At 38.3% G+C, this 56794-nt stretch overlaps 5 protein-coding genes and 1 long non-coding RNA gene across 9 annotated transcripts; 3 read left to right on the top strand and 3 right to left on the bottom strand.

The window, feature by feature from the left end:
- Positions 1–1167: 1167 nt before the first annotated feature.
- Positions 1168–5075, bottom strand: LOC139125522 (carbohydrate sulfotransferase 1-like). Its single transcript, XM_070691588.1, has 3 exons — positions 4910–5075; positions 3914–4038; positions 1168–3424 (listed from the first exon to the last, which is right to left on the bottom strand). Exons 2-3 carry the CDS (start codon positions 3990–3992, stop codon positions 2361–2363), a joined length of 1143 nt encoding a protein of 380 aa, XP_070547689.1. The 5' UTR covers positions 3993–4038; positions 4910–5075; the 3' UTR covers positions 1168–2360.
- A 1692-nt stretch (positions 5076–6767) lies between these two features.
- Positions 6768–9291, top strand: LOC139125352 (uncharacterized). Its single transcript, XR_011550205.1, has 2 exons — positions 6768–6904; positions 7999–9291. It is a non-coding gene; the product is annotated as an uncharacterized lncRNA (long non-coding RNA).
- Positions 9292–11957: 2666 nt separating this feature from the next.
- Positions 11958–21079, bottom strand: LOC139125351 (omega-amidase NIT2-like). The gene is made up of 9 exons (XM_070691444.1): positions 20986–21079; positions 17410–17528; positions 17078–17198; positions 16262–16350; positions 15699–15792; positions 15060–15134; positions 14063–14141; positions 13360–13458; positions 11958–12623 (listed from the first exon to the last, which is right to left on the bottom strand). The coding sequence occupies exons 1-9, from the start codon at positions 20993–20995 to the stop codon at positions 12473–12475; spliced, it is 837 nt and encodes a 278-aa protein (XP_070547545.1). The 5' UTR covers positions 20996–21079; the 3' UTR covers positions 11958–12472.
- Positions 21055–36388, top strand: LOC139125349 (serine/threonine-protein kinase Chk1-like). Of its 2 annotated transcripts, none has more exons than XM_070691442.1 (12): positions 21055–21479; positions 22714–22813; positions 23747–23870; positions 24759–24893; positions 29870–30058; positions 30583–30687; positions 31317–31418; positions 31698–31803; positions 32436–32622; positions 33746–33877; positions 34666–34767; positions 35421–36388. In XM_070691442.1, the coding sequence occupies exons 1-12, from the start codon at positions 21409–21411 to the stop codon at positions 35511–35513; spliced, it is 1446 nt and encodes a 481-aa protein (XP_070547543.1). In that variant the 5' UTR covers positions 21055–21408; the 3' UTR covers positions 35514–36388. The 2 variants fall into 2 exon arrangements, with proteins under 2 accessions (XP_070547543.1, XP_070547544.1); XM_070691443.1 differs by lacking the exon at positions 21055–21479 and adding an exon at positions 22430–22521.
- A 2291-nt stretch (positions 36389–38679) lies between these two features.
- Positions 38680–39583, bottom strand: LOC139125606 (histone H2A-like). Its single transcript, XM_070691703.1, has one exon. It carries the CDS (start codon positions 39495–39497, stop codon positions 39087–39089), a length of 411 nt encoding a protein of 136 aa, XP_070547804.1. The 5' UTR covers positions 39498–39583; the 3' UTR covers positions 38680–39086.
- A 1883-nt stretch (positions 39584–41466) lies between these two features.
- LOC139125654 (histone H4 transcription factor-like) lies at positions 41467–56550 on the top strand. Of its 3 annotated transcripts, none has more exons than XM_070691752.1 (10): positions 41467–41599; positions 47565–47741; positions 48592–48815; positions 49724–49835; positions 50890–51042; positions 52889–52966; positions 53558–53678; positions 54323–54461; positions 55165–55289; positions 55893–56550. In XM_070691752.1, exons 2-10 carry the CDS (start codon positions 47585–47587, stop codon positions 56548–56550), a joined length of 1767 nt encoding a protein of 588 aa, XP_070547853.1. In that variant the 5' UTR covers positions 41467–41599; positions 47565–47584. The 3 variants fall into 3 exon arrangements, with proteins under 3 accessions (XP_070547853.1, XP_070547854.1, XP_070547855.1); XM_070691753.1 differs by having other exon boundaries at positions 41487–41537; XM_070691754.1 differs by lacking the exons at positions 41467–41599; positions 47565–47741; positions 48592–48815; positions 49724–49835 and adding an exon at positions 49892–50093.
- Positions 56551–56794: the final 244 nt, after the last annotated feature.

The raw sequence follows: 56794 nt of genomic DNA, 5'->3' as shown, positions 1-56794 counted from the left end.
GACGTCATCGATTGTTTTGTTGACTTCAAGTAAAGTAGGTCAGTAGGTTTTCTCCATTTTTCTCAAAATCTAGAAATTTTAGACATCAAGTGTGGGCTAAAAATTTCTTGTTTACAACTCGATGGACATGTTTATGGTGGTTGAAAACCAAGTTTTAAAATTTTGGGTGAAAAATTTCTGACATTTTCATAAATGCATTGATTGCAATGAGCAGTTTGAATTGGTGACGTCACTGGAATGCCAAGTAAAGTTGGTCATGATAAGAATTTCTCAATTTTTGGAAGAATTACAAAATTTAGACATCAAGTGTGGGCTAAAATTTTATTGTGTATGAGTCGCTGGACTTGTCTATAGTGACCAGAATCCATGATGAGAATTTTTTGTAAACAAAATATGAGTAACTTTTGATAAATCATAAATGAATGAAAACAATTAATTGATTCTTGAAAATGCAATGTTTAAAATTCAACAGTTTTAATTCCCATACTGGTTTTCGGACTAAAAACTAATTTTTTATACTTTGTTAGGATTCACTAGTTTTATTAAAAACACAAACTGGCGATTTAATGATTTTTCAAACTCACAACAATGGAATATTTTGATGAGATTGTGTATTGGACTGTCCTGACAAACCATCAGATCTCAATTACACCAGAGACAAACGACCGGTACGGTTCATTTGTCAGTGAAATGTACTTGTAAAACATTACCTGTATATCCTGTGATAACTCCTGCATAATATACATTAGATATTCCCATCGAATGATCATGGTATACTCCAATAAGAACGTTTACGGAAAGTAAACGAAGGCCGATACGTCCTGGCCAACGGCCATTACTGAATAACAACATACATGATTCAGTGCAGCGTATTTCCTAGTCAGATCGCCCTCGTGAGGCGTAAGTCGTGTAGAGTTTACTTTCGTTTAAAAGAGGGCGCTATCACAAGATTCTCAATTTGCGGTTTTTATTTGACGGTCACAATAACTAGCCGCAGAATGTTCTCGGCAAAGAAACTTTTTCGAGTCTTTGTATATTTTACGATCAGACTCGATGCATTTCGACAAAATTAAAGACTTTCTTAATGAACTATCGTTGAGGACAGTCGTCTATTTTAACAAGAATCAATATTTTGTACGTTTTCTGTATCACATTTTAGACAAAATGTCCTGGGCCAGTTTAAAGGAAAATGTTTATTTGTTGTTCTTCCTATGAAATATTTTCATATTTTTGACAATTAAATGATAACATATCGTTTTTTTCTTTTGTGCTGCCATTCATAGAGACTTTCGAATTTGTAGCTATAACGGTTTTCTTCGCATATAATGTACTTTTCTCCCTTACAGAGTTGTATACCTTGTTTCCTACCTTGCATATATCAGTCAACAGTGTTTGTATCAAAGATTCCCACAGAAACTACGACTCCTTTTGTCCAGGCATTGATAAGCTTGTCTTTTATATCGGACGTTCTACCATTGAAAATGTTAACAATGATGTTCGATTTTGATATTTTAATATAAAAACTAGCAAATCTTTCATTCATCAGGCATAAACTACACATTGTCTTTGTATATTGGAAATAGCGTGAAGCATACTATTCTTGCCGAAATTTTTTAAAGATTCTATGTGCATTCATTTTAAATGTCTTTTTTTGTAATTTTATAGTTTGTGTTTTTTTGTTCGTGAATGTTTTTTACCTGTTTCCTTTGTAAACAGGTAAATGAGCTTGTACCATGGAATAAGTGACTGACGCAAATTTGAATATTATATTTGTGATATTAAATCATCAATAACTGTACTCTGCTTAGACTGTCTAAGACTTTTTCAAATATTGAGATTCTCTGTTCATTGTTCTTGCTTTTGACAGCTTTGGAATTTACAATTAAGAAGACGATCAATACAATAGACCACGTGCATCACGCAAACTATCTTAGCCGACATTCTCTCAAGAAATAAATGGGGTTCAAATATTAATACTTATGTAAAAACAACAGAAAAGTTCATGAAAGAACTTGTATTTCTCTCTCAAGATGTCGATGAAGTTGTTTTACTGACGAACGACAACATATTAAAATAACAATCGAGTAACTTCACAACTAAATGTGCTTTTTACTGAATCACTATTGTAAGATTTACAAAATGCAAGAAATAGTTTTTGTAGTCCTATTTTGATTTCTAACATAATATGTTAATGTTATGTAGTACGAGCAACTTTGAGAGAGAGAGAGAGAGAGAGAGAGAGAGAGAGAGAGAGAGAGAGAGAGAGAGAGAGAGAGAGAGAGAGAGAGAGAGAGAGAGAGAGAGAGAGAGAGAGAGAGAGAGGCGGGTGTTTACATACATTGACAATGAAGTGATACAATCTACAAATGAATTTCATCGAAATTGACGGTTAGTTCTAAATCAAGGTCACGTAGTTGATCATAATCTGTCACGTTTAGATATCCTAGTAATTGCATGGCGTGTGAACACTTTCTCTGGACTGTAAATGCATCATCAATTGTTATTTGTTTCCTCCAATCATCAACTACATATTTCGAATTCTTCCTTGTGGAAAATTTTGGTGATTTTCCCAGAGACACGTCACCTGATAAACCACTGACAATGTCATCATCCTCGTTCAAGTCTAAAAATTTATACACCTTTTGCATTTCTTGAATAGTGTATTTTGCAACATCCTCGTACCGGAGTATTGTGTACCTATAACGAAATACATCCGGGGAATTTTGTACAACCAGCACATTTTTCTCCAAGTCTCTGCAGTACTGCAAAATTTCGTCTTCACTTCCTCTTCGGATGAAATCCTTGTTAATCATGTTTAACGTGTTCCTGGAATTGAACACCGCCCTTGGGTCGCGAACGAGGTGAACAATCTTTACGTTTAATTTGGAATCAACCAACAGAGACCTCAACAAATTAATATCATATATTCGAATGATCTTAACAGCAATGTGTCGACGACTTTTACAGACTTCTGTCAGAGTTTTTCTAATTTGGCGCTTTCTTTTAGTGAATTTGTTGGTTGTCCGTCTGTCTTTGCACACCTCTGTTACAGAAAACGCTTTACCGAAATTACAGTTGGTTTGTACATTGAGTTGCCATTCCTCGGGAAGTTCGTGAAAGTCACAGGTAAAGATAGAATGAAGGGTGTCGATGGACTTGCTGTCGAAGAGATAGTTGGACAATCTCCCCTCCATGACGGCGTGTGTGTAAACTTCTATCGGTTCAAACATGTAGAAGAATTCTTTATTCTGATTGAAGAGTTCCCCGACAAAAGATGAACCGGTCCGTTTACTGGCAAAGATGATGACATGGACCGAATTGTTTTTGCTTGCCATGGTTCCAATCTTCAACGATCGGATGTCGATGTCAGAACACATCTCCATTGGTGCTTGGTGCGTGTTAGCTACAGGGTTTATTAAAAGCTCTGCAAGAAATATTTACATTTTGTGTTAAAATGAATGGAGGTCATGCCACTTATGAACAACTGCTATTTTGACATTTGGTCCGTTCATGTTATATGACTCCAAAGAAAACAGATTTTTGCGAAACCTTGAATGTAAGATCTCGCAAATTCCGAGGATCATAATTTTACTGTCATGCCATCGTTACTACTCGTATACATTTAGTTTAGAATATACTTGCTCTAAGTCCTTAGTTTAGATTATAGTTGCTCTAAGTCCGTTGCCATATAAACATCAAAACGAAGTAAGTTAAATGAATAAACTTCAGAAGGCTGCCGCGTTAGTGGTAGGCTGTTGTTTAGATCGTAGACTGAACGCGATGCCTTCGGATTTGTGAACCTTGCTGGAGCCAATCAGTAGCTGCTGCCGAGAAAAGTCACGTGACTTGGAGTTGGTGTAGGTTTAGAAGCCATGCACTCATGCTACAACATCATTGAATCACTGAAACTCACCTCGTATCTTACATGTAAACATTGTGACACCCAAAAGCAGTGATAAAATTATGACACGAAGTGACGTCATCCGAACCATGACGTCAACCTTTACTCAAAGACCAGCCGACATTTTAATTTTGTGTCTGATAATAGAGAAAAAAAGAGAGAGAAGAAGATGGTTAATCTTACAATTATGAATCCAAACACATAGTGCCTGCTTGCTGCCACCAAAATACCACGTCTGCCTTATACCGCTTATGTTAAAAAATTATTTTTCACGAAGAAATTTATCAGTTCCTCCTTTATATGATTACCAATATCATGTGACTACACGAACAGGTGAGTAAACAGTCCAAATAACAAAAGAAAAGTATCTAACAGTTTAAGATTTGTCCGTATATGGTTGGCAACGCAGGATATTAAACATATTCTAAAAGGTACGCGGTATGCATTCAGGGCATGCACTCATACGTACGTACGTACGTACATAAATACATACATACGTACGTACGTACGTACGTACACACACACACACACACACACACACACACATACATACATACATACATACATACATACATACATACATACATACATACATACATACATACATACATACATACATACATACATACATACATACTCATATCATATAGGTAGCTAGCCCTGCGTACAGGTCTGCGTGTTCCCGGCGTTATACGCCGGGAACACACAGACCTGTACGCAGGGCTAATAGGTAGCATTCTATGAGCTGCAACTACTGGTAGGTATAAAGATATGAAGCACGATATACATGATGTCACAACTGTAAGCTCATACAGCTTTTCACGAAAATGACCTTCGCCTAAATGGCTGAGAGCTGCACGTTTGCTTGGCTCTCTTTTGTTCCCTTGTGACAAAACATGTATAAATAGCCACGGAGCTTTCCAGCTCCATAAAACAGTTGACTACGTCTTTCCTTGATGGTAAAAGAGAAAGCGATCTACCTTCATAGCCTCACTAAAATTCTCTTACCTGTGTCATTAAGTGTACTCAACACTGTACTGGCCAAGACATTTAATGCTTTATGCTCGCCTCTGTTCACCACATTCCATAGAAATGGTGCTCGATTCTCCACTCTACACAGTTGCTTGCTTACAAAGGACGACATGCAGAAGGAAAACAATGGAATGGAAAGGTATGAAAGGGAAAAGAAAGGGAATGATTACGTAACCTGAAGAGGACTATTCCATTTTGATATGGGGTTCGGAGGCTGATATGTGGTATATCTCACAAAAGCGCTGGTCTTCACACCGTAATTGCTAAAGTGAAAATTTGAACAGAAAAGAATAATTTTTGTGTAAAATATTCATGTAAATTAACACTATCTACGTAAACTAATTAAATCCTGCGCAGTTGCAGTTCTTGGAAGTCGAAAACGAATATTCGGCGGAAATTCCAAGAGCTGCAAATGTTTGCCAAAACGTTAAACCATGGAGGTACATGGTTAAACCGAAGCGAAGGCGAGATTGCGCCAAAGTAAGTATATATCCCTCGGTCATCAAAACCTTAAAAAATATCCACAAAACAAAAAAGCTCCAATATTCCAGGGCATACGTATTGTAGTTGCAAGAAGAAAAACAAACAAACAAATAAACAAAAACATTATTGCTATCCGTTATCAATGTTTCTTAATTGACGCAAGATCATTTCAAGTTTTAGACAAACGTATTTCTGAGCGATGCGTTGTATGACCTATAGCCTGCAGACTAGCTTAATCACAGTTTATGCTGGGGATAGCATCCATATGATGTTACGGTATACTGCCATCAGGGTGGTAAAACTCCATTTAACTAAATATACAGTGCAACTATCGATGGATGGCAGCATCATTATCATACAAACCAAAGTTTATTTGCGGCCGATGTTCAGGTCACCGCGACTCAAAGATTGCGAATGAGAAAGACATGCGGAAAAAGCGCCACCATTTCCCACGGTAAAGCGTGGTTATCTTGAAAAAAACATTAATCCGATTGGTTGATTTCATGGAACACGTGATACTATCAGTATTCATGACCGTTGACTTTGTGTTTAAGCTCACTTTTTGTGGCATATTAATTATCTTTAATTACAGAAACCCGACACACCAGAATAATTCCAGTAGGCCTACCCTGTGAGTACAAGGATGCTTTAAAATAATACATGTGGTATACCATAGACTGTAGAATTGTCTACTGTCTACGGGTATACCTTGTGGAAAATCTATAATATAATATCATAATATATATTTCTCATTGATGTCGAAGAAAATATATTTTTGCGGACTCCTGTGAGGCGACAGTAGCGAGAAGCGAAATTATTTTAGTTTTCTCTCTCTTCACTTATACAGCAGCAATTAGTAATTTTTATCAAAAGTCAGACTTTTAACATTGATCGTGTAATAACACTAAATCTTACTTCAAATACATTAAAGCAAGGTCACCAACACGTGTGATTGCCATGTAAACCTATTCGAGACTGATTTTGTGGTATTAATGTTTTGTCGAATTCGATAAAGCATAGCAACGAATGTAGATTTTAAATCGTTGTTTTTGTGTCAATCAGAATGTGTAAATATTTCGGCAAATTAATGTGAACTCCATCCGAGAGATAACATTTTGGTTGGAATGAATATTTGCTTGCATATTTAAATGCTAAGTACTCTACAACATCGATCATAAAAACGCAATGTTTCGTAGCATTCCTTTGTCATGTCATGGTTCACATTTCAAACATTGATGCTTGGAGATAAGAAGTGAGCGCACGAATAGATAAACATTACGATAAGAATTATTGACAATCCATCTTGAATAAAGTCGTCATCTGTTAACGGCAATTTACGATATCTAGTTCTCCCACACACTTCGTACAGACACGTGGAGGGAGTCAGTGACGAGCAAAGGACAGTTTTTTTGTAAAGACACATCCGACACGTGGAGTCAGTCATAGGCAAGCACCGTTCTAGGATCCAGGACCGGTTTGTTGCGGACGGTAAGTGTTTATGACTTGATAGAGACGCATGATGGCTGTATTCACAGTTATTGAATCGTTATGCTAAATCTGTGGGCAAAGGGGTCAATATTTGCGGGAGCGAACTTTTTTATTCTTATGAAAAAGAAAATGTTCAAGCCTCACACACGCTGATTCCAAAAATGCACCGTCAACGATCGGACAGTGGCCAAACATTTTCACGTGTTCCACGCGAACAAAACATACACGACTTTTGAGTAAAAGGTATTGAAAAAATTACAGGAGCCGAAAAATTTCTTTTTGTTTGCAAAATAACATTCTTTGTTTCCAAGCTAAAACATGATCATCAAATTCCGATTTGCTCATACCATATGGCAGACGTTTCTCTTACTTCTACCATCAACCAGACTAAAGATCAAGAATCTTGTCAAAATTGCAATCTTGCACACCCTCTTTAAAGTGATTTTCGTAAAATCTATGTTAGAATACAGAATATCCGTTCAAGAATCCGACAGAAAGCGTTTCTATTGGCGTATATAACCAATAATTTAGTTGTGTTGTGAGTTCAGAGACCTTTGGCATGAAGATATTATCATTAGTCAAATGACCTAACTGAGGTGACTGGCCGTGAAACGCTATGATGTATAGTGTTTGATACCGTTTGAGTGCTGCAATTTTTCCCATCAAAATTTTAGTGCAACATTTTGCCAAAATTTATGTATTTTCAGTATTTTTTTTGATAATTTTGGATCAAATGGACATCACATTTTATTTGCTAAAGTTGTTTATCAAAATTTGGGCAAAATTCTGTAAAAAATTGACTGAGGTATAAATAAGGTATAAATGCAACAAAAATAGGCCAAACCCGGAATTCGAATCGGCCACGGTACAAACAAAGCCATGTGCGCAAACGCGCACAGACGTACGTGTATTTCCTACGCGTTCAGTACACATGTGGGTTTGTTTGTACCGGCATCACGTGATTATTTGGGCGTACTGATGTATGTAGAATGGCGTACGCATCGCGTCCTTTTTATTCCGGAGTAGAACCATTGACTTTTCCGCTCAAAGGGTTAAATAGTCTCCCTTCTCACGTCAATTTTCATTTACTTCAGACTGGTTGCTATGGCGATTAAGAAGACTTCATCAATGGCCACCCTTCTGTGTTTTCTAGTGACTCTGCACATCGGCGTGGCAGACACCGACGCTGGTACAGGTACCTGTGACGTCACGTGCAACAGGTATGCGAAACCAGAAACTGTGCAATCGGCCTTCTACGTATCGCTAGATCAACACATCTTACAAACTGACAAACAGACGCGTCTGATATTTGACGAAGTTTCTATAAATATCGGAGAACACTGGGACACGAAGAGAAGCCTCTTTAAGTGTGAAATTCCAGGTGTTTATATTTTTAATTTGAACATCATGAAGATGGGTGACTGTCCGAGCAGCACTAACGTCATCACGATAAGCGACCAATCACTGAAAGACATGAAGTATGACGTCAGCGCCTACACGCACAGCGAAAAATATTCCACCGGCAGCGGAACAAGAATAATAAAGTTGAAAAAGAACGACGTTGTCATGGTTACCATGACCGGCGGGTCGTGTCTGTTCGGTTCAAATGTCAAGTACACAAACTTCAGCGGTTACCTTTTGTACCCAGAGTGATAATTAAAGCGAAACACGGTGTTGAAAGAGAGTTCGATTTCAGTCTAGATTGGATCATGGATGTCATTTTCTTACATCCATGATTGGATCATCAGTTTGCTATCCTGTAAAACATACACACCGCTAAGTATTGAAGCTATGTTTTCATGTTTTAAAGCTCCATAAGCTGTATTTGGCTATTTTTTCAAAACTTTCGTTTTGTGGTTTCCCTACACTTTCTCCACTGAATCCCTAAACTGTAATTTAATGCCTGTATTCAAGTCCGGACTAGAATTCATTTGTAAACAATAAACAATGATCACTACACACATAAGCTTACAAGCTGTGTTGAAAAATAAGAATACTCCAAATTTCAGCATGACAAACGGATTAGGATCAGACACGGTAGTTGATATACAGAAGCAGAATACTGAAAAACTTGCCACAAGTTACAGCTTATGTCCCTGGACACTTGTGAAACATACAAAGGGAACAAACTATTTCTCCTGAAACAAAGTTACTTAGCATTGAGATTTCTATTGAAGACAATATTTTGGTGGATGGAAAAGTATTAGGTTAATGCAAGGAGGTACGAAGGGCTTATCTCCATGGTAACAAAAATTTGACACGGGATGATGGATATGTACAGATACACCATTAGTTTATTAAAACATTAGTTTCCAATTGAAATAAAAAAAATAACTTTCTCTATTTAATAAAATCCCCTGCTGAAAAAGGGCATCAGAAAACCACAACTTGCTCTTCTTGTTTTATTCCAATGGGTATCTTTGCATTTTGCGAAAAAAAATTAGACAATTTTCATGAAATAGATTTCATGCTACAACTTTCAAGGAATATGGCCTCCTTTCCTGCATAATTTGTACCTGTCAGTGTCTCAGAAAATCCTGGCAAAGAATCAATTACAGACAGTTGAAGAAAGTTCAAGACAGTCTACAAGCTGTCTGATCACGCCTCTGTTTTCATGACCACTTGATAAAGAGGCTGATGTGAATGCTCCACGTTGATGTACTAATAATATGTGAAACAATCAAGTAACTTCAGACCTATGTCCTGATCGTTTTGGATAGCGCTTTAAAGGGCAAGTCAATGTAACATTGCAGGATTATATCACAATTTTTGTTGTATATGTCCATCGCAAATTCTTGTTGAAAGACAATTGTTTGACATCGCAACACAGTGTCTATATGTATACAATGCAATGTTATATTATTTGTATCTCGATTCCCACACATGCAGTAAGTCACTTGTCAACAACAACGCAGTCTACAGTCTGAGACGACAAGACGAATACTGTGAATCTCAACATGCTTCAGGCAGCAGACAAAAAAACCTCTGACAATTAAAACAAAAAAGGTGACAAAACCATCAAAGGCTAGAGAAGCTTAATGAAACTAACTGCCATCTTTCAGTAAATTGCCTTCATAACACCACGGTTACTTTGGGGCAGAGTGACTGTGATAAAATCAAACATGAAATTAAAATAACGTTGATACATGACTTGGTGAATGTCAAGTACAATCCTACTGTAACCATTCTATTACATCATCATATTTCTGATGGAAACTGTAACTTACATCAACTCCAGCGCTTTTCCTCATAACAATGTCTCTTTAAAGTCTTTGTATTTGGTTTGTTGACAATTGAACACTGAACAGTTTAATAGAATCATCATATTTTACATGAACAAGAACAGCAAGAGCAACTTTCACCTTTTAATCATTGTTGGCAGACTCTTGTAATTTCAAGCCATATTGCAGTTTGACATTATCCTAGGGATATGTCTATGACAGACACCCGAAACCACCCGAAACGTCGGTTTCGAGTTACCATAAGACCATGCGGTAATTCAAGGATTTTGAGCTTTCGCCACTAGGGGCGCTCTTCCTTTGACCGGAAGTGAGGGCTACTTTCTGCAGGACTCTGGTCTGCGTACATTGCGATAACACAGACTCCGTATTCCTAACCTAAGTTTAGTCTATTTTCATCTGCTCTGTTGTCACCGTGAGAGTTTGACTATGCCAAACTTTTACTGCAAAGCCGGCAAACTCGACAAATACCATGGATGAATAGCATGACCTTCCACCGTTTCCCTGATGTTAAGAAAGAGAAACGCCTGAGGTCGAAATGGATAAGGATGATACGACGTGAACTTAATAGTTGGGTACCTAACAGTTTCCACATGTTTGTAATCTATTCCGCTCTCAGACTATGCGCCCCATAGACGTGTGTACATATGCCTGAGAAAAGTATGTCAGGAAACCAAATGACTATATTTCCTATATAAAGGGATTATGCCACCATGTCTTCTTCGACGTTCGATTTTACCGTGAAAAGTAGCAAGTTCATCTATCATGTAACCGTCGATCGTTCCCTATCATTCTCAAAAATTCATACCTGGTACTCAATTTGCTTCAAAATCGCTCGTTTCGTGTGATTTCTGCCGAATTCGACGGACACGTCGCCAAAACATAAGCGTGAGCGACATTATTCGACATTATTCGAGGGCGATGATTCTTGTAATACTAAACGAAACGGCAACAGTCTCGATGTCGGCGTCTTGCCAACGCATGTAAAACGGGAACTTGCCTCGCTACTCGAAGAGCAAGATCATTAAAATGCATTAAAATAAATTTTCACAAACACAAACAGGAAAGAATCTACACTGCGACTGATGAGAAACCACACTCGGGTTTCGAAACGCAAGCATCAAAGGGGCAGAAACTTTGTCACACCATAGGCCTGGCTGCGTCTCGCCATAAGCTTTCCCCACACGAACATTACCGTACACACAAATCCAAACTTCCCACAAATATCCGAAATGAAACAAACATTTTTATTAACAGAAACAATCGGATAAGGATGTAGGAACACATATTCAAAACGAATCAAACACAAACTCGACACAAAAAAAAACATTTTGGATAGTAGGTGGGGAGCCTCTTTCACATGTTTTATAGTTTCTAATCCAAGGTCAATCGATTTCTCAGCAGCTCTACCAACTCAGCTTTTTAGCTTTGGAAAGGGGAATCTTGCTTGCTTTTAAAAATTCTCGTAGCTAGCTCTTTATGTTCATTTTGCGGACGTCTTACGCGTGATGTTGCGACTCCCTCCATGACTAAAATTTAGCCCTCACTTTTGCAAAATCTCGAGCGCCCCCATGCGACCGATGTTAAAAATTCATGCGTTTCTGACAACTCGAAACCGACGTAATATAAAGCAGATTTATTCAATATGGAAGACTATCTTTGGTGAATTTCAGGTCAGTTAATGTCAAAAAACTGTGAAAAGCAAAATGCTGCAAAAGATAATTTCTTTCTCTCAATACAGACTCAGAGAACTGTTTGACAGTCCCAATAATCTGCATTACATTACCAGTACAGATAATATTTAGATTAAACCATTTAGACTCCATATACATTTTAATGGTGGAAAAAGCTTATTTCAAAATTACATGAAAGAATACACATTTTTATTCAGTATAATGTGCTGTCACATTTTGCTGTTAGAAGGAAAATTTAAAATTTTCACTTGACTGACATACACAGGGTAAGGCTAGTACCAATATGACATTTATACAGATTGTATTGCAGTGATCAACATTCATCTTGTAAGGCTTACTTGAACATTGGCACTGTCACACACAGTTCATTCATGTCAGTGAAATAAATGACTCCCTATGTCAGTGTTTAAAAGTGAATCAGACAGCTTAGTTCCATAAAGATAAGTTCAGACTTAATATTTCTGAAGGTTTTTTGAAATAAAATCCTATATCATTACAAAATAGTTATTTATCAGTTCATCACTGTGAGCATAGTACTTGTGAGTTGGCAGCACATTTACAAATCATAAAATAAATTAGTTGGAGTAATTTCATTTTTAATATCACTACATAGCTTTAATATATGTACTTGTTGTCTATTTGTCACTGAGATCCTGAACACAGTAGATATCGTGTCGTTTCTGCTGCTGTACAGGAATCTGTTGTCTGACTTCACTCTGATAATTCAGGTCAATCTCTGCGTAGACAATTTTCTCTTCATGGTCCGTTGTCGCAATCACTTCACCCCTGTAAGCACAGAGTTTGTATATGAGAGATGGATGAGTAAAAAGAGACAATGTGTATATGTCCATATGTGTAAATGAGAGAGAGAGAGAGAGAGAGAGAGAGAGAGAGAGAGAGCAAGATATGCCTGAACAAAATATGGTTTTGTGCACCACAGAGTGAAACACCGGGCAAGTCTGCAGCAATGCCAGGACAGTGATGACTTGTGAAGATGGAATTATATTTTCTCTGTTTGGGGAAGTGAAATGCCATGCTTACTTTGAATGAAACCTACAGCATAGAGATTGAGGCAGCAAAATGGTGGACAGCAATATACATTATGAACTTGGAGAACTCGTATAACTATTTCACATCAAAGTGATGAATCAGAAAGTAGGGCTAGTGGCTTAAACCAATCCCTACAATCTCTTGTTGTATAAACACGACATGTATGACTTCACAAAGACAACTATGTCGACTGGCGGTGTGCATATCAATTTCCAACTCTGTCTGCATCATTGAAATTTGCTGATCACATGATTGAACTTGACTGTAACTGACTCTGCCTGTGTGAATACATTTATGATTGATTTTCATCCAGTTTGGCATGCTCAAATTGTCACAATCTTGTTGAAATGAATGCTTCCTTCTTACAGTAATGCATTAATATTTAGGAAAAAAATAAAATATGAATGTACTTCTAAATAAATGGTGGTTGATAAAATGACTGTAACAGAAATTGGACAAGGTTAAAGGTTACCATGGATTGACGACAGTACTGTGACCCCAGGCTACGTAGGAGGCCTTGTCATCCCTGGCTGGTGACACTGTTGCTACGTAAACTTGGTTGTCAAGTGCTCTGCCATAGTAACAAAGAAATACACAGAATTAATGCACTGATTGGTAGGGATGAAGTTTTCAATGCAAATTATGCCATAATGTCTTGCATGACACACATAATTTGGAAAGATAAGTAAAGTGAATGTATCTGTACATAACTGCAAGAAAATTTGCCACAAAGACAGAAAAAGTTTCACGACATTTTAAGATTTACATGTCTGGTATGAACTCTGAATTGCCATATCAACCACTGACTGTTCTGTATTATCTTTTTTACAACTGCTGTTAGTCTGTTATTGTTGTATCCACTGTATCAAGAAAACGGCATGATAACGGTAGCTTTTTGTGAGACTATACATGTAAAACATTTGAGCCTGTGCATTTTTACAAGGCAGCTGCTCTAGGTTGATATACAACAACAACCCTGGCAACTCCAGTTATTACAGTGTGAGCTCTGAAGACCATTGATGATTCTGGATTATTTTTTTAGTAATGTCTTCTATAATCACTGTATCTATAAAACCAAGAAGACTGCACGGCTTACAGAAGCATTCTGTGAGATTCTCACATCTTACACGGCAGGTACTCTAGGTTGACAGACAACAAGCTGCCAGAGTTCTTACCTGGCTCTCTGTAAGAGTTCCCAGTGTGCTGGACCTGTCGTCATGTTGAATGCTCCAGGGTAGACCAGCAGACCACAACCTAAACATTCCAGATAAACACACTGTAATTTTACTGCTGTAAACTGAAGGAGGCACTAATTTTAATATGGCTGATTCTAACGTATGATATATTTCTATCAATAAAATGCCAGTAGCTGTTATTTTTGATGATTTTTTCGCTGTTTCTGTTTTGTATGTCAATTGCAAGTTCTTGTCCTACTCTCTAAAGCATAATGGAACACCTTCTATTGAGTTCATCAATACCAAGTCTATACTGGTACATGTAAGATGCACTGTTATTGTTTACACTTGAATTCTCATCCGGACCAGAGTTCACTTGTCAAGATTAAAAATGTAATCTGTCTTTGTACTGGCTGAGTTGAGTAGCGGAATACTATATTTCTCATTATGCTTTGGGGAGAGGATCAATAAGTGGAACTTGATATTAGAAACAAAAGCGGTGAAAAAAATCATCAAAAGTTACAGCTATTGAAAGTTTGCGCTTGTATGTATATATGTGTGAGGTGTTTTTACTAAACTCTTTGAACTTGTACCATATTTCATCACCATATGACTAAAGAGATGGAACTGTACTGGTTTGATAAATACTATGTGAAAGACATGTACCTGGCTCTATCCACAAAACTACAATTATAGATGAAGGAGAAAAAATATTTTCTGTTTGCAATGGTCCACAAAGATGGGCAGACTCCTTGATATCATTTCAGTTTGGTGAAAGTCAAAAAAACAACCCTGGCAAAGTGCTAAATTTTGTAACTGAATGTATGATGGCTACTGACACTATCGACGGTATTGAAGCAAACATGTATTCACATTTTGGACAACCGCAATTAGAGTAGAATTACTGTCTTTGTGTATCTATAGTTATTGTGCTACATGTTTAAAGTGCTTTGTTACACAAATTTATTGAATTCTATCACCACTTTGCTTTACTTACCTTTCTTGCAGTAAATCTGAGAAAGTTCAGCAAATCTCATGTCGTAACAGATTGCAACACCAAACTTACAGAATCCTGGTGAAAGAAAAGGAACAATGAACAAAGTACAAGTTTTGAAAAATGTTATAGCATTCAATTTTCTAATTCTAGCTGTATCAATGAGGAACTACCAGTTGGGAGAAGATGGAAGGTGACTTAGTAATTATTCAAACAAACTATATGAATTGTTTCTGTATTAAAATTTTATGCTAATTATTCACTATCAATGAGGAATATCAATATCTTTCAAATAATACACTGTATAGGAATTGCAGTGAGGGTTGAACACATAGGTAGCATATTATGATAACAAAATAATAATTTGTATTACAATTTAATTGGATTACTTCAACCATTTGAATGTGTTCTACTTTCAACACACACTGTACTTCACATAAAATGTACAATGCCACATTCTCTTGCAGTGTGTCGTGTTATGGAAATTCTGTCTATCGATCACTGAAGACACAATCACGTACATTTACATTCATGATCACCTATTACCCGTAGTATTTATTGCAATACCAGTGCCAGTGACTGCAAGTGACATTATGACACTGATTTGAAAATTCCAAAGGTGTATAATGAAGATTTGACTACCTGTGTCAATGACAGCCAGGGAGTTGCCGGCTGACAGGGCATCTGATTCCTTGAATGTGATTTTACCCGGCACATCAATGTCAAATAAATGAATCTGTAAAGTAGAAAGATTAAAAGAGCTTTAATCTGAATAGAAAGTGAGTAATACCTCTCGTCATGAAACTTAGAAACTCAACAAATGAAGGCAAATGGCAAACTATCAGCTATGCATGAAGGAAGAACTTTGTTTTAATGAGATGATTGCACAAGAAGACAGTAAAGGAAAACCATTATAAACACAGCCTCAAACAAGCAATGCAATGCCAAATCTTTATCTTTGTGAAAAATAGTGATATAAAAATGCAAATATAGACAACAACAGTTGTTGCACATCTGATTGAAAGGTCATTGATTATGAGAAATATAATTGTGAGATATTGCTCATCCAAACCTCACAGATTGTATGCATTATGGAAACCTGAGATTGTAACAGATTTTTCCTTCAAAGTTTTTTTTCTTCCATTACCACTAAGATCTTTCTTGCATTTTCAGACTACACTGAGGTACCGTAGATGGGTTATTACCTTTCTGAACTTTGCAATCATGGTCCCCTTTGGATCATACACTGTACATGTGTTGTACAGCTTTCCGTTGTCTTCCTCTGGAATAGACCCTAAAAATGGAATACATTAGACTGTGTTGTTATACCTAATACCTTTACAATGTTGTATCCTCCACAATCAATAAATATCAGTTATAATTCAATCATATAGACCATTTTCCAGCGCAAACTGGAAGTTCTGATTTAGAGCTCTCTGAAGAACATTTCCCAGCACTGCATGGGGGTATAATATAGGGGTTGGTACATGAACACAGATATGGCGATGACCCATAATGCCATTGTCCTAAAAGAAGACAATGTTCCTGGAGCAAAACTTATGTATAATAATCCCTCTGAAGCTACAGTAGTCAAACTTTATATTATAGGCATTCACTCTCATGTAGAAGAGTAGCCCTACGTATGATGCTGTGTGTTCCCTGCATTATATGGTCTCCCACCACAGCCCTGCTGACTGCCATAGACTAAACCGGTGACATGCGGTCCCAATTTGGACTGCTCTCGAAAGACTACTTTTCTTACTACTTTTGGCTGAAATCAACTCGATTCCGATCTATGCCTACTTGAGTAACTCAACCTCTCACAGACTGCAAAAAAAATTTGCTCTCGTGACGTCCCAAGCCATTAGTTTGCTAGCGATGCACAGTCAAGGGTCCAGTGTGGCCGGCCATATCTTGCATGAATATGTCTAATGTTCTAATGTGCTTCAAGTTTAACCTGTTTGGAACTCTATGAGGATGATGACAACACACCATACAAGGATTTGTTTGGTAATACATACCTCCAATTAGGAAGATTTCATTTTCTTTTGCTGCATTAGACAAAACTTCTGTTGATTGGCCGGGAATTTTCTCGGCATACTCTGGAAAATATTTTGTTCCATAGGGACTGTTGAAACACTCCTGTGGAAGAAAAATAAATTTATAATTTTTTTGTGATAAATTGTAATTTCAGAGTGTAAAAAAAATAATAATTTGATCATTTAATCAAAATGAAAACTCCAGAAATATTAGAGTCAGTACAGTTGGAAAGACTGTGGTTGAAAAGAAAGAATTGGAGAAAATACTGTGCAGTTGGTTAAATTTCTTAGGTCAATGTTCAAATGATCCTTACTGGCAGGGAGACAATTTTGGCACCACCTTTGGCAGCATCACTGATCAGCTTTGAAGCCCTGGTTAAATTCTCAACTTTGTTTGCAGTGACAGCGAGTTGTATCAGTGCAATCCTGAAGGCTGTGGAAGAAATTAAAATGACAGTGATTCTTTGCATAAAATAATTATCATGAGCTAAAATTTGGGTTAAATTTTTGACTGTGTATGATTTTGGAATAATTGCAATCCACACCTGCTCTCCTTTTAAAAAAGCCACAGATGTAAGAAAAGACGATCAAATTTTAATGTTGGAATGTGGCTGTGACATGTGTCATTATCAAAAACAGCAACAATGGTTTGGGATTATGTTGTTGTTTATCATGCTCTTTAAAAGGATACAGTTGTCAGAATTGCGCTCAAAGGTCGTATGGAACCCACATGACCAATGTAAACACTGTATCCAAGGTACGATGTGATTGATGAAAGTTAAAACATGTCTGTCATAATCTACATCGTATAATTTAAATGTTGCAGCTATGATGATGAGGTGCATGTATAGATATTGTGCACGAAATACATTATTTGTAAACAAGAAACTTGCAAAGGTGCATTTCCAACAACGGTTTCCCTGTAATGAAGAGTTATAACAAACGAAACAGGCAAAACACAGACACAATATGAAAACCTTGACTACAACCTCTTTTTATGATTCTGATTAAAACTATATGCTGAAATGCTTTGAACATAGAGGTGATACACTAGACTACCAATCTGGTCAAAACCAGACGAAGAAATGGAGATGCCTTTCCTGTTTTGCTGTTCTCACTTTCTGACAGCCACGAGACATCTATCAGCCAATGAGAACAGACAAGAACATGGAAAGGTGCAGGTCTACACATCACTATACTACCGGTACATCAGATTTTACTCGGATTAATGCTGCTTCCATGCTTTGAGCATCAGTAGGGAGGTAGTAGATGTACGTCCATGCTTTGAGCAAGGAGGGAAACATGCAGGAGTATATTTTACGCTACTTCCAAGCTTTGAGATGTATCGATACTGCATCTGGGTTGAGCATCCTTTCTGCTCTGCTACACTTAGAAAATCACGGAACATGTGTTAAGGTAGAACGCGCCTCGGGGACAGATAATGGACTTTCAAATTTCTACAGTTTTTTCCTTATCTACCACTTGTGGTGCTCATTTTAAAGCTCTATGAGAAAGAAAAACTTTGATTGGCTTAGTTTTTTTGAAAATCCAATTTTTTCCCCCATAGAGTTAACACAGGAATGGTGTCCATTTTGAATTTCAAATATCACAAAATGTTGGGTAATTTGTTTTGCTACTTCCAAACTTTGCACAGTGACCCCAATTTTTATTGTTGCTTTGGTATGAGAATGGTTGAAAGTTTCATTGAGGAAAAATTTTGGCCAAAGTTTAAGTCTTTCACTTTTGAGGTGCATACTACCTTAATTATATTGACTATCACAGTCTACAGCATGTCCAATACAGTATAAGCTGTACTGGTGGTTTTCTTACGGATTTTCTGTCTCAGACTGTGCTGTGTTTGGTGCTAAAAGTCATTGAAGTCACAATCGGCATAAGGCAGAAACCCTGTCAGAAAACCACCAACACATGATCTGGACCAACAGCTATAGTCGCTATTGCAGCAGTACAATAACTTGAGGTTTTACCATGGGTTGTGTCCCCCCCTCCACCCAACAAACCCTGGCAAAACCTCAAGCTACTATACTGCAGCATAAGTTGAATGCATATACTCTACAGATCACAGCACACCAAGTAACGTATCAGCATTGAGCTTCCATACATCACGGTTACTCTACAGTAACCGTGCATACATGAGCAAAGATTTTTGGCAGGTACCTATAGTTTGCATGGCAGGGCTGTACCGAGGCTAGGGAGGCACCTTGCAAATTGCATGAGTACATTTTATTTTCGCTTAACAGCACAACATTTATCTTATGTGGAACCATAGACCGTTTTTCTCGAGGGCCTATGGTGGAACTTATTTCTAGATACTATATTTTGACTTGTCACATCTTATGCTCACACCAATTACCTGAATGAAGAGGGGCTCAAAGGAGGAATATCCTGTAACAAACCAGTTGCGTAGGCATTGACTGCACTGACATGCCTCAGTGGGTGGGGGTGGGGGACCTGAGTGACCCCGCAGACAATAGCGGGATTATGACTCGGGTCTACCCCTCTACTGTCTATGTTGCTGCAGTTCCGTAGATCACAACTTTAACATCGCAGGGGGTGTTGACTACGGAACTGCAGCAACTGTAGCTGCAAAATTGTAGCGCTACGGTGAGGCGGTCGGTGATTTTTGGTTTTTGCAACTTCGCTCACCAGTAGCGCTACAATGCCGTTGGCCCTGGGGAGTATAAAATAAGCCCATCCCACTGGACTAGGCGTGATGATGTGAAATGCTACATATTTACTGCATTTGGTCGTACTGATTTATCACTACTGAAGACTCAACACTATACTACACTATGTCGTTTATGCGGTTTGGAATTTGTTCAAACACGTTGATCGCTTTCCGAAAACATTTCTGGGAGCATCAGATCCATTAACAACTTTCGGTAATGGCGGCTCCCAGAAATACGGATGCCCCACGCTCAATATTAATGGAACGCGATCGACGTGTTTGAACGAATTCCAAACCACATAAACGACAAAGTTAAGTCATGGAGGTACCGCCATGGTTAAGTGTAGTATAGTGCTTTATAGTCTTCAGTAGTGATAAATCGGTACGACCAAATGCAGTAAATATGTAGCATTTCACATCAACACGCCTAGTCCAGTGGGGTGCGCTTATTTTATATTCCCAAGGGCCATCGGCCTTGTAGCGCTACTGGTGAGCGAAGTCGCAAAAACCAAAAATTCACCGACCGCCTCACCGTAGCGCTACAATTTTGCAGCTACAGCAATTAGGTGTGAGTGTGTGGCAGGCGGGGGGGGGGGGGGGGGAAGCTAGTATACTTTCTGTGGTCACATTGACAGTACATGGGCTTCTTGCTGCAGTGTAGTGTAGCTCGGTGTTTTGTAGTCTAACCCACAACCCAGGCAAAACCACAGGTTATCGTAACCTAGCCTAGATTCTATTTGTCGCTTGCCTCCGTACCTCCGACGCACTCCCGGAGGTACGGAGGCAAGCGGACAAATAGAATCTAGGCTATCGTAACCTTGCTTGGATAGTCCTACTACCTCCATGGATAGTCGTTAGAGGCGGGCGGCCGCAGGTCGCCGTCTTTTTTCTCCAAGTAAAACGGCGACCTGCGGCCGCCCGCCTCGAACGACTATCCAAGCAATGTTACGATAACCTGTGGGCTGTTGCTGCAAACAAGCTTCGTGAAGCAACGAGTCAAGCGCTCGTACGGTGCTCTTCTCAACCTCATCGAAATCTCGCCTGGGACGAGAAATTAACTCTTATTTTGCACAACTGGCCCTACGAGTACTCTGTAGCACAGGACTGTGTCTGTAGGTATTGCATCCTATTTAAAATTTGAGATAATCAAATATGCAATGAGAAACTAAAAACAAACAGAACCATTTCCGGAACAGCAACTCACCAGACGCCATTTTTGTAGTCAGCTGATCGAATACTGGTCACATGACCAAGGGATTCCCTCCAAAATGACGTCACACAACACGATGCGCGAAAATTGAATTAGTGTGAATGACCAGCCAGTTAGTGATTGCAAGTTTGAAAGGTTGTAGGTGTTCTCGGAAATTTTAAATTGGCGAGACGGACGATTACTGATCTTAAGTCACTAACGCAGATGTCGCAACCGTCCGTCGACGAAGCAAAGCGCCGTTTCGGATGGATTCGTAGCATTTAGCAGCGATTACGGACTGGTCGAAGAACACCGGAAGTGCCTTGTTCAACTCGTTTCCAGTCGGCTTTTCAAGTTCATTGTGCAATCGAGTCGATTGTTTCGAGTTGTTGAACGGTATACTGCATTTCTATAGTTTCTAACCGGTAGTAATTTATTATGAGTGAAGTGACGGCGTTTGTTGAGGGCTGGGATTTTGTCCAGACTCTCGGTGAAGGAGCGTATGGCGAGTAAGTATGGAACGAAATGCTTTGTATCTTTTGACTCACAAATTAATTAATTTAATTTTGACTCACAAAAGTAATTTGGTGAATTCACCAAATAACAATGGATTTGTCGCTTTAGGTCAATCTTGACGGGTGCAGCTAGCTGGCAGGGTACGCTTACCCATTTCCGGACACCTGGTACCACCACTATTTCGTGGTTCAAGATGACCCCATTGCCTTTGTCATTTTCGATATATTCCTTGAACCTGGTAAATTTCATAGTTACCTTGAATGATAATGATTATTGGACCTGATTTGATGTCTATTATCAGTCACGTTGTGATCTTGGTTTCATTTTTGTTATCGGATGGCTCAAGAATGATTTTACATCATCTGCCGAAGCTCTTAAACATCAATAACAGAGTTCTAAAAGGGTAGAGGATAATTTTTGTTGTGAAAGAAACAGTGACATGATAACCTACTGAACTCGTACATTGCACAGGAGGTTCATCAATGCTTGTTGTACGCGCAGCAAAGTCAATTTGCTTTGCCTGTTTGCTCCAACCTGGAAGACCAAAACTCTGTTTATTGTTTAGTATTAACAGGGACATGGTCCGTTACTAATACTAATACTACCTGCATATATGAGCATTACAATTTTTGGTAATAATTCTAGTCGAACACTCTTTGAATGGTTTGTTTTTGCCAATGTGCCTTATTAGAATGGAGTAACCAAATTTGCTTCGGTAGGATTCCAGAAGCCCCATAAGTAAACAAAGTCGTTCACACCTCAGTCTCGGAGCCCGCATGACATCATTTCAAACAAAGCTATTATCATTGACAGTGGAGGGGATTATCAACGTTGTAGGTCACAGCATAGATCTTCGAGAAAATGTTTTCTTGAGGGTCTATGGTCGCATGCACGTGCACTAGTCATTAGTGACCAGGTTGTGATCATCAGTTGTAAGACAACGTCAGCAGTGCAAGCACAATGGTACAACCATGGAGCTACCAAAAGAGTAGCTCCACGGTACAACTAATACCATAGTAGTTGTATTCTTGTGAAGTAATTAATGTATTTCATTTATATTCTGTCCAGACATGGATGTGAAAAAATATGTCCATGGTCGAGGGACTGGACTGTCATTTCATTAATGATTTGCTTTGAAAGGAGGTGATAATAGATTTAATTCACATTAGGACTATTGGTATTGAAAACCTTTCCCTCATTGACTTGTCGTCATGTCAACTTTTTCAGAGTTAAACTAGCTGTCAATCAAACAACTCAGGAGGCTGTTGCTGTGAAGATACTAGATTTACAAAAAGTGGGTCAGAACTACGACAATATCAGAAAAGAGGTAGGTATTGAGGTATTTATCAGAGTTGGTCAGAACTATACACCCACCACACACAATTGGTTTCTCCCAAACCTATTGATACTGATGGTGATTGTGGACAAGTGTTTACAGGGAATGTGAATGGACAAGTTTAACTCACGGTGTTGTATAGTATGTCATGGGAAAAACAGAACAACAAATATGTTGTGAGCACAACTCTCTAAAATTCTTTTGTTGAGTCATAATGCTAAAATTGAAGAATAATGATAGAAATGAGGGTTTTGTTGACTTTGATGATTTCAAGTCAACAGTGCATCATCAGTGTTGGCATTGAGTTAGCCGTGCAATCATTCAATTTCATTTGTCAAACAAACAAAACATATTAAGTTGCTGAAGTCATGGATGTAAGTCTATTTTTTACATCCATGCTGAAGTAAAGTGTGATATCTATTTTATGAATTTTCCCCCTCAAGTTTAGAAGTATTCAAGTTGTCTACAAGTCACGTGCCAGTGTGTCCTTTAGCAAAAAATACATTGTCTGCCCTGTATGGAAATTTACCTCATATCACTTTTACCATGGCTCACATGACATGTACAAATTCAAAACATTAGCAAACTGTTAAATTTGACCTACCAGTAGTTTGTCATCCATCCGTTTCATGAATAGCTGGACCTCTTGATGCAGAGATGGATATCATAATGAAAACATTTATATTTGCCATAAGTAAATGAGGAAAAAGTATCTTTTCAACTTATGATTTCGTTATATTCATTTGTCATTTGTCGGTGTCTGCAGTACAGTGCTGTTGATATTCACATTAATAAACAAACAAAAGTATCAATGAATTCAGCATAGCGTTATTTCAGGATTGCAATGGAAGTTGCAAATGTAATGGCAAACATTTAAATTACGGTAAACACAGTTTTTTCAATACTGTCTCTGTTGTTTTCTAGATCTGCATACACCGTATGCTGACAGACAAGGCTATCATTCAGTTCTATGGATCCCGGAAAGAAAACAACCGGCAGTACATCTTTCTGGAATATGCCAGTGGTGGTGAACTGTTTGACAGGATAGGTACGTGAAATGTTTTCTTGTCTGGTGTGAGATACAATTAAGGCATGAATGTAATTGGTATGATCACAATCCCTCCACACAAGGACCGTGGTATGATATGTAGATTTGCAATACTTATTCTGTGTATGTCAATAGTGTAAATAGCTTATAAAACTTTGCCCAGACATCCAAAATAATAGAGAACCAGTACACCAATGCATAGTAGTTGGTGTGACGGTACCTGTGAAATTTAACAGAAAATATCATGTGGCAATTTTGATTGTTATTCCTTAATAATTTTTGATATTTTTGTAGAATGCTAACAGTGAAATACCAGTGCAATAAGTAGCAATGGCTTACTAACTATCAACATTATTCTTTGAGTCAGTCTGTGAATTTCAGGAACTTTCTTTCAGTTAGCTGTCAAACAGTACATGTGATACACAAACTTTTCTTGCATCAAAGTCCTTTCTCAAGGCAGTTGTGTGTAGTCTATAGGGAGGCATCTACATCATGGTCCTCCACAAGGGGATTTTTGAGGGATTGGGCTACGTCACCTCTGAATTTTTTGAGCAATCTATTCATATGTAAATAACCAAGCTAGAGAAAATTTGTCACAACATAGGAATATGCAGATTGTGCATTGTTATGTAAATTGGCCACTTCTCAGATTTTGAGAGCTGTGAAGAACATCCTATGTGTATAAAGTGTGAAAATGGCAACTACTGTATATATATCCTTTAAACTTAAAGCAAACATTTGTTTTTGATTTTACTAGAGATAGTATAAACCTACAATCAACATGATGAAAAATCTTGGCAGACCGTCGTCTCATGAGCCACTCTCATGAGCAGTGTATTATTTTTTTCCTTTGAACTCTCAAAGTGTTTTTACATATTCTATCCACAGAGCCTGATGTTGGAATGCCAGAGACGATGGCCCATAAATTCTTTACTCAACTTATTGATGGTGTAGATTATTTACATTGCAAAGGTGTGACACACAGGGATCTCAAACCAGAAAACTTACTGCTGGATGAGTTAGGTAAGGCCAAGACTTGATTCAAGTTGGTGAATTTCTAAAAATTAAAATAATTTGTACTAGTTTCTCTTGTATCTCTCCTATTTCATACAAACCTATTTGGAATTTGGCAGCCCATGTCAGGTCATGTTTTCCCAGTGATTGAACAAGTTACCTTTGAGTCTCATACACATCAGTGAGTCAGTTTTTTCCAGATTCAGAGAGAAACTCCATTGTATAGCGTTCACTCCACTCATTGCTTTCATTCCACTCATATGTTTCATATGAAAAAGAACACAAATCATCGCTTGTACCCCGCTCAAACCACAGGGCCGCATAAGTCAATATTACAGCGTTTTTCTTTCTTTTTCAATGTTACAAATAATCCAACTGAAAAGCACAACACTTGTGTAGCTGTCTTTTGTGTAGCGTGTATTGGCATGTATAGTTAGTCCTCGTAAATGCGACCTTTAGTTCCGTGACCTCTAGGCCCGGCTCTGGCCATGCCTAATTCCTGCCCTGCCCTCACTATGCTTACTGTACTTATTTCCCAAGGGAAGCAGCTCTTCGCCAAGCCAAGACCATCAGCGCCGCTAAGTACCTGGTTACTTAAAATGCATCATAAATATTCATATATTTATGTGGGCGAGTCTGCATTAATGAGCGTCAAAAAGCACCAGGGCTACCGGCGACCTCAAGCATGGAGCAACATGTTACAGCTCTGGCGACTGTTGTTTTTCGCAAAAACGCAGAGTAAAGAAAGTAAAGTATTCACTGCGTTGTACGCGCGATCGAGCAAACATCGTAGAAGCCGTCGACGGCTCACGGGAAAATGGTCGAAAATACGTGTTCTTATCTTCAAGAAAGTTAGCAGGCGTACAGAATGAGTCTCAATCGATCAATTCGACCAGAAAAAAATAATTACGATTTCAAAATCGTCGATTTATTAGGAAATTAAAACTGCCGAAATAATTTAGTGGTCGAATCAATTGGAACGACGAGGATGAAATTTACGCGAGACATGTTTGCCATGTTGAGACTGCTTCAAAGCATGGACTGTGAAATTTTGTGAGGTCGACAAATTAGGTAACAAAAAACCTCAAACGCACCTGGGTGTCACATCAAAATCAAAGTGGCCGCGATTACAGACGGAGCGATCTGTGACACTGCCACCGGCCGCTCGACGGACGACGCGTAAGTTGACATCGTGTGCCAGCCCTTGGAAATATATTGTAACTCCCTGACAGGCAGATGAGATAGTCTAATGGCGTTTGATGCATTGAAAGTTTGTAAAAATAATAAAAAATGACATCACCGATCATAAGAAACGTGGTGTTGAAGATAATATTTTTTAAGAGAAGACTATGGCGACCATATTTCTGTAAGTATTGTCTAACTTTGGAAAACCAATATCTGAAGATTTACTTCAACCACCACTTTTATATTTATTCTACTCTTATTATAAGATTAGTCAAATTTCTGGAAAGTAGGTGTACATTTTCGATGTCTGTGTATCGTCTATACCGAAGTCATATCCGAAACAGTATATTCAGATCGCGACAGCGTAGACCTCTCTCTCCCTCTCTCTCTCCGGCATTGCGATATTTTATACTGTCGACATTTATATATAAGTCTGAAGTTTCAGGTCACTGCTCAATGCAAGTAGTTGGTGTCAATTTTCCGTATCCGGCATGGTCTCTATCGTCACTCAAATCGTTAGTTTTTTCCTGTTATATTCGATATCAGACTCAAAACACAACGTGAACAATGCTGATAATATATTGCATATTTCGTATCGAAAACCGGTAAAGTTCGTAACTGGTGATATGTCGCGGCCTGGAGAAAGTTCATCACCATCGATCGAATGTCCGTGACGCTTTTTCTGCCAAATAGACATATTGACATAAGACATATTGCACAGGGAACTTCGCGGTATGGCAATTATATGAATTTTACCGTGAAGAAAATCTGTGAATTTAAACTGGCCGTAAAACCAACAGTAAACATGGCGGAGCAATAATACCGACTTCAGAGACTTCGATTTTATTTTCATTGCGATCGCTGGTGAGAGCGAGTCGTCCGGTCGAATTTTTTCCCGCTGGCTATTTGGCTTTGAATTTCAATTGCCCTCATGTGCTAAAAACAAGATGGGCGTTCTCTGTGAATCAATAAGTCTTTTGAATATGAAAAAATCGGACATCTGAACCTCAACTCGCAGCTTGAAAGTTGTTCTCCGAATCGGGACAGGGACATCGGTGAGGCCGGATTTCACGTAATAGCTATGGAAACCGACGGCTCGTTCGGTGTAAGAAAGCATGCGATGTACGTCTACGTTATTTTTACTGGTTTTGAGAACTTCTAAAATAACTTGTAATCTGTATATCTTCGCACATCGAACCGATATTGTATACCTATCACCGTCGAAGTTTATGTCTATCACTGTAGAGTTCTTTTTATCCAAAACACATATCCAGAAGAGTCCCACAGAGCAGTCAAATGAAATTGCTTCAAACGAATGAAATTGCACGAAAGAATGAAAATCAACAGCACACCATGGACGTGATTTAAAACAATAGCGCTTGTGAATAGGACTATTCTATTTGAGTAACGGGGATGGAAAGTACAGAACTGTAAAAGTATTGGAAAAACGTGCTGTTTTTCACGCAATTTTAGCAACTGTAACGACCCTTTATTCTTTACTAATACCTTTCCATAATTGAATTAAACTAGGTTTAGGGCTTATACACACAGTGTACACTGATGTACAGAACTTTAAAAAAATACTCTGCTGGGAACGAGCAGGGGTTTGCACCAGAATGGGCGCAGTAAAACAATGGGCACGTCCATAGGTTCAAGGACTTTCACGGGGAGACACGGTGCGGTGGCAAAGAGTGTAGTGTCGTAAAATTGCTTAGACTAGTTTTAAGCACATACAATATCTGGTCATAGGTGTACTGCTACCTGTGAATCGAAACGACAAGTGTAGGCCTATAGCTTCGAAATTTTATGGGAGAGACACCACAACTGAGACCGACAGTAGCACAACAAACTATTCCGAATTATGCGTCCGTGTTTAATACAGACATCTCTGTAGGTAATTCTGGTTTCTCAATCGAAATGAATCAAAAGTCCGACATTGACAACATTGACATGAAATATGTCCGAAAACTTTTGTTTTATTCAACCAACTGATTCATCTACTTTGATATCCCTAAGTTACATGTAAACAGTCCGGAAAGACTGACATCGATGTCTCCCGGGCCCCCATGCATACAGTATGGCCGTACGAGTTCAAATAGTTCAGTGTTATACATTTTCTTGTCCTTCTCTTTCTTTCTGAGCCAGTGTCATTATTGTGAACACGGCTAATAAATAAATAATATTTCTTCACCGTTTTGCAAAATATCTCGTCAACCGGGCGCATGGGCAACGTCTTTGTACGTTGGTCAAAACTAATGACACTGTAGGTCAGGATATAACATCGGTCAAAGTAAGATTGAATATAAAGGAAGACGAAAATGCTTTCATCGATTGACAAAAATGAGAAGGAACGTCAGTCAGTAAATATCAATCCATAAAGGGGAGATCGAGACTGCCATCCCCCATGATTAATCAACTGGGAACAAAATATATATTTCGATTGACAGACTTACACAACCAGAGACAGCATTTTATTCAGCTTTAAAATAAGTCACTGCCTTTCCTATAATAACACCCCGTTTGCGTTTCGATCTACTCTGCTCTGTCCCCAATCGGTATGGTGTTAGGTGATAACGCAATCTCGACTGGCTTTTTAACCTCCCAGCGATAAAATGGGAACAAAATAGGCATAACAAACTTTAATACCTGTTGCTGTACCACTTAGGTGATCTGCCGGCTGTGTCGCGTACGGGCCATGTGCAACACATCGTGTTTGTAAATATGTTAATTTCCTGTTTATTTCTTGCATAAGGCACGCCTCACCACTCTTGAACGAGCCGTCACTCACCAGATTACGTCCTCATTATAAAGTATAATCAAGTTGCCCACACATGTACTTTACGGCGCACATGGGTCGCTTCGGACATGGTGCTGACAGCGTCCAATTTTCTTCACATTCTACATTCACGAAGGTTCATTTTTAGACTTTAATGACAATGTCAGATCGGTGTGCCAAAACAACGGCCGTGTCCGAAAAAAAATTACCAAGATTTCATGTTTTCGGAGATTCACCATAACACTGATACTGCGGATATGGCCGGATCTGCCTCCCTTGGGAAATATAGTACAGTAAACACGGCGACGTCTGTACACGTGTCCAGAAGGCATGGCCAGAGGAATTGGCTAGAGGTCACGGAACTAAAGGTCGTATTTACATATGATCACATTCCCCATTGAGGGCGCACTATACATGCCAATACAAGCTACACAAAAGACAGCTACACAAATGTTGTGCTCTTCAGCTTTATTTGTAACATTGAAAAAGAAAGAAAAACGCTGTAATATTGACTTAAATAGCCACTTGTGAGCCCCTGTGCCCCACTCAAACATTTACAAATCACAGACTTGAATCAAGTCTAGGTAAGGCCTCATACTGAAACTTATATTTTATCTTATTTAGGCAGAATGTTAGTAGATAAGTTAAGGATATGACTTGAAACTGTGAAATTTATGTTTTAGGTTCATTAGGCAAGATTTCAGATCAGAATACTAAATAAGCTCAAATTGTTTTTCAATTAGTGAGACTATATTGAAAATTAGAAAACCTTACCTGTATGTAAATTACTAGTACCTTTGGTGATGATCACATGTTTCATCGCCATGGTTTTTTACCAAAACCAACCAGTATTGATGTAGATAGGACCTGTTTGAAGCGCATTGGGGACACAAAGCTTGAAGGCCATTTCTGATCTAAAGTTTGGAACTGAAAATATATAGTTTAATGTGTGAGGTATGATCTGTAAACATTTCAAAATACATTTACAATTCTGAAAATTATCATTTCATATTTTCTTCTGCAGACAACTTGAAGATCACAGACTTTGGTCTTGCTACGGTATTCCGTCACCAGGGCAAAGAGAGACTGCTATCGAGATGCTGTGGGACAAAGCCATATGTAGCACCAGAAGTGTTGACAAGGAAAGACTACCACGCTGAACCGTCAGATATCTGGTCATGTGGTATAATACTGGTTGCTATGCTATCTGGAGGTGAGAGGTCATGACATTTGAACCTTGCTCCGTTCTATACACTGATAGCGCTCCTGTGGTTGGTAGTGGTCTCTATTAAACTGCAAATATAATGGCTGGTGACAGTGGTCTTTAGAATATAGAAACTACTTTTGAAGGGATGTTGACATACAACATTTCAATTAATATGTAGAAATTTTCTGTAACTTTTACTTAACACTTTTTGTCTTTGATTTAGGCGTTAGAACTACCTTATTTGTATTCCATTGTTTCTCAATTTATCCTTATTAAGGTAGAGGTGTATGCATACATGCAATCTGTCTTTGAATTTTCAAACGCATCCAAAGATATGCTGGCGGGAATCTGGTGTCAACATCAAATATCGTTTCATCGCCAGTGTTTTCAGTTTGGCTGATAAGTCTGTATACAGGAAAATGGGGTTGAATGCGGGTAACTATGAAACAGAAAGGTCACACAACCCACATTTTGACCTTTCCCTGACACTGGTTGTTCTGAGTATATTGATTTGCTTTTATTGTTGACAGAGTTGCCATGGGACCAGCCAACCTATGACTGTCAGGAGTTCTGTGATTGGCTGGATAAGAAGATCAACCTTACACCCTGGAGTAAAATTGATACATTCCAGTTAGGTAGGGGAAAAAATGCCCCTCTCCCCCCCCCCCCCCTCTGAAAAAAAAAAGAAAAAAAGAGAAAGATGCATAACAAATTTATAAAGTGTATTAAATAAAAATTGTGGTATAAATGTTATGATATATTTACTGAAATACATGTACGATGACATAACCTTTCATGAATTACCTTATATCTACATTATTTGAGTAATCATACAGTATATTATGTTGCCTCTGCTGAAAACTGCATTTTTATGACTTGTGCACAAATAGGCATTCTAGCATTACCATATCACCACCTTATCAACAAGCTGTCACCTGTTGAGTTGACAGTAATTTATTATTTCCCACTGTAACTCATTTTAGCACATGGCCAGTTCACAATGACTGTTTCACCTACATATACATGCCATAAAAATTGATGATTTAGCCAGCTCTCATTTCAAACCCAAACTCTGTTTGAAACAGGCTAGATCACAGGAACATTTCACAAAATCATGACAATATAACATTTCTCACAAAAAATAAAAATTGCATTTCAGTGAATTTCAGTTTATTCTCCTTTCTAATTGCACTATTGTGAGTTGTAACCACAGGGCACAACATCTTGCGACTAAATGACTGTTTTATCCTACTATAATTTCTAGCTTTACTGCAGAAGATCCTACACCAGACTGCTTCCAAGAGACACACCATTGTAAACATCAGGAGAGATAAGTGGTATAACAAGACATTCCACAAATCCAAAGGTAACCCTTCAAAGTTTTCACAAAACACTATCAGAGTTTCTACACATTTCTACTCCATTCCGAATCAATAATTGAGATATCTCTGACAGACTTGCTTGTGATGGAAAAGTATCCAATTCAAATACTTGTAGAGATGTGAATAATGCTAGTACTGGAAGTTTTGATATAAATCACAGACTTTCATGATTAAAACCACATTTTGATGATCCCTTATCAGACTGATAATCTAACTCTCCATTCTCAGATTAAAAACATACAATGTTATTCCATTTGTTTCAGGCTTAACAAGGAATCTTTCCGGGTCATGCCATGATTCTCCCGATGGGAAACCTGTGAAACGGATCTGCTCAGGGAATGACTTGTCACCGACGTCGTCTTTCAGTCGGTAAGATTTTGAAGAGCTAAAAATTGCCTCGTTGAATGTAGACAAAGTTATCAAACCTTTAACAAAATAAAAATAGATTAAGCGCATTGGACTAGTGGTACAAAGTTACACAGCACAACTTGCAAGCATCCTTTGTTAAAGAAACACTCTCATGGAAATACTGACCAACAGTAGCATCTTATACAGACAAGAGTATGTGTGAACAAAGAAATGATATTGAGGACTGACATCACCATGTTTTACCTTTGGCCAGTCAAGAGGGTGTTGCTCTTGTCTCTGAAATAATAAATTGTAGAGTAGTGCTCTGTGAGGATCAAGAATTATGACTTCCATCAGTACAGGTCTGAAGACCACCAATTACTGAGTGGATTTGCTCATCTAATTATTACTAAATCTATCTTTTGTGAAAACAACATGATATTATGATATTGCAGCAACACTTTAAATACTTTGCCAGAACTAAACTGTATAATACCGTTAGAACAATTCAACATTATCTATGTAGATACGTTTGTACATATTCACAATGGAAGACACCCTCAGACTATAGCTTCTAGTTTCTACTATTAAAAGATTATTATGGACTCAGTAAACTTCAGGTGTGCCAATATTCTTTTTCTTTCCTATTGCAGTGATGAAGGCAGCCTTGGTAGGATATCTAGCTCACAGCCAGCATTGACTACACACTGTAGCAACCAATCTGCAGAGAATGCATCATCCATTGATGACCTGGTGCACGGTGTTAGCTTCTCTCAGCCAGTACATATGGATGACATGCTTGTCAGCAGCCAGTTACAGTGCACCCCGGGTAGTTCTCAGGTAAGTCATGTGACAATCACATGGTGTTGGCGAATCTGCATGTCTGCCATCAATTACATTGCACTCTTGGGAGTTCTCAGGTAAGTCATGTGACAATCACATGGTGTAGGCAAATCTGTACATATGGATAACATGCTTGTCAGCAGCCAATTGCAATGCCCTTTGCATTCTCGGGTACCATATGTCATGTGACAATCACGTGATGTCAGTAAGCTTGTTAAAATTTATCACTGAAAACCAAGTGATTGCTTCCAACAGACTATACTCCCACACTACATCGGTGATGGCTGCTAGTGTAGAGTATTATGTGCAAAGTTTCTTTTTACACATGGCTAATTACTAGTATACCAGGTTTGACGCTTGTCTGAAAAAAGAGACTTTTCTTTGATTACTGTGAATAGGAAAGTTCAGCATTTCATGCACTTTATTGAGGATGGTAAATGTTTTGCTCTGTTATATCTATTTCTTAACTGATGCAGTAATTTCTTGCCAATTCCTGATCAATAAAAATATAACAGTAACCATGTAAAGCAAATTAGAAAAGTAAATAATGTAATTCTTTTTGAAAAGGTAGATATTTTGAAGGCCACTGACTTTGACCAGTAATTGCTCCCTAAGTTACAGAATGTGCTCTCATCATAATACACAGTACAGTCCAGCCATATTTCCTTGTCATTCGATCACTGATATTTCTGTTTGTGTGCATGCAGTTGATGAAGAGCAACACAGCTTACAAAGAGCATTTACAGGAAATTACTTAGCAGTACCATAGAGTCTTATATTCTGATACTGGATCATGTTGCTCGATGTTTCCCAAAAATGCTTTCTTAATAAATGCTTCACAAGGGATTCAAAGCAGAAAAAGTGATACATACAAAACATGGTGAAGGGGTCAGATTTTGATTTTTGTTTAAGTTACATCAAATATCAGTTCTATGAGTTTTAACCTCATAATTCAGTTTATGCTTTAGCCTTTAACAGCATTCATAAAAGGTTAGAAAAGTATATTCTAAACCAGGAACAGGCAATGAGATTTAGACTCAATTCAATACTGGAGCAAATCAAGTAGGCTTACCAAGTCCATGGAAAGAGGTTCCAACTCATTTCTTTATTTCAATTTCAGACACCGATGCAGCGACTGGTGAAACGTATGACCCGTTTCTTCACCAACCTGTCAGCAGATCAGTCATTTAAAGCTGTTACTAAAGTGTTAGACTCCATGAAGTACAGCTGGAAGAAAAACCCACCCAGACAGGTATGTAGCAAGAACATCACATGGAACAGTGACAAACATCATTGTTAAGTTGCATGCAATGTATGAGAAATAGCTGTACCATTGGCTAAAAAGGATTTTCTTTGATCCATGGAGAGTGGAAATTTAGTAGACAAAGGAAAGTCCTAACTGAACTTCTTGAAAATTCAGAAATAATGCAAGTTAAAAGATTCATTGCTATTGATAAAGATGAGCAGCTTTACACTGCATGGATGAACTCTTATTGAGAAGTCAATGGTGAAGTGATCAATCTCTTTGGATTGAGCAAAGGGTTAATTTGCAAGTATTCCATTTATTATCGATGCGTCCTTTCATAATTCATATTCATACAAAGGCAAACTGAAGAACTTTCAGTTAAAGCTCCATAAGCTGTATCTTTTGGCTATTTTTTTCAGAACTTTTGTTTTGTTGTTTCCCTACACTTTCTGCATTGAATCCCTAAACTGTAATTTAATGCCAAGTATTTAGCATATCAACACAACCTATATGAGTATAATCTATATTGTTATTGTTGAAAATTGTATTCAAGTCCGGACTAGAATTCATTTGTAAACAATAAACAATGATCACTACACACATACAAGCTGTGTTGACAAAAAGAATACTAGAAATTTCAGCATGACAAACGGATTAGGGTCAGACACGGTAGTTGATATACAGAAGCAGAATACTGAAAAACTTACCACAAATTACAGCTTATGTCCCTTTAATAGTCTGTATTAACAGTACATGTATGCTTCCTTTGACAATATTTTTTGTTTTTGTTGAAGATCACAATAACAACCACGGATCGGCGTAAGAATCAGCTGATTTTCAAGGTCAACTTGATTGAAATGGATGACAAAGTCATGGTGGATTTTCGTCTATCGAAGGTGAGTGATTGACTCAGTGCATTTGTGAAAATAGTGGGGACTTATTTTTGGTTTTTCATAACCTTTTGCCGATTATTCACTTGCTTGAATCCTGCGATCCCAGCACTATCGAGATGAAACATTGGATACAAGACCCAAGATACTTTCCACTACCAAATCAGTTTTGGTTATTGATTGATACCCTTGTGAAATGTACAGGGATCCTCTTTGATTTGTCCATGCAATCTTAGCATACTGAAGAAATGATGCAGTGGTTCTCAAACCATGTACCTATACTTTAGCAAAAATACTGACTCAGTACAGGAAAGCTTTTGTTCTTTAGGACACAATGACCAATATAAACTGTGGTTCTGTCACTATCCAGTACCGACTCGGTGTCAATACCGTGTACAAATATTGATCTTTAAACACGTGGATATTCTGCCAATGTGTCAATGCAAAAACATGATACAGTTTTAAGTATTGCTGAAGTTGTCATAGTAATGTCTGTAAATTGGCTGGTAAATATCACAGCAATGCACCCCTGCAGGACTTTTGCATTGGTATCACATTTCAACCATTGCCCCCCTCACCCCGAACAAAGACATTCTCCTGCTCTGATATTTATCTTCTCGTTACTGATTCTTAGAATTTCGATGTTTTTTTCACTGCAGGGCGATGGTTTGGAATTCAAGCGACATTTTCTGAAGATCAAGGCAAAGTGTTCCGATTTTATCAGCAAAACGCCAGTTACCTGGCCTACATAGAGACAGAATTGTCAGGGTTTAAGTGGCTTGAATCAGAATTGATTGAGACTACAGGGTCTAAATCTGCATTGGTTGATATTTAAGACTACCAACCTATTGTTTAGAGCGGTGCTGTTTGATGGATATAGATGAAAAAACATGGAAAATTGGGGGACTATGGATTGAGACAGGGCTAATGTTACCAGCTTGTGCACTTTTTTGTCATGGGGTATTTGAGTACCTTTTGTGAATCAGGTGTTTCTATGACTGGAAATACTCAGGACTAAGTGTGTAGGTGGGTTTACAGTGACACTGTCATATCAGTTGATTGAACAAGTCATTTTATCAATCTTGACACAGTGTTGGTATCCTTGTACTTTTGTGATCATGTCCATTGACAAAGAAAGTTTGAACAAAAATATGATTGTGATTCATGAAGTAAACAGTTTATGATGATTACATAAATTTGGAGATGTGAAAACAGTTTTCATGAAATGTATACAGATATAGGTATTGGTGTCTGCCCTCAGTTATGAACTGTCGTAATCATGCATACAGCAAGTTAACTTTGACCCCATAGGTCAATTTCTACTCTGTACAAACTGACCATGATATCCAATTGTGGGTGTTCACTCAGCCTATACTGTGTTATCTTTGAAAAGGTAAACCTTGCCCTTTGAACTCTTCATGAAAATCTACTTCATACTTTTTGTTTAGTCACTTGTCCTCATTCAATCATGATGAATATTTAAGAAATTCTTTCAAATTCAGAAATTTACTGATCAGATAGCAGTATTTTTTCCCTTTGTTTTCCTGTTATTTTTTTGCAGCAGTGTCTGTAAACAATATATTTTTGTATAATCAGCAGTCAATAAAACCATGATCTGCCAAAAGTCTGCATCGGATGTTTCATAATTTTTGAGAAAATTACTGTGTTGACAGTGACAATGGGTGTTGACAGTGACACTGGGTGTTGACAGTGACATGGGTGTTGACAGTGACAATGGGTGTTGACAGTGACAATGGGTGTTGACAGTGACAATGGTACTCATTGATTCACCATACAGCATAGAACACTTTGTAACTGTCCCATACTGACTGTAGTACAACCTGCATAACATTTGTTTGATTTGTGAAATAGATGTGCATCAGTTACAGCTATGCACGGCAATTTAAAGAGGGTGGTTGTCGGAACTGTGCGTGATATCTATATAGCTACAACATACAAATTTTAAAATATCAGATACAGTATTTACATCAGTCGTATGGGGTCCCTGGCAACTATTGAGCAGAGTTCCGACGACCACGAAGTGTTTGGATTGTGAGGAGATGAAAATTTTGTTGTGTATACAAACACTGCTCTTACAATAATTGGACAAACTGTAATACTGCTACTTTCATTTTTGACACACTGGTCCCTCAAACACCTCAAGCACATCCTGGCGTAGAGGTAGGAAGAGACCTACCTCCATGATCTTGGTAGTGCTGCTGAGGGCTGACAAGGGCAGCTTCCCTAGTTTAGGTGTTCTATTTGTTTTCAACCCTTACACCCCAATTCCTTGTTAAACAGCGTCACTCACCATTGATAACAATGGGATTGGGCCAAACCACGGAACTGGGTGAAAGGGTTAAAGGGGCCAGGAGGTGTAACTGTTGATTTTCTTTTCACTATTCTTGATTTTGGTGTCAACAATAGTTTCTTGTTCCACTCCTCAAAGCAGGTGGAGATACACAGTGTCCAGCTTTTCAACTCTGCCAGTGAATGAGTTAACTCCATTGTTTTTGTTGATAAGTGAATTCTGGTCTTCACTCAAACTCATGTACATGTACATGTAATAAACAATGCACTGTACAGGTATAGATAGGTGCAGTGTTGATAAGCTATACAGATGAAGTATTTAATATGCTGTGGGTAGCAGAACAAGAAACTGCAATTGACATGACAAAATTTGTCAACAAAACATGAAAATTCATGTCTGCCCTTCAGAAAAAGGTATTTTGACCGAAAACCTGCAAAATGTGTAAAAGCTGTTGATCCGGTCATAGCATGCATCAAGGAACATTTAGGTGAATGGGATCTTCCCATCAAGGGCACTCTGAAGATATGGGAAATAGCTAATATTTTTACATAGTAACTTTGCTCATCTGCTATCAGATAATCAGAGCACCATGACACGGTAATATTTATCATCATAATCATGGACGTACAAAAACAGACGTTCATTGTACTATTAACACAACTGGTCTAGGGGTAGTAGCTCACTGAGTTCAATATTAGAAAAAAATCTGATTGCCAAGTAAAATTTGTAAAAAGGCAGACATACAGAAATGAGATTCTAAGGAAATTTGACAACCTTCTTACAACAAATGCTGAACACCTGTAAACCCCTATATATATGGGTAAGCCAGAAAGTTGGACCTGAAAGGGTTAATCACTCTAATCAGTTCAAGAAAAAATATTTTTTGCAAAATATCTTGACAATCTCCATCACTATTCAACCTTGGCTTGTAAACGTTCAGATCCATGTGACAATTTTGACCAGCAGATTTACCATTTTAATAAACTTACTACCTTCTAGGCTTCATCAACTCTATTCAACACAAAAGGTGTCAACTGCTTAGATTTTGGGAAAAAGGGCTTTGAAATGGTAGGCTATCATTAAGAAATGTTAACAAGCAGTCTTTGAATATCAAAGTTGGAAGGGAAGCATTACCATTGAATATGGGGCTGGTGACAGTGAGGAGAGATTGGACAGTAGCAAGGACATAACGCAATTCTGCTTGGAATACCAATATTATTTCAGCAATCTCATGTTTGTGAAAATCTTTCCACGAGCGATTAATAATATTGAAAGTGTGTATATCAGTTTTTTTCAACAATTCTTACCAGCATTCCACTCAGTGGCACAAGGAACATCACACATCACAGAGCAAAACTCAAATACATTTCTGCCATTCAAATAACTCAATCTCCCCCCCCCCCCCCCCCCCGCGCATAGAGGACAGGCTGGTCTCTGCCCCCTCATATTGGCGAGTGTTCCCTCCCCTAGGCTTAGAACTGATATCATGAGCAACAGCGTCCAGTATGAATTATCAGGGCAAAACATTGAAAGAAACATTCAGAACTTATTGGGGTTGATTTGGGGTCACATTCTCCCGTACAGATTATGACACTCAAAGACTGATGGTCTTTTAAAGTCCCATTTTTAATTAAAAAAACACTAATCACGGTAACAATCGTTGATAACACAGTAGAGTGACGGAATCTGAAATAGGACTATCCCTACTTAATCATACAGAATTGAGATCATATTAATCATACGACTCGGCAGTAAAAAAAAAACCCCATGACTTTGACAGGAAAAACACAGGGAACGATACAACCATAGAAAACGGCTATGATACAACTAATTAAAAAGAATATATGAAAGTTCACATTTTCAAGACTTCTAAAACGGCGATAAAACTGCAGATTTCCGGGTGGCGACGGTAGGATAGGTCTCCATGCTGCGAATGTAGGGTGTACAGTATTGCCTTTGGTTGCAAAATGTCAAAGAGAAGAGTTTTCCAGACGCTTTAATATTCCCAGACGCTTTAATATTCTTGACTTTGTGAAGATTTCTTTCCCGCCTTCGCGACAGCTGTACCCTTTTTCGGCAGAAGCACGGCCTGGATATTTGGAAGGACACCACCCTGTGCAATGGTCACTCCGGACATCAGCTTGTTCAATTCTTCGTCGTTTCTGACGGCCAACTGCAAGTGACGAGGAATGATCCTGCTTTTTTTATTATCCCTGGCGGCGTTACCGGCTAACTCCAAGATTTCGGCGGCAAGATATTCCAACACAGCCGCTAAGTAGACAGGTGCTCCCGCTCCGATACGCTCGGCATAATTACCTTTACGGAGAAAACGGTGGACTCTCCCCACGGGAAACTGCAGTCCAGCTCGGTTGGAACGGCTCTTCGCTTTGCCTTTCACTTTACCGCCTTTGCCTCTGCCAGACATGTTGGATTTTCTGTGACCTTTTCAGGCTAAGAGAGGTTCACCTTCTAAGTTCCAGAATGCTCTGCTGATGTGTGACGTTAACAGCTGCGCGCCAACCAATTTATAATGATCAAAGGACCACTACGATTAGAGCTTAGCCAATCAAACCTTGTCGTACGTTGAGCTTAGCCAATCATACTACAATATGCAAATTGTTCGAATGGCGGGAACACAATTATACAACTTTTGCTTCCTATGAAAAGGAATTATTTGATCAAACAAGGGGATAATGTTGTAATTGTTTATGGACGAAAATTATTCTGTGTTTTTTTTCAACTTTCGGATAGTGCAAAACAATTTTTAATGCCCAACATAGCTGCTCATTCGCCGTTGTCAAAAGTAAGGGACGGACAAATGCATCTTTAAGGGTTAATCCCGGCCGAATCAGTACGGGCATTTTTTAAGTTCAAAGCATTGAATGTTTTCGGAATATAACATAATGTGCATTTTTCGCAAAAATCCCTCTGTTTTACTAAAATCAGACATGTCAAATCAGTTTCGTTTTGCAAATTGGCATTACATTCCATCACTTTTAGAGAAAAACAAAACAAAAGATGGTCTTTCATTGTTTAGACGCCAGCCCAAGGATAAAACATTTGAGTCTGAATAAATTCATTTTATAAAAACGTGAAAATCAACGGGAAATGTGCCTACCTGGGTGGAGAAAACAAAAAATGAGGAAACTTTTGCACATTAATACAAAATCTGTTTTCGTGCATGTGGGGCCTAAAGTTTAATGTTTGCAGATTATCACACAGTTCAAGCTCATATTGTGTAGCGATTGCTTGATCACGAAAAGACAATGTGCTTTTTCAGTAAAATTAATTTTATCAACACAACTTGACATTTCAACAAGAATTAGGTGTCGGCTAGTTTTCTTCCTAAGTGTCTTTTGTAAGGCTTATTATATAATTAATTAACTTTTTTGTGTGTGTGTATTTTATCACAGAGAGGCTGATTAAGTATGACTGAAACACTTTTTAATTGGATCATAACTAGGTTTAGATCTTGGACGGAGTATTCATGCTGCATGCGATTTCATTCAAAAATACGGAAATTTTGTCGGCGATGTTTCAAATTTTTTACAGCGTGAATACTGATCCCCCTCTGTTTTCTTTTATCTTTATACCTTCACATCAACGCTTCAGGCCTGACTTTCTGCTAACTTACCAGAGCAACATCTACATATAGGGGTTTAGGCCAGAGGGTCAATACTCTCTCTCTCTCTCTCTCTCTCTCTCTCTCTCTCTCTCTCTCTCTCTCTCTCTCTCTCTCTCTCTCTCTCTCTCTCTCTCTCTCTCTCTCGTATATATATATATATATATATAATATATATATATATATATATACATATATATATATATATATATATATATATATATATATATATATATATATATATATATATATATATATATATATATATATATATATATATATATCAGCACGACTAGCGGCTAGCGGTGCTGTGACAATCAGCAATGTTTTATGTTGTCGTGTTTCGTTCATCCCTCCTAAAGTATAATGATCCATCCCTTAGTAGGTAGAACCTCGGGACAGCATACTCAAAGCATCAAAACGACAAAAATGTGACCAATAACATAATTTATTTATCTTTTTATATCACTAGACATCTTCAACACTCAAAAATCTCAAAATCATGGTGGCAAAGGTAATAATACGTGTGGTATGCATACCGACGCATATGAACCCTGACCCTTGACCCTTACCTAAGATTTAATATTTTTCTCTTTTGCTATTCCCAGATTACCCGTTCTGAATAAAATCTGTGGTTGTGTTTTGATTAAATATGTCGGGAAAATAACTATTTACATTTATCGTCCTAAAAATGATTGGCTCGTGAAAATATTACTCAATAGTAACGCAAAGGTCACAAACTTGACAAAGGCCCAATCATACTTCAGTTTGCAAAAGGCAAAGGTGATGAGCTACGCTGCCCCATGGGAAGCCTGTGAAGGCGGCCACATTCGAAGAGCAGTGGGAAGTTGTCTGTTGTTGACAAATTCTAGCGAGAGTCGTCAAGTAAATCGCGAATAATACAGGTAGGACTTGCGATTTATGACTCATTAAGATTAGAATAACAAGAAATTTATGAGAAATTGAGCTCATTTTTTCAAGGCTACCAGAGAACAGCAATCGAGCTCCTGTGGTATAGCGCCCTCTTTTTTGCTGCAGAACTGACCTGGAAGTAGTATTTTTAGGGAAGTTTTGCCATTTGACGGCGAGTCGGCAACAATTTTTTGCTTTCGACACGGATGAGAAACAATTATTTACATGTACATAAGTACTATATTTAAAATGACACGTCAAAGAGTTCAATACAAGCGTGTTTCAATATCGGTCATGTTATCGCCTAGTTTCGGTCAATCATAATGAATTTGCTGCGGATCCGTAGCCCTACCACCCCCTACCACTCCCTTTGCTGATTGTGTTGGGGGCCCCACTCCCCCAACACAACCAGCAAAGGGAGTGGTAGGGCTACGGATCCGCAGCAATCATGAATATGCTCTTCCGAAGTTGAGCGCGACATCTCTAGCGAACTAAAGGCTTGTCTATAAATTTAACGCGTCCATCAATATTTCTGTAAGTATCTGGCGTAGTTCGCTGTGAAAACAGTTGCTCTTTATAGGCCTCTTGTCTCAGTGTGTAGATTTTATGCGGAGAAATCGAAAAACAGTCACACTTCCCGGGCAACCCATAGAGTCATAGACCCTAAAACGCGTAATGAGGGTCTATTGGCAGCCTAGGCTAATGCAGTGCTGTCGCTTGAGGTTTTGCTTTGTCTCAACGAACCACAAACCAAGGCAAAACCTCCAGCCACAGCACTACAACTATCTGAGTCGTAGCAATCTTCCACTATCATAGGTTGATGTGGTAATACCGAAACAACCTCTCAGTTCTAGCAGTAAAATGCAAAATTAAAAGTTTTATCAAAAATGTTTGACAAGGCTTTGAAATTATTCTTGAAAAAATGATTGAACATCACAGTATGTATCACTTCGTCCTCAGTGGCTACGATCACAAAGCTGCAGCAATAAACGTCGCTGTGGTGGACAGGTCAAAAATTGTAAAACTCAAAATGCAGGAACCCCGTCTGAAAACACCACATCTATTGACCAAGAGCTACAATAAATGCATGTGGAAATCAAATAGAATTTGCCTGAATTTCTACCAACAAACAGGCGCTTATGCACACTTGTGACACTTAACTAACAAACATACTATTGGAAGCAGCAGATATGGGAAGATCCGTTTCATCTGTTCGAGTAAAGGTGTTGTGGGAAAAATTGATATGAACTATTCAGGGTTTTACATGACGCGCATTTCTGCGTCCTTTACGCATAAAACCGGACCCAGGACCCCTCAAAAACTAAACTACGCGTCCCTTCGGACGCACAAATATCTGTTGCTGGTGTATATCTCGCGGAAGCTGCTGAACACGTAAAAACATCCCAGTAAACCTTACCGACCCCATACTTTAATAGAATGCTCCGTAGTGCATTGGCCTCCACTGTTTGATGACCAATGGTACCCGCGGAAACAAATTTTTCTACCGTAAAAAGTGTAAACTGATTCTTAATTGGTCGATTTCTTGTTTACGGCGATCAATTATGCATTATGGCGGGTCGTGTCAAATACCCAAAACAAGCCGATCTGCGAAAGTTTTTCGACGGCCGCAGCAACCAGCACGATGTAGGTTCGGTCGAGGCCAAAACAGCAGCTACGCCATGCGATACTGATACATCAGATCCCCCGGCCAAGTCAGCAAAATTACGAACATTCAACAGAAGTTGGCTCGATAGATTTAAATGGCTTCGATATTCTGAAGAGCGAAACGTCATGGAATGCGATGTATGTTTGAAATCGAATGTTACATGCCCGTTCACGGAAGGTTGTTCTAATTTTCAACATTCAACTCTCACTCGTCATCAGGACTCGAAAAGTCATCTCACAAGTGCTAAAATCCTAAGCTTGAGGTCACAATTTACTACTGCTCGCAAATCTGCAGAGGACGGCAGGTACCTAGGGCAGGGTATGAGTAACGAACTCGAGGCGTACGCTGCACAATTACGTACTGTTTACCTGATTGCTAAACGTGACCTTCCGTGCGATGTATTCACTGACATCATGCATCTACAGAATCTGAACGGCTTAGACATTGAATATTACAAACGTCCTCAGATAGTTATGGAGTTTGAAGAGTGTATTCAACGTGTGATCGAGAAGTCCCTGATTGATAGCATACATGCAACTTGCAAGTGATTTCATCGGTATAATGTTGAATGAGACTTGTGACATAACCGTTCATAAGAAACTTGCCATATATGTTCGATATATTCAGAATGGCGAGGCGAATGTTTCTTTCCTCTGTAACCAGCAAATTGCCACTGCTGCAGGGATCGAAAACGCCTTGATTGAATTTTGACTGGGAAAGAAATCTGTGACGTAGACACGCGTAGACAAAATATATGGACTGGGAACAGACGGGGCGGCCGTAATGACCGGTCGTTGAAACGGGTTGGGTGCAAAATTAAAAGCCAGAAATCCCAACCTTGTTCAAGTGCATTGTGTTGCACATCGATTGAATCTTGCTGCTTCTCAAGCAGGCAGAGAATGAGATATTGAATATTGCAAAGAATATCATAATATAATCCATTCATTGTATAAATACTTAATGACTCTAGTGTGAGATATGACAAACTTAGAGAAATTCAAACTCTGTTGAATGGGAAGGCAAAACAAATAACTGAGCCTACATCTGTTCGCTGGTTGTCGGTTGAATCAGCTGTCAAGATGATTTTCATCAGTTTTGAGCCAATTGCCTTGGCACTTGCAAGTGACAAAAAAGGGGGAAAGGCTGATGGGCTGTTGAAATTTGTCTCCAATTCATTGTTTCTGCTATTCACTGCCTTATTGATTGATGTCCTTACTGTGATTGGAATTTTGAGCCTTACATTTCAGAAAGATTCTGTCAACCTATCCCATATCAAAAAAAAGTGTTCAGTCCACTAGGGACACATTGAATACAATGACTAATGATTCACACACTGTCAGAGAAGTCTTTAATGATTTGGGTGATGTTCCTGGCAATGGTCAGAAAAACACATACAAAAACATTCAAATCACTTACAATCAGCCACTCAGACAGAGCTTCTGTAGTGTACGAGAAAATTATATCAACAAACTACTGCAGAATTTAGATTGCAGATTTCCAGATGATGAGATGAATATTCTGGAATGTTTTGATGTAATTCTAAACCCACACAGATATCCTGAAAATTTGGCCAACCTACCTGACTATGGGGTCAACCAGCTTGATCAACTGTTGAATCATCATAACAATACACCAGGTATTGATGCTGATAGAGCTAGGGCACACTTTCTTGTTTACAAACACTTCACAAGATCTCACACGGACGCACTGAATTTTGATATGTATATCAAGCTGTTGCTAACTGATTTTACAGAGGAGTATCCTGATCTTGCCATTCTTGCTAAAATTGCTCTTGTCATACCAGTGTCCTCTGCCCCATGTGAAAGGGGCTTTTCAGTACAAAATGCCATCAAACAGAGGGCACGAAATAGACTCAATCCTCAAAGGCTTAATAGACTAATGTTCATCAAACTGGTTGGCCCCATCACAGATGATTTTGACTTCATAAACAATGCTAGGTTATTTGCTGAAGGAGCTGCTGGCAGAGTGTGAACTCAACCTACTGGACTTGCTAGGTGAATGCCATTTCAGAGTATGAAATTACCTTCTTGTCAATTTGACAAATTTGAATACTTGTTCAAATTTCACAACTTTGTGAACTTGTCATTAAAGTTATGAGATCATTTCAATTATGAATAGTGTTCTTTGAATTGATCAATGAGGGACCTCAGTATGAACTAGAATTTTCATGTAAGAATAATTTTAAGAAATGCGCAACCATTTGCCGTGTGTTATAACACTAATTGAACACAGTGAAGACCATGGCATGGATAAACAATAAAATATTCTTTTGAAATAAATGGGACCCCCATATTTTGATGTAGGACTCCCATTTTCTAACACCAGGGGTCCCAGGGACTCTACAAAGTAAAAAGTGCAGCCTTATGTATCCTCTCACCTAGACTTGGTTCAAGTCTGTGATTTGTTAATGTTTGAGAGGAGTGAACGCAATGATTTGTATTCTACTTTCATGTGAAAGACGTAAGTGGAGTGGACGCTATGAGTGGGGTGAACGCTACACAGGGGAGTTTCACACGGAATCACAAACTTGGCTTTCTCGCAGGGTTTGCGTTGCTATAAATTATTCATTAGATGACGTTTTTATTTATTTATATATTATTCATAAGATGATATCACTAAAGTTTACATATTGGGAGGAGTTACCTAATATGACCCCAAGCGAGACGTGCATAAATCTCACATGGCGTTGTTGACAAAATGTCGAGTGCGATCACTCCCACAAAAGTCAGCACGACCTTTGTTGTATCACCGAAAACGCGTGAAAATATCTGTGTTGTTTGTGGGGCCCATGTTTCAAAATGCAATAATTGTCGACGGTTATTCACGGAAGGAAAGAAGAAGTTGTCAAGCAGCTTATTCCGTGCGAAAATCGGAGGCCCAGCAAAAGGGTCCTATAGACGCCACTAACACTAAGTTCATGCGTTCTCCTTATTGGCCAGAATAATGGCTTGAGCTGTCAATCATTTTGTATTTGCTTGACGTCACTGTGTACACAGTCCATCTGGCCGCCGGTACTTTGCAAGAAGTCCAAGTCGGTGAATCCGGTAGAAACTAACTCACTGTACTGCCCAAACTCAAAATCAAATGTATCGCATTCAATCGCTGGGAAAACCCGGCCTGGGAAACCCAATTCCGAAAATGTTTGTACGAAATAGGAGAGACACAAGAGAAACTATTATAAATGAGTTTATTTTTTTAAATTCACCGACTTGAACCAAGTCTACCTCTCACCATACAGGCTGCCATTGATCCAAATTTTAGGAACAAAAGCTTATCAACAGCAATTGTTTATGTCACCAAACTGTTTGAAAGATGAGATCACATGTCATGTGAAGGCAAATGTTAATGCGTGAGCTGTACTGTTGCTGATCACTTCTGCTAGGCAATGCAATTAGTTAGTTTTTGTCAAGGTTAGGTAATATTTGTAAATGATATTGGAACTCCATTAACAATTCTGCTTTTCTTAATCTGATTGATTAAATCAAGCTAATGCTGAACTTGTATGGTGTTTCATGACATGGGAAAAAGTAAAATAATGCCATCCTTTCCTTTAAATCGTTAAAAATATTTGTTTTAAGAGGGGTTCCTGGTTCCTGGATCCTTTTAATATATTATTGAAATTGTATAAGAGGACTAAAGAATTGGTACTGTGGTTCTCAGACTGTTCATCTATCTTACCAAATGTTGCCTAAAACACAGATGGTTTCTTGATGACATGACCCCAAACATCTGGACCCTTCATCCACTCTACCCACATCAATTTGATCACTTACCTTTCAGAAAAATCTGTCTCTTTGAATCATTTGTGATCTATACCAGCTTGTGTTGTGATTTATTCTGTTTCTTCATTGAAATTACGTGCCAGTAGTTACTGAAATACAGTACTATCATCCATGGAGCACGGACGTACATGCATCACCACGAAGGTGATAGAACATGATTATGTGTGTACAACACACTACTATTATACAATTCACACATTGGTTTTAATTCGTGTTTGCGGTGTAAAATCTCAGAATGTCACTGCAATCAGTGGATTATGGCCTCTCAAGTAAAACCTTTTGAGTAAAAACTGACTTGGATGCTTCGGCAAAAAACTCTGTAAGGTCTTTTTGTCGAGGGTGTAGGGTCTAGTTGACTTGAGTGCAGGCTCCAGTTGAGTGGGGTCTTGTTGACTTCTGGGTACAGTCCAGTCCACCAATTACCTCAAAGCAGATTGACTAATGACAGTGTTAATTAAGTTGCTTATTTTCACTCTTTGTTATCAACAGTCTGATTGAAGCAAAGCAAGATGGCTCCAAAGAGTATGAAAGACAGAGAGTTACATCTACGCTGTGAGTGGGGAGAATGCCAAGTCATTGTGGAAGATACCATGGACAACTTCATCAACCACATCAAGTGTCATATACAGGAGTTTTTACCAAGGGCCGGAGAGAGAGCAGATCCAAGTATGGAAATTTCTGACTTGCAATTATGCAAAAAGAACTCTCTTCCATTGATCTCAATACACTGCTGTATTCCATTATCTTAGTGTGATTTCTATTTTATTGGCTGTTGTTCATAACATATTATTGTCCATGGAGATCATGGTTAACATAGGTTTTGTGGTGGTTAATATCAATAAATAATAGAAATATTATCAAAATTGAACTTTTAGGGGTCAGAAAATCCACTTTTGTCGGCCAGAAAGCTAAAATTAATCATGAACTGGCCATCTCACGATTTTCTTTAATTATAAGAATAGATGTTAGTCACATGGTATTTTGATTTTGGACTGCTTCCATCTTCTGCACTTTCAAATACATTAACCAAAACATTCTTTTTTCTGTTAGTATTGTTAATTTTGTTAAATCATTCATCAATTTCATTTAGACAGAAATTTAGAAATCAGAACTGTACTAGTAATTAGTTGAAAGTTTCATTTCAGCTGACTGGGTCTTTACTGTCCTATGCTACTGTAACGTCACTCATGTCAGTTTAATTATTATGAGTGAAACAAACATTGTTAGGGCAAGATAGGGATATGTAGAAATCTTTTCTCAGGTTGAGCACACTAATTTTGGCATATCAAAGTATTTATGCTGATAAGAAAACCGGCAGGGATGTTCCAACTTAACCCAAAACAATTAAACCATATCTCAACATGCTAGTGTTTGAGTTGAGCCAAAGAGTCCAATAATGTGTTCTTTGTGCTCAAGTATTTGGGAATTTATCCACAGAAATAACTGGTCACTTACTGTAAAACAGCAATTTGAATCCCCATATCGATACTCATTGCATTCCCGTCTTCTCTGTCAGATGATTATATGTGTCTATGGAAAGAGTGTGGTTACAGCTACACTGGAAGTCCCATAGATTTAATCCGGCATCTGTACTTCCATGCGTATCACACCAAATTGAAGTGGTTTGGATTGCAGGAAGCTACCAGGTGCAAGCTGAACGCCTGTCAGTTAGATATGCAAAATAGAAACCTGGTTCCGGACTTACCGGAGAAATTCCAATGTGCCTGGCATCAGTGTATGGTAAGGAACACTTCATTCTATGATGATGGTGTATTTGCATCCTTGACAATGGATAGTTACTGTACACTGTCTTTTGATAGTGGTGATGATCAGATGATGATGATGAGTTATATAAGTGGTGATGACAGTGATGATGATGATGATGACAACAACAATATCAATGATGATTTTAATAATAATGATGATCATGATAATTGTGAAAGTTATGATAACAAAATCTTCTCCTTCATGATTTGCTTAATATTAGTATGCTGAACCCTTATCCTGCCAAGTTCATATTTCAAGTTGGTCAAGTTGGTTAAAATCAGTGAGGTACAGCATAGCATGTCCCATAGAATGAATGTTGCATTCCAACGAAGACGTGAGTGTTTGATTGCCACTGAAAATATAGATACTGTAAACATGATTTGTAGTTTCTTAATCGACTATGACATACCATACTAATCAATTAGCAAAAATACATTTAGGTTGTAGCTCAATGTTGCTTTTTATTGACCTGTCAGGTAGGGAAATGACAAACCTAGCAGGATAAGGGTTGAACTAGTGTGCAAATACCTATTACTTTGTAAGAATGCAATTTCTACACTTAGATTTTCAACATTGAATTTCTAGATTAATCACTACCTCTTTGTAACCACGGTATTTGATCATTTGTGTCTGAAACAAAATGAACAAACTTATCAGAGGTACTCTGCTGACGTGTCATTACGGTGATAACAACATGTTGGTATTCATCATTTCATGCTACAGAAACCTTTAACGCTGTCTTCGATAGTTTACACATACATGTTGCTTTGGTCTGTGATAGGGTCAACTGAAGATTAACAGATACATGATATTATAAATATTTTGCATTGAGATCGACCAAATTAAATTTTTAATTTTATTATCCCCTGTATCATTTTCAGTATCATGTAGACAACCCTGAATATTTTTATCGCCATGTTGAGATGCACGCCATGACAGCGGATCCAGAAATGTTAGCAGACTGCACCGAGGGCCTGATGTGTCAGTGGGAAGGTATGTATGTCACAGACTGCACTGAGTTTATGGTGTGTCAGTGGGAAGGTATGTATGTCACAGACTGCACTGAGTTTATGGTGTGTCAGTGGGAAGGTATGTATGTCATATGCACAGACTGCACCGAGGGACTGATGTGTCAGTGGGAAGGTATGTATGTCATATGCACAGACTGCACCGAGGGACTGATGTGTCAGTGGGAAGGTATGTATGTCATATGCACAGACTGCACTGAGGGACTGATGTGTCAGTGGGAAGGTATGTATGTCACAGACTGCACTGAGTTTATGATGTGTCAGTGGGAAGGTATGTATGTCACAATGGGAAAGTGCTTAGACTAGAACCATTTGTCAGAAGTAAATGTGTTTCAATCATTCACATGGCTTTATGAATTGCACTAACTGCACACAGCTGTCGTGTTTCCCATACAACAATTCAGTTCATTCAAGATAAGAGTTTTGAAGTGTGAGATAATTATCATTTATGGGCATATATATCATCACACAACTCTGACAGACATTTAGTCTGGCTTTAGTGAATAATTTTTAATGCTGTTGTTTGAATATCGTGTAAACCTGGTTGTCATGTCATGTCAAATTAGAATATTTCTCAGCCAATTTACTCTTCTGTATAATTTTGTGTATATGTAGGCTGCCAGTGTCCTATAATATAACTGTAAGGTTCAGAACTTTTTACTAAATGTGGGAAATTGCAGAAATTTGCTTGGGTCCGCCCCCTACCGACACATGCAATGTATTTTGAATAGTATTATAGTATTATGTCAAATAGACCAAGAGGGCGCACTTTGAGTTTGTCAAATTTACTCAGTTGCTTATGTTGGACAGAGGAGCTGGCAGCCAACATGTGCCAGCCATTGATGTAAAGGCAGATTTTCATGATTGAAATTACATGTCTTTGGTTGACCATACAAGTGCATTTTCAGTGACAGAAAACTACATAATTGTTCAAAATGTTTTGTGTCAGTCACTCATGCAATATCAATATTTCTTAAATTTTTTTGACAATTTCCATATTGCTATTCCCTCTTTTCTAGGGTGTCGCATCAGTGTGAAAAACAAGTTCAGGTTGCGTGAACATCTACGAAGCCACACACAGGAAAGACGTTATGGATGCTCTGTCTGCGGTGGTCTATTCTACAATCGTACTAAGTTTGTTGATCACCTTGATCGACAACTGGCAATAGAATGTAAGTAGCAGTTAAAGTACTATGTGCCTCAAAAGCGAAAGACAAACTTTGCTAAACTGTCTTTAGTGAAACTTCCAACCATTCACTTACTAAATGGAGAATGAAAATCTTGGGTCATCATGCAAAGTTTGGTACTAGAGAAACAAATCTCGTAACAGCAACATGTAGTTGACTAGGTGCCATACATTATGAGTTCAAGTGCGATCCAAAAGTAACTGAAGTTACTGATATTTGAGATTCAAAATGACTACCATTCTTGTCTTAATTTTAAGGGAAAAAGTAAGAATTTTAGATTTTCGAAAAACAAAGACTTAGAAAAATTTTTCTTACTTCAAGAGCTTCAAAACAAGCTCCAACAAGTTATCAGGACAATATTGTAACAATTCTCAAGTCTATAAGTAATCTCCCAAGGCGCATTCTACCTTAATGTACAAATGTACGGTAATCAAAATATCACAGCAAGAGAACTCTTCAAGACCTCACATCGTTGCAAGCCAAGCTGTCTTTGCTTGAGTCCTATCTTGATTTCATATACTGCCACTGACCTCTCCGTCACCTCTGCTCAAAAAAAAAATGGAATTACACACACTGACTGCATGGTCATTTTCACCTGCACCACAACATGAATAATTATGCATAATTCAGGTTCGAAATTTATTTATTTGTTTGGTGGTCAAGGTTGACCACCAGTGTCAAATTATAGTGGTCAATAGCAAAATGTCGGTGGTCCAAAAAAACTCATTCACTATCAGAGTGTAATTGTTGTTGAGGCTGAGGTCCATAGGGCTTGATAGTGGGCTGACATCAAGGTCTTGCACCTTTCAACCAATCCACTATGCTGCTACACATGTTAAGTTGGTTTACAGCTCTGGAGTGTACTAGGATGACTGCCAAAAACTTGGTGGTCAAGATGGATCATCAAAAATAGAAACTGGTTGTCGAAAGGAGAAAATAGGTCGTCTTTTGATTCATGGTCACTGGTTTTTCAAACCCTGCACGATTTGTAAATCATACTTCATTGTGTTTGTACATGGTTTGAACAAAATCGATTCAAGCATTTTTTACCATGGATATGTATATGTTTGCATATTTTTGACATAGTGTAGGTTAGGTCAGAGAAATAGCTTTTGCCTGCCAAGTTTCACAGTGCAATTTCTGTTTGCCTCTGCACATGAAATGAAAAGCTACTAAATTCCTTAGTTTCTTTTTTTTTTTGGGAGGGGGGTGAGGGGCTAGACCTCGATTCCTTTTGCATGTGGCAAATTCACAATTACTGATAAAAGAAAACTTTAAAAATTACAAACAGATTCAGAACATGTATTCATGTGTAGTTTTATATCCATGTCTATAGTAGCTTCAGGGACTTTGACCCTATGTTTTACAACATGCTGAAATATTTAAGCAATAAAGCACACCCAGCGATGGTATACCACAAGATTTTGACCAGTTCACGACATATATGCACGAGCGATAGCAAGTGCATATATGAACTGGTCAAAATCAAATGGTATATGCGTTGCAGGGTGTGATTTATTGCTATTATATCATAACACTATATTGAAATTCTGGCGTGGAATGCTCAAGCTCCAGCTCATGCTGAGAGCTCGTGCGTGTGCCAGCCGCGTATTGTGAATATACCACGGTTCTTTTCTCGTCTCGACCTATCAGATCGCTGTATTTGCACCATCAATATACTGGTATGATATAATTCATAACATTTTATCAGCGATGCCATCAGAAGTCAACTTGCGTTTATTTAAATCATGGCTGTGATAATATTGTGATCAAGATAATGTTGTTATCAAGACTGGAATTTGTGTTTGAATTCTAATGTTTCTGATTTCAGTACAAAAATTCCAGTGTTCACATTGTTTCAAGACATTCTCCACAGAGAGGTTACTCAGGGACCATATGAGATGCCACGGTGAGTACTCACATTCTATGTAAGGCAGCAGTAGATCAGTCTGTGGAGTTTCAACTTGTGTTGTTTTGCATGCAACATCAATTGTTTGCAGAAAAATGTAATCTCAAAGCGACATGAAAACTGTGCATTAACCCTTTTCTGTAATTTTTGATAATTTTTAACCACATTGACATCACTTTTCATGGGCTACAGGTTTTGATCAAGATTTTGGGGAAAATCAGCTACAGTAAAATTATATTTTTTCATAGCTAAAACTGCGCACACAATATCACCATCGTTTGACCTACATTCACTATGAACACAATAGAGAGTGCCTATTCAGATAACATCAATCTATATTTCTGTGGATGTCTAAAAACAATCTAGCTTAATTAGTATTCCAAATCCTTTAATGTCAACCTCTACAGTTATAACTGGATTTGATAATTTCCTTGACCACAGCATAACATGACACAGTGATGCCTTCATTGTAATACAATTCACGTAGTACCAATTATTTCCCTTTCTTATACAGTCAGCATAAGTGTCAGAGTTGGAAATTCATCCACAGGTTCTCTGTCAGTTTACATGTTTATTTTTGTCCGTTGACAGTGAACCATTACAAGTGTCCATTCTGTGACATGACCTGCCCATCACCGTCATCTCTCAAGGCACATATCAAGTTCAGACACAGTGAGGATAAACCACACAAATGTGACCTCTGTGACTACAGGTAATTTAAAATTTAAGATTTGTTTTTTCATTCTTTCATATTTATCAGTCAAAAGAAACTTTGGTGTACCCACCTTCAACATGAAATGTCATGTCAGCAAAGTTGTGAAGAAGTAAATAAAACAGAAACGACATCAAAATGATGTAACTAGTGCTGTGCATACTGCCCTCAACCATTTTACCAAAGAATACTTTTGTTTTGTAAAGCTATGTACTAAATGCTAGTCTCTGATAAATTACAAGCAATGTACAGTTACTGAGTACTCCATCTGTTGCTACTATACACTGTTCTGATTGCCATTTATCACGTATAAAGGTTGAATGTACCATAATGTGATTCCTTTCTTATAATTTGGTATTCTTTGGTTTTGATTTGTGAGAGGCTGTTTGGTTTCAAGGGATGTTTTAATGCAATAAGAGTGCAAATACTTCTCTTTGAAAAGAGGAAAACAATAAGGTATAACAGAAACATGAAACTATAGAAATCACATTTTCATGTAACCAGCCACATTTAGTGCAATGTTCCTTGTGTATTTTGCATTCTTGCTCAGAATTGTCCTCAAGCCATCAAGAGTATCCATGCAACAATGTCACTTTAATTGGCCAGTCACTCCGCCTTCTCTGCAATTTTTGTCTTTTCCACAGTTGTAAGACTGCCTTTGATCTGCGACGTCATTTGAACAGTCATAACGCTGCAGTCATACTGAGATGTGAGGAGGTGGGATGTACCTATGAAACTAAAGTGATGCAATCGTTGAGACTTCATTACAAGAAAGTACACAACGTGAGTGTTCAGATCTATCTACACCTGCCTTGATGTGCAACAGAAGATTTTTAGTATTGTGATGTAGCTATATGAAACCATGACCCCTACATGAAATTTTGACCAAGTACATATAAGAATATTGTGCTCTTATGTAGGATTTCTCTGTTAGTTGCAAGCACCTCCCCTGAGGAAAACAGTTAAGTCAATTATCGTTTAAGGTATTATGCGCTTCAAAAGTGAAACATAAGTTTTTGTGAAAACTTTCCTCGGTTAAAGCTTCAATTATTCTGTTACCAAATCAGGAATAAGAATCAGGGGTCATCATAGAAAAACAAATCCCCCAACATTTACTGATATTTGAAATTCTAAATGACTGCTATTCACTCACTGTGAACTGTTTTGAACTGTTTTGCGAAAAATGAAATGGTTGATTTTTGAAATACTAAGATGGTGAAAATCTTTCTTACTCTAAGAGCTTTAAAATGAGCTCCCACAAGTAGTAGATCAGAAAAGCATTGTTAAAAATTCTGAAGTCTGTCCCTGAAGTGCATCATATCTTAAACGAAATATGGTTACAACAGGACTTACACTTTTGATTCCACAAGTCTTTAATAGGATGGTTGATTTGTAGTAAGGGAATTTTGGATGGAAGAACAAAATGTCACAAAACTAGTCTGCAAAGATTGTGATATATTGTATTGAATTATCTCTTTGTGTACAGCATGAGCAACTACCACGGTACCTGTGTCATATGTGTGATAGTCAATTCTCTAGAGGTGGAGTGTTAACAAAACACCTCAAGAAGAAACACAAATTCAAATGGCCATCAGGACACTCCAGATTCAGGTAGGTGAAATACTGCACACCATAAAATTTTTAAGCGTCAAAGTTAATTTTATGTTGCCTTTATAAAATGTACCCCAGTCAATTCCTTTCAGAATTTTGCCCAAATTTTGATTAAAAACTGCAGCTTATGAAATGTAATGTCTGCTGATACAAGAGATTTTGCTGTGACTCTAGAATTGTTTTTTTGGAATAAGGATGTGATGTGTTCCACAGACTCAGTACACCTGAGAGAATCATGTGATTGCGGTACAAACAAACCCATAGTCTACTAATGTGTATGGAAATACACGCATTTCTGCATGCATTTGTGCATGTGGTTTTGTTTGTACAGTGGTTCACTGGAAATCTGGAATTAAGCTATTGTCTATGTTAATTTATGAATTTGTAATAAGACGCACTGAGGGACATTTCAAGAAATTTCTGAATTGACTAATGAGTCATAAAATTCTATCATTATTGTGGTTTAACCCAAACCCTTTGTCATCCATTGCAAGTGCAGACTGTACTACAGGGAAGGGGGGGGATGACTAGCTTAATCTGTACAGTATTGAATTGCTATATATTCTGCACTGCCCTACATAAACTGTGAATGTGTTCTTACAGGTACAAACTTCACAGTGACGGTTTCCATCGTCTTCAGACAGTCAGGTATGAAAGCATTGAGTTGACAGAACAGCTGATCAATGAACGGCAGGCTGGAAACGGCAACCGGCAGGAGGAGACGCCTGTTGTCATGGAGACCGAACAAGAGATGGAAGGTCACCAGGAAACCGATGCTGTTCAAAACGATGGACATCATACCGGTAGCGACTTCTCTGCTGTGAATTTACTTGAAAGGGTCCAAGAGCAGCAAGATCAGAGAGACAATGTAGACAGTGAGTCTGAAATGGAATCCTACTGCAGTGGTGAGGCGTCCGCCGACTTTGATCAAAGGAGTGTTATTGATGATAATAATGAAGAACAAGCTAACTACAATGGCGCTGACATTATAAATGGCACCGAGCCGTTTCTACATTCCAATCGAGAGATCTTGGTGCAAGCAGGTATATCACACAGTGTGGCTTTGCCAGACATGCAACACAGTGAACGGAACGCAAATCGTCTTAGTGTGATTGTCTACCATCAATCCCAGAATGCAACAGTACAGAGCGTAGAACATGGTGTGCAGTCTTCAGCCCAAAATTCCGGCGTTCAACATGCCGGGTTTGCCATGGAATATGACAGCCGCAGGGAACCGATCCAAGACGAGGGACTGGATTAATTGAACCTAGCGACATACAACAAACCGCCAACAACATGCTCTTGCAATATAACTTTACAAGGGACAGCGGTGTGCAAGGCAGCTACTCACAACATGGACAAACAGACACTTTAGCAGATCAGTACATGGTGGAAGAAGATCACAGTTATGTTAGTGTGCATAGACAAGGCCAGATGACTGATGGTGCTGCTGACGATGATCACGACGCTCACACTGATGATAAAAGTGATGAAGTGGGATGTGA

This window comes from Ptychodera flava (genome assembly GCF_041260155.1).
Source record: "Ptychodera flava strain L36383 chromosome 3 unlocalized genomic scaffold, AS_Pfla_20210202 Scaffold_25__1_contigs__length_14229661_pilon, whole genome shotgun sequence".
In the NCBI taxonomy this organism is placed as follows: domain Eukaryota; kingdom Metazoa; phylum Hemichordata; class Enteropneusta; family Ptychoderidae; genus Ptychodera; species Ptychodera flava.
The sequence above is the reverse complement of the archived record's forward strand: the minus strand, read 5'-3'. Positions and strand labels throughout refer to the sequence as shown.

What these genes read in the sequence shown, in the direction of transcription:
- LOC139125522 (XM_070691588.1), bottom strand. Translation starts at nt 3,992, where the DNA reads ATGGTTCGGATGACGTCACTTCGTGTCATAATTTTATCACTGCTTTTG. An exon ending in GTTTACATGTAAGATACGAG is followed by an intron (nt 3,425 to 3,913) that starts GTGAGTTTCAGT and finishes TATTTCTTGCAG; the next exon opens with AGCTTTTAATAAACCCTGTA.
- LOC139125351 (XM_070691444.1), bottom strand. An exon ending in CCAAAATTGTCTCCCTGCCA is followed by an intron (nt 17,199 to 17,409) that starts GTAAGGATCATT and finishes TTTCTTCCACAG; the next exon opens with GAGTGTTTCAACAGTCCCTA. An exon ending in TGATTGCAAAGTTCAGAAAG is followed by an intron (nt 15,793 to 16,261) that starts GTAATAACCCAT and finishes TCTACTTTACAG; the next exon opens with ATTCATTTATTTGACATTGA.
- LOC139125349 (XM_070691442.1), top strand. Translation starts at nt 21,409, where the DNA reads ATGAGTGAAGTGACGGCGTTTGTTGAGGGCTGGGATTTTGTCCAGACT. An exon ending in AATTGATACATTCCAGTTAG is followed by an intron (nt 30,688 to 31,316) that starts GTAGGGGAAAAA and finishes TATAATTTCTAG; the next exon opens with CTTTACTGCAGAAGATCCTA. An exon ending in CCGACGTCGTCTTTCAGTCG is followed by an intron (nt 31,804 to 32,435) that starts GTAAGATTTTGA and finishes TTCCTATTGCAG; the next exon opens with TGATGAAGGCAGCCTTGGTA.
- LOC139125606 (XM_070691703.1), bottom strand. Translation starts at nt 39,497, where the DNA reads ATGTCTGGCAGAGGCAAAGGCGGTAAAGTGAAAGGCAAAGCGAAGAGC.
- LOC139125654 (XM_070691752.1), top strand. Translation starts at nt 47,585, where the DNA reads ATGGCTCCAAAGAGTATGAAAGACAGAGAGTTACATCTACGCTGTGAG. An exon ending in TCGACAACTGGCAATAGAAT is followed by an intron (nt 51,043 to 52,888) that starts GTAAGTAGCAGT and finishes TTCTGATTTCAG; the next exon opens with TACAAAAATTCCAGTGTTCA. An exon ending in TCAGGACACTCCAGATTCAG is followed by an intron (nt 55,290 to 55,892) that starts GTAGGTGAAATA and finishes GTGTTCTTACAG; the next exon opens with GTACAAACTTCACAGTGACG.